This window comes from Aegilops tauschii, chromosome 2 (genome assembly GCF_002575655.3).
Source record: "Aegilops tauschii subsp. strangulata cultivar AL8/78 chromosome 2, Aet v6.0, whole genome shotgun sequence".
Lineage (NCBI taxonomy): Eukaryota > Viridiplantae > Streptophyta > Magnoliopsida > Poales > Poaceae > Aegilops > Aegilops tauschii.
In genome coordinates this window covers 538,553,813-538,625,901 of record NC_053036.3, presented here as the reverse complement: position 1 = coordinate 538,625,901, position 72,089 = coordinate 538,553,813, and positions in this window count along the sequence as shown.

The window sequence follows — 72,089 nt, the reverse complement described above, 5'->3', positions numbered from 1 at the left end:
AATGCGGTTCGTCCGAGCAGTGCGTGATAGCCACTACGGAAGGGGACGTTATCGAAGATTAATTCCTCGCTTCGGAAGTTGTCCGGAGATCCAAAGACCACTTCCAGTGCGATTGAGCCCGTGCAACAGGCCTCTACACCTAGTATGACACCTTTAAAGGTGGTTTTTGTGGGTTTGATCCTTGAGGGGTCTATACCCATTTTGCGCACTATATCCTGATAGAGCAGGTTCAGGCTGCTGCCACCGTCCATAAGGACTCGAGTGAGGTGAAATCCTTCAATGATGGGATCAAGGACCAATGCGGCAGAACCGCCATGATGGATACTAGTGGGATGGTCCCTGCGATCGGAAGTGATCAGACAAGAGGACCATGTGTTGAACTTTGGGGCGACTGGCTCCATCGCATAGACATCCCTTAGTGCACGCTTCCGTTCTCGCTTGGGAATATGGGTCGCGTATATCATGTTCACCGTTTTCACTTGTGGAGGAAACTTCTTCTGTCCTCCTGTCTTCGGCGGCCGGGGCTCCTCCTCGTCGTCGCTATGCAGCCCCTTTTCCTTCTTTTCGGCATTCACCTTGCCGGCCTGCTTTAACACCCAGCATTCTCTGTTGGTGTGATTGGCTGGCTTATCGGGGGCGCCGTGAATTTGACACGAGCGATCGAGTATGCGGTCCAAACTGGACGGGCCGGGATTGCTTCTTTTGAACGGCTTTTTCCCTTGACCGGATTTAGAGCTACTGAATACGGTATTGACTGCCGTCTCTGCGGCGTTGTCGCTGTTGTTGTGGCGCTTGTGTCTGTTGCGACGTGGTCTGCCGTTGCTATCTTTGGCATCTGAATCGCCGGGATTTGTTGATGTGTTGTTGCTGCGAGCCAGCCAACTGTTCTCGCCCGTGCAAAAGCGGGTCATGTGTGTCGTGAGGGCTGCCACAGACTTCGACTTCTCTTGGCCGAGGTGCCGGGCGAGCCACTCGTCACGGATTTTATGCTTGAATGCCGCTAAGGCCTCTGCATCTGGGCAGTCGCAATTTGGTTCTTTTTAGTTAGGAACCGGGTCCAGAATTTCCTGGCCAATTCCCCTGGCTGCTGGGTTACGTGACTCAAGTCATCAGCATCCGGTGGTCGCACATAAGTGCCCTAGGAGTTGTCAAGGAATGCATCTTCCAGTTTGTGGCAGCCTGGTTTTTGCCCTTTCTTATTTGCTTGAAATTTCATTTGAAAGTTTTTGAAACTTGGAGTTTCTGAATCTTTTCATTTGGACTTAAACACTTGGGCATCCTTGGCTTTCACCCAAGTGTTCACTTCTCTCCCAAACCATCACTTCACTTCTGATCCACCACAAAATAACCTTTGGAATATTTTTCTTAAATGAAAAATATTCATTTTCTCTCAAAAACCCTAAGCCAGATCTGTTTGCTTCAAGGCAACCCTAATTTTTATGGCTCAGACAATTCTAATATAATTCACAAATATTCTAGGGACCCTAGGGCACCTCCCTGAGCAAAAATATTTCATCACTTTTTGGAATATTTTTGCTACAGAAAATCTTTTCTGTTCTGGACAGAAATGGTGGTTTCTACAGCAACTACCGTTTTACTTGCTCCATTTGACCTGAACTTTCTTGTGCATCTTTACCTTAGTAACTTATAACTAGCCTCCAAAGCACAGCCCCAAACTCCCAGCCATTTCACCATAGTAACATCACAAAGTTACTGACCAGAAACTTACCTGGCTTGTAAAATCTTCTCTACTGCACCTGGCTCCAAACCAAACCGTGGTAAACTTCAAAACTACCACAAACAACATGCCAGACATGATTTTTGGACGAAGGCTGGCCTAAGGAGAGAGTTCGCGCGGTGACCACGCATGTCCATGATGCCAGGCATGCGTGTCGACGTGCTCTGGGTGACGCCGAGCGCTCTGTTCGAGCGTGCTCGCTTCCCCCGCCTGCCCAACCATGCCAAACCCCGCCACCATCATCGTCTCGACGTCCTTAACTCCTCCCTGGCGCTCGCAGACGCCGAAGCTAGCCGCAGCGAGCACGGGCAAGGTCCGGCCAGCCCAACAGTGCGGAGCGCACTGTGCTCGTCGCCATCCCCTTGATCCTGTGCTTGTTTCCGCTCGCCCACAGTGGCCGCGTGACCTCTGTCGCCTTCTCCCCCTCTCACTGATGCCGCTCGTCGCCGGGCGCCGTGGACAGGTGTCCACCGGCGGAGCCCGAAGCACCCTCGCCGCTCGCCTATAAATAGAGCCACCCCCAGCCTCCTCGAGCACCATCCAGCACTCACACACACCCCACGATCGAGTAGGAAGCCGTAGCCCGGCCGGGCAGGCCTCGGGCTGCCGTCCCCGAGCTCGAGCTCACCGGCGATCCCCTCTGGTCACCGCGGTAGCTCCAGCCCCTCCCAGGCCTGGGCGACCCCTCCAAGGCCTCCGCCTCTCTCCGGTGAGGCCATCTCGCCCACTTGGAGCCTCTGGAGTGACCTCTGCTCGCCGTCTTCCTCAACTCCGGCGACCTCCACATTCTGCCTCCGCTTACGAGCTAGTTTTCGATGCCGTCCGATCACCCCTAGCCACGCTACGGGGATGGACAGGTGCGCCATCGTCCCCTCTCTCAATCCCTCCCTCTCGTTTGGGCCAAGGAGCCCTCGCCGCCGGCGAGAGCTCCGGCGAAGCCGCGGCCCTCTCTGTTTCTCTCTCCCTCTTCCCCCACCTGACTAGCGGGGCCCGCTAGTCAGCCACTAAGTACACGCGCGAAGCGGTACAAGTGGTGGTGCCCCTGGGCTTTACGCCATCTACGTCACCACCTAGCTATTTCTTTTTATTCATATTCATTTATATTCCAGAGAGATTCAAACAATTTTAACTTTTTAACCATAAGTCCAAATGAGATGATTCTTTTTGCACTGTGTTCTTTGAAAGGAAATCTAACAGCTCACCAAAGATGAGATTTTTCTGAGCTGTTTAGAATTTCTAGTGAATTTCAGAAGTGTTCTTGATATTTTCTTTTTGTGTTTAAAATTATTTTCAGAAGGTGAGGCTTGTCTTGAGGATCACCAGGAGGCTTGTGAACTTCATCTGCACTAAGGCAAGCCACAACAACATTTTTATGATGCCATTTCAATATTTGTGATTTTCTCCCTTAAATGAAATGATTAACCCATGCATTTAAAAAATTATTGAATTATTTGTATTCTGTTAAGTATTGGTCAGTTGTTATGCTTGATTTACAGAATAGTTGAAACTAGTTTAAGTGGTTAAAGCAAGTTAAAATTTATTTGAGGTGATGTTACAAATAATTTTGTTATGCATGTTAGTAATTATTTAAAGCTTTATGTTTGCATTCTTAAATTGATAAAAATTTGTTAGAAAATATTCTGTTAAATACTTGTTTAATCATATTACTTGTCTTACAGAATGTTTGAACCCAACTTAGTGATAAAGAAATTAAGAGTTGTTGATAATGATATCTTTTGGTCAAGCATATGAAAAATTTATCGGAGTTACTTTCTTGCGTAGGAAATTAATAAAACTTGTTGCAAAATATTTTGGTTAAGTTGTGAGTCATTTTGAGCAATTAGAGTAATATGAGTTGTTGACGTTTATGCTTGGTGTGCATATGGATGGCGTCGGTCATTTTTATCAATATGTGATGCATGTGTTGTTTTGCATTTCATGGCATGCTATGACACCGGTCATTTTTAGTTTAAAGTTAATCCTGAATATAACTCAATTTGAATATACCGTTGACTGGGTCATGGTGCCACTGAATCGAGTTTCTTTCCAGTGCAACCACATTTTCCTTGTGGGAAGGCCTTGATTCGGTCCATTGACACGGCCTCTGGTTGGTGCCTCCATCTAGGGAAGATTATGTCGTGTTTGCCCTGGCCCGGTAAGCACAGATAATCTTGTGTGCTCGTTGATGAGATTATGGTACCGAGTCCCCGAGTGGGAGTGTTTTGACCACGACGGTGGTCGGGGTGTCTTTGGTAGACACGGGGCCACCCAGGACCAGCCCGTTGGGGATTTGGGTCGGAGTGGCCGGGAGAGTGTTGTGGCAATGGAGGGGTTTTGTCGGAATGTCATTGGTCGACCCGAATGGGAATGCGAGGCCATGGGTTCCGTGGTGTGGGTACAGTGTGCTACCTCTGCAGAGTGTATAATCTATCGATAGCCGCGTCCACGGTCACGGACACCTCATACTAGGTCCCACCATGAGTCAACGTTTAATAAAAATTGCACACTAAGCTATGAACTTTGCATTGTCAATGGATGGCAGAAAGGCCATCGAGGTATTTGGGACCAAATGATGGTCGTGGTTGTGATCGCCGTAAGGAGCACGAGTTGTTCTTGAGAAAGACCACTATGGTGGTGTGTTTGTGGTCCAGAGATGATCACAGTTGGTAAGCTGTCCTGAGGGATGTTCGGGCTTGATCACAGCATGTTGACATATAATGTTGCATTATTAATAATTGGTTAAATATCATGATATTGTTTGTCATTATGATTATGCTTGTTGTGAGCTTGCAAGTACATTCAATGTACTGACCTGGCGTGTCATGCCAGATTTCAGGAAAGTCTCGTTGGAAAGGAGCGCTGTTCGAGTCTGATCGTGTCCACATCAGTGTCCCTGTGATATGGAGCTTCCGCTACGACGTTATTCCACTGCCACTTAGTTGTTCGAGTCAAGGCCCCTTTATGTTCACTAAATAATGTACATATTGTTCCGCCACACCGAGTGTGCCGCTTGGCCTCGACCACTGTTGTAATATGAACTCTGTTCCGCTAGCATCAATAAAGCGGTTGTTTTCTGTACCAATATGTTGTGTGTTGCCAGAAGACATGATCTCTGGGCTGGCAATGCAGGGTAAACCGGTCGCTCTGAGCCGGGGTGCCACAACGGTTGGTACCAGAGCCGCGCTGACTGTAGGCCACGCTAGACTATGACGTGTTAACTGGACGCTAGACACGAGTAAATGTGAGTGTCGGTAGCAGTTATAGCTGGTTGTTGCATTGTAGTCATTTGATTATTATTTTTATGCTAACCTGTTAATGGTTGTGAGTGTAGATGGCTCCGGTGCCGTATCCGTGCCAGTTGCAGTTGATGCCGTACACGTCACCGCACCTTCTCCGCAACATGTGGCGTCGGTTGTACTCTCACGGAAATGAACCAGTCTACCGTGTGTACCGGGAGCGTCTAGCAGACTCAGTGTATGAGTATCACGCAGTGGTTAGTCTGCACACCAGTTCCGATTCCGGCTCTTACACTCGCACTTCTCAGAGCGGTTACGCCTCCACCGCTTCTTAGGTTGTCCAGTTTGCTGCATTTGAGGTCCTTGTCAAGCTTCGTTATACCGAGGTTCAAATGTAGCATCACCCAGGATTCTATTACTACCCATCTCTGCACGACAACGGTCGTGTCCGTTTTCCCCTCGTTAACCCGGAGTCTGATAGTGTTGCTAGCCATCTTGCTCGCTATATCACTGCTAGCTATCTGATGATCCACGAGCTGGCTCGAGAGCTGACTCGTGCCCGTACTGCTTTAGCCGCTACCTTGGTCACTACTAGATCCACCACTACTCCATCCTCACTGGGATTTACCCCTTATGTCCCAGTTAGCTCTAGCTCCCCTATTTCGCCGGTTACTCCCCCGAGTAGCACAGGCATTCCGGCCGTGAACCCTCTCAGTACTCCTGCCGAGTGGGTCTCACTTCTTGATACTCCTACAGCCCCGATGCTTCATCCTACCCCTGCCCTTGAGGGAGAGCCCTCGAGGCAGCGTCGTCGTGTTACCTTAAACCCGGAGGTTTCCGTTAACCACGTCAGTTCGGCATCTGAGACCGCTTCAGGGGAGGACACCGCAGCACCAGCAGAGCAGTAGTGTCTTTGAGTATTCGCAGTCGTCTAGATGGTGTACGGATGTAGTTGTACGAGTCATGATGCTTCATGTATGAGAGTAGTGGAACCAGTCAGGTTGTTGAATTTTCATGTATGAGTCTATGTATAATTATGATGGGACTTTAATTTCGTTGCCTTGGGAAAAATACTCAATAGGATGACGCGGGGAGGCGGCAGTAGCAACGTTCGTGAGGGAACTCCTGTTCGTCGTTCCGCACGACATGCAGGATATTCTCCCGTGCCGTACGTTCAGCCACCACCTCCTCCGCCTGATCCTCCCTCCACCGAGCAAGTTCTGCGTATGTTTGAAGAAAAAAGGAACAATGATCTGATTGAAATATTGAGAAGTGTGCAAGCTATAATTGGACAAAATGGAAATCAAAATGGTCATCACTCAAAGCTGTCAGATTTTCAGAGGACCAATCCACCCAATTTCAGTCAGGTTGTTGACCCATTGGATGCAGACGATTGGTTGCGCACCATGGAGAAAAAGCTTGAGATCGCCCGTACTGAAGGAAATGGTAAAGTCCCATTTGCAACCCATTACCTTGAAGGCGCAGCTGCCATATGGTGGGAAAATACAAAAGCCATGTGGCCGATTGATGAGGAAGTCACCTAGGAAAAATTCAAGGATAAGTTCCGCAAATATCACATCCCTACTAGAGTTATGAAGCCCAAGTAGCGTGAATTTCTCGCGCTTGTCCAAGGAAATCAATCTGTGGCTGAGTATCTGCAAAACTTCAATCATCTGGCCCGTTACTCTCTGTATGACGTAGCCACCGAAGAAAGGAAGATGGACAGATTTCTTGGAGGTTTAAATCCGCAACTTCGGTGTGCTCTCAGTATGTTTGATTTCATGGATTTCCAAACTCTGGTAGACAAGGCATTCATTGCTGAACGGGAACACAAGCTTATATCAGATAATAGGCCTGTTAACGACAACAAGCGCATGTTTGAGCCAAAGAAGGATGGGCAACCTATGCAAAAGGCTCGTACCTGGTAGCAGACTCAGGTGGAATACCGGCCAAATTGGCAGCAGAATGTTAACAAGACCACCACTCAAGTCAAGAATGTTGGGGCCAATCCAATGCATGAGGAGCGGCAGCGCAATAATTCTTGTTTCACTTGCGGGCAGCCTGGACATTATGCCAAACAGTGCCCCAAGAACCACAAGGTGAATGCGCTGAGCAGGCCACAAGTCAACTTTATGGAGTCAGGGCCAACCCAGCAAAACTTCACTGGGCACGTGAATCATATCTCCGCCGATGAATCCCAAGAGAAGCCAGAAGTCGTCATTGGTATGTTTTCTGTTAATGACATACCTGCAGTAATTTTATTTGACTCTGGGGCTTCCCATTCTTTTATTTCTCGGAGTTTTGCCGCCCAAAACAATTTTCCTTGCACAATTTTGGGCAAAAATATGCTGGTACAAACCCCGGGATCTATAATCAAGAGCAATCTAGTCTGCCGTGATCTGGAGAGCAATATCAACGGGGTCCACTTTCCAACATCTTCTGATAATCATTGAGTCTGAACAGTTGGATATTATATTGGGAATGAATTGGCTGACCAAATATCAAGTTTGTATAAACTGCGCAACCCGAGAAGTCAATTTAACCAGTCTGAATGGGCAGCTCACCAAATTCTATGCTCGCAAGCATATACCCAAGCCAGAACTAGTGTGCACTGCTGTGGTCGAATTGGAATTTATTCCTATGGTCAGTGAGTACCCTGATGTGTTTCGGGAAGAACTGCCAGGCATGCCACCAGATCGGGAACTGGAATTTGCCATAGATCTTGTGCCTGGAACCGCACCATTATACAAGAAGTATTACCGGATGCCCTCATCAGAATTAGTGGAACTAAAGAAACAGCTTGATGAATTACTCCGGAAAGGTTATATTCGTCCCAGCTCTTCACCGTGGGGGTCACCTGCATGGGTAAAAAGGATAGCAGTCTCCGTATGTGCATAGATTATCGCCAGCTGAATGAGGTCACCATCAAAAATAAATACCCACTGCCAAGGATTGATGATCTGTTCGATCAGCTCAGTGGGGCTAAAGTATTCTCAAAAATCGATTTATGGACCGGGTATCATCAGCTCAAGATTAAAAGGGAAGATATTCCTAAGACCGCATTCACTACACGATACTGTCTTTACGAATATACTGTGATGTCCTTTGGTCTCACCAATGCCCCTGCCTTCTTCATGCATACGATGAACAAGGTGTTCATGGACTTCCTCGACAAATTTGTGGTAGTCTTTATTGACGACATCCTCATTTACTCCAAGAGTGAAGAAGAGCATAAGGATCACCTCCGGGCAGTGGTACAATGGCTCCGCAACCATCAGCTATACGCCAAGTTCAGTAAGTGCGAATTTTGGCTCAAGCAAGTTGGGTTTCTCGGGCATGTACTATCCGCCGAAGGCATAGCCGTGGACCCGAGCAAAGTAAAGGATGTGCTCGATTGGGTACCGCCCACGACTGTAACACAGATCCGGAGTTTCCTTGGATTAGCTGGATACTATCGTTGTTTCATTGAAGGGTTTTCCAAAATTACTAAACCTATGACGGAACTGCTCAAAAAGGATACAAAGTTTGAGTGGACCAAGGACTATGAGAAGAGTTTTTATGAGCTAAAGACGCATCTGACAACCGCACCCATATTGACTCTTCCAGACATTTATCGCAGCTTCGACGTGTACTGCGATGCCTCCAGACAAGGTATTGGTTGTGTATTGATGCAAGACGGCAAGGTAGTAGCCTATGCATCACGACAACTATGACCACATGAGGGAAATTATCCTACTCATGATTTGGAATTGGCTGCAGTGGTTCATGCATTAAAAATTTGGAGACACTATCTCATTGGAAAAAGGTGCCAAATTTTTACCGACCACAAAAGCCTCAAGTACATCTTCACTCAGCCAGATTTAAATCTCCGTCAGCGAAGATGGTTAGAGTTGGTCAAGGATTATGACCTTGGAATAAATTACCATCCAGGCAAGGCCAACGTCGTTGCCGATGCGCTCAGTCGAAAGCCCGTCAGCTTAAATGTCATGTTAAAATCATTGCCTACCGAACTTCAGGAGGAGATCGCTCAGCTCAACTTGGTCATCGTGGATGCTGGCCTCACTAATATTTTGGAAGTTACCCCCACACTTGAGATGGAAATCCGCAAGGCCCAGCCAGATGACGCCAAGCTACAAAAACATGCAAGGCAGCCCCCAGATTTCTTCAAGGACAACTTCGGTACCCTCCGATTGCGTGGACGAATTTGTGTACCAAATCAACCGGACTTGAAGAGGAAAATCTTGTCAGAAGCACACGAATCCTCGTATTCCATTCATCTGGGAAGTATGAAAATGTATGAAGACCTTAAACAAATATTCTGGTGGAATGGGATGAAGAAAGACATTGCCTATTTTGTAGCCTGTTGCGACATATGCAACAAGGTGAAAGCAGAGCATCCGAAGCCAGCCGGACTTCTCCAACCACTGCCAGTTTCACAATGGAAATGGGATGATGTTTGCATGGACTTCATCACCGGATTGCCTAGGACTCAGTGAGGCAAAGACGCAATCTGGTTTATAGTGGACACCCTAACCAAGGTTGCTCATTTCATCCCGGTCAGCACCAGATACAGAGCAAATGAACTGGCGCAACTGTATGTAGCCAGAATCGTCAGTCTGCATGGGGTACCCCGGACTATCACTTCCGACCGAGGTTCTTTGTTTACCTCCGCTTTCTGGTCCCGCCTCCATCAAGCCTTGGGGACATCACTAAAATATAGTACTGCTTATCACCGCCAGACGGACGGTCAGACAGAGCGAGTAAATCAAATACTCGAAGATATGTTGCGAGCCTGTGTGCTAGCCAACGGGGCGAACTGGGAAGATTGCTTGCCATACGCCGAGTTCTCGTATAACAACAGTTTCCAGACCAGTCTAAAGATGTCACCCTATGAAGCTCTATATGCTCGTAAGTGCCGCACTCCTCTAAATTGGTCTCAAGCTGGAGATAGCCATATCTTCGGAACCGATCTCATGATGGAAGCCGAGAAACAAGTCAGGGAAATCAGAGACCGACTGCAATTGGCCAAATCCCGTCAGAAGAGTTATTATGATGCAAAGCACCGGCAGGTCAGTTTTGAACCCGGAGAACATGTGTACCTCCGAGTCACTCCTATGAAAGGAGTTAAGCGATTTCAGACTCGTGGAAAGCTGGCACCCAGATTCATTGGTCCATTCTCAATTATGTCTCGAGTGGGTACGGTTGCATACCAACTAGAACTACCCCCGGAGTTGTCAGAAATTCACAATGTGTTCCATGTTTCGCAATTGAGACGCTGCATATCCCCGCCTGAGAAAAGGACAGCAATGGCTGAGATAGAATTGGCAAAGGATTTAACTTATGAAGAAAGAACCGACCAAAATTTTGGATCAAGTGGAAAGGGTCACTCGCGGCAAAGTCAGAAATTTTTTAAAAGTTCAGTGGGAGCATCACACCGAGGCAAAAGCAACTTGGGAGCAGGAAGAGTTCCTTAAGAGTCAGTATCCAGAGTGGTTTTCCCAAGCAGCCGAATCTCGAGGACGAGATTCATTCTAAGTGGGGGGGGGTTGTGACAGCCTGATTTTTGCCCTTTCTTATTTGCTAGAAATTTCATTTGAAAGTTTTTGAAACTTGGAGTTTCTGAATCTTTTCATTTGGACTTAAACACTTGGGCTTCCTTGGCTTTCACCCAAGTGTTCACTTCTCTCCCAAACCATCACTTCACTTCTGATCCACCACAAAATAACCTTTGGAATATTTTTCTTAAATGAAAAATATTCATTTTCTCTCAAAAACCCTAAGCCAGATCTGTTTGCTTCAAGGCAACCCTAATTTTTATGGCTCAGACAATTCTAAGATAATTCACAAATATTCTAGGGACCCTAGGGCACCTCCCTGAGCAAAAATATTTCATCACTTTTTGGAATATTTTTGCTACAGAAAATCTTTTCTGTTCTGGACAGAAATGGTGGTTTCTACAGCAACTACCATTTTACTTGCTCCATTTGACCTGAACTTTCTTGTGCATCTTTACCTTAGTAACTTATAACTAGCCTCCAAAGCACAGACCCAAACTCCCAGCCATTTGACCATAGTAACATCACAAAGTTACTGACCAGAAACTTACCTGGCTTGTAAAATCTTCTCTACTGCACCAGGATCCAAACCAAACCGTGGTAAACTTCAAAACTACCACGAACAACATGCCAGACATGATTTTTGGATGAAGGCTGGCCTGAGGAGAGAGTTCGTGCGGTGACCACGCGTGTCCATGATGCCAGGCATGCGTGTCGACGCGCTCTGGGTGACGCCGAGCGCTCTGTTCGGGCGTGCTCGCTTCCCCCGCCTGCCCAACCATGCCAAACCCCGCCACCATCATCGTCTCGACGTCCTTAACTCCTCCCTGGCACTCGCAGACGCCGGAGCTCGCCGCAGCAAGCACGGGCAAGGTCCGGCCAGCCCAACAGTGCGGAGCGCACTGTGCTCGTCGCCATCCCCTTGATCCTGTGCTTGTTTCCGCTCGCCCACAGTGGCCGGGTGACCTCCGTCGCCTTCTCCCCCTCTCATTGATGCCGCTCGTCGCCGGGCGCCATGGACAGGTGTCCACCGGTGGAGCCCGAAGCACCCTCGCCGCTCGCCTATAAATAGAGCCACCCCCAGCCTCCTCAAGCACCATCCAGCACTCACACACACCCCACGATCGAGTAGGAAGCAGTAGCCCGGCCGGGCAGGCCTCGGGCCGCCGATCCCCTCTGGTCACCGCGGTAGCTCCAGCCCCTCCCAGGCCTGGGCGACCCCTCCAAGGCCTCCGCCTCTCTCCGGTGAGGCCATCTCGCCCACTTGGAGCCTCTGGAGTGACCTCTGCTCGCCGTCTTCCTCAACTCCGGCGACCTCCACGTTCTGCCTCCGCTTGCGAGCTAGTTTCCGACGCCGTCCGTTCACCCCTAGCCACGCTACGGTTACGGGCAGGTGCGCCATCGTCCCCTCTCTCAATCCCTCCCTCTCGTTTGGGCTAAGGAGCCCTCGTCGCCGGCGAGAGCTCCGGCGAAGCCGCGGCCCTCTCTGTTTCTCTCTCCCTCTTCCCCCACCTGACTAGCGGGGCCCACTAGTCAGCCACTCAGTACACGCGCGAAGCGGTACGAGTGGTGGCGCCCCTAGGCTTTACGCCTTCGACGTCAGCCCCCCAACTGTTTCTTTTTACTCAAATTCATATATATTCCAGAGAGCTTCAAACAATTTTAACTTTTTAACCATAAGTCCAAATGAGATGATTCTTTTTGCATTGTGTTCTTTGAAAGGAAATCTAACAGCTCACCAAAGAGGAGATTTTTCTGAGCTGTTTAGAATTTCTGGTGAATTTCAGAAGTGTTCTTGATATTTTCTTTTTGTGTTTAAAATTATTTTCAGAAGGTGAGGCTTGTCTTGAGGATCACCAGGAAGCTTGTCTTGAGGATCACCAGGAGGCTTGTGAACCTCATCTGCACTAAGGCAAGCCACATCAACATTTTTATGATGCCATTTCAATATTTGTGATTTTCTCACTTAAATGAAATGATTAACCCATGTATTTAAATAATTATTGAATTATTTGTATTCTGTTAAGTATTGGTCAGTTGGTATGCTTGATTTACAGAATAGTTGAAACTATTTTAAGTGGGTAAAGCAAGTTAAAATTTATTTGAGGTGATGTTAGAAATAATTTTGTTATGCATGTTAGTAATTATTTAAAGCTTTGTGTTTGCATTCTTAAAATGATAAAAATTTGTTAGAAAATATTCTGTTAAATAATTGTTTAATCATATTACTTGTCTTACAGAATGTTTGAACCCAACTTAGTGATAAAGAAATTAAGAGTTGTTGATAATGATATCTTTTGGTCAAGCATATGAAAAATTTATCGGAGTTACTTTCTTGCGTAGGAAATTAATAAAACTTGTTGCAAAATATTTTGGTTAAGTTGTGAGTCATTTTGAGCAAGTAGAGTAATATGAGTTGTTGACGTTTATGCTTGGTGTGCATATGGATGACGTCGGTCATTTTTATCAATATGTGATGCATGTGTTGTTTTGCATTTCGTGGCATGCTATGACACCGGTCATTTTTAGTTTAAAGTTAATCCTGAATATAACTCAACTTGAATATACCGTTGACTGGGTCATGGTGCCGCTGAATCGAGTTTCTTTCCAGTGCAACCACATTTGCCTTTGTGGCAAGGCCTTGATTCGGTCCATTGACACGGCCTCTGGTCGGTGCCTCCATCTAGGGAAGATTATGTCGTGTTTGCCCTGGCCCGGTAAGCACACATAATCTTGTGTGCTTGTTGATGAGATTATGGTACCGAGTCCCCGAGTGGGAGTGTTTTGACCACGACGGTGGTCGGGGTGTCTTTGGTAGACACGGGGCCACCCAGGACCAGCCCGTTGGGGATTTGGGTCGGAGTGGCCGGGAGAGTGCTGTGGCAATGGAGGGGTTTTGTCGGAATGCCGTTGGTCCACCCGAATGGGAATGCGAGGCCATGGGTTCCGTGGTGTGGGTACAGTGTGCTACCTCTGCAGAGTGTATAATCTATTGATAGCCGCGTCCACGGTCACGGACACCTCATACTAGGTCCCACCATGAGTCAACGTTTAATAAAAATTGCACACTAAGCTATGAACTTTGCATTGTCAATGGATGGCAGAAAGGCCATGGAGGTATTTGGGACCAAATGATGGTCGTGGTTGTGATCACCGTAAGGATCACGAGTTGTTCTTGAGAAACACCACTATGGTGGTGTGTTTGTGGTCCAGAGATGATCACAGTTGGTAAGCTGTCCTGAGGGACGTTCGGGCTTGATCACAGCATGTTGACATATAATGTTGCATTATTAATAATTGGTTAAATATCATGATATTGGTTGTCATTATGATTATGCTTGTTGTGATCTTGCAAGTACATTCAATGTACTGACCTGGCATGTCATGCCAGATTTCAGGAAAGTCTCGTTGGAAAGGAGCGCTGTTCGAGTCTAGATTGTGTCCACATCAGTGTCCCTGTGATATGGAGCTTCCTCTACGACGTTATTCCGCTGCCACGTAGTTGTTCGAGTCGAGGCCCCTTTATGTTCACTAAATAATGTACATATTGTTCCGCCGCATCGAGTGTGGCGCTTGGCGTCGACCACTGTTGTAATATGAACTCTGTTCCGCTAGCATCAATAAAGCGGTTGTTTTCTGTACCAATATGTTGTGTGTTGCCAGAAGACATGATCTCTGGGCTGGCAATGTAGGGTAAACCGGTCGCTCTGAGCCGGGGTGCCACACAGATTCTCCCAACTGCCAATGGAGTTTGCTGGCAAGCTATTCAGCCAATGTCGAGCCAGTCCTTTGAGTTTTAGTGGGAGGTACTTGATGGCATGTAGATCGTCGCCGCGGGCCATGTGGATGTGGAGGAGGAAATCTTCAATCCATACCGTAGGGTCTGTTGTACCATCATATGATTCAATGTTCATGGGTTTAAATCCCTCTGGGAATTCATGATCCATTACTTCATCAGTGAAGCATAGGGGGTGTGCGGCACCTCTATGCCAGGCTATGTCACGACGCAGTTCATACGAGTCTTGTCTGCTGTATTCAGCCCGGCCGGATTTGCTTTTAGTATATCCGGCGTGACGATCATCGTCACGCGTTAGGGCGCGCCCCCGTGATCCGTAGATCGATCTTGTATGTCCTACTTTGTTTTCCAATACGTGTCGCAGGTCCTGCGTGTTGCCCCAGGCCTTGGTGTTTTTGTTTGACTGGCGACGGGGTGTGGGCTGGACTTCGAGTTGATATGCCGTTCTGTCTTGGCCACGGGGTGGCCGATCAGCCGCATCATACACTGCTAGTGTGGGGTTTAATGCTTCCTCCTCGAGTTGGGGTAGCAACCTACACTTTGGGTAACTCTTGGTTGGGCGCTCGAGTTCGTATTCCTCGGCCACCAGGACCTCAGTCCATCTATCCGCTAGCAGATCTTGATCAGCTCGAAGTTGTTGTTGCTTTTTCTTCAGGCTATTTGCTGTGGCTATAAGCCGGCGCTTGAAGCGCTCCTGCTCGACGGGATCCTCAGGCACGATAAATTCTTCGTCGCCGAGGCTCACCTCGTCTACGGAGAGAGGCATGTAATTTTCATCCTCCGATTCTCCGTCTGCTGCCTATTCCTGAGGGCTAGCTTGTCCATCCTCCCGCTCGAGGCCTGGCTGGAGGGGATTGTCTTCGTCTTCGGCACTATCCAGAGCGTTATTGTCTCTTGTGCCGGTATCGCTGCTTTTGCTATGGTGGGACTTAGAGCGGCGCCGCTGACGCCGGTGCTTGGATTGCTTCTTGGAGGGATTATCCTCCGTTGCCTTATCGCCATCGCCTTGTTTGGGGGTGTCCACCATGTGTATATCATATGATGAGGTGGCAGTCCAGCGCCCTGTGGGCGGTGGTTCCTGTTCGTCTCCTACATCGTCGTCCATACCGTCGATGTCTTCGAAGCCGAAATCGAGCATGTCGGTTAAATCGTCAACAGTGGCTATTAAGTGGGTGGTGGGTGGGGAGCGAATTTCTTCGTCGTCCGCATCCCACTCCAGCCGGACATAGTTTGGCCAAGGGTCTCCTGACAAGGAGAGAGACCTTAATGAGTTTAGCACGTCGCCTAGTGGTGAGTGCTGAAAGATATCCGCGAACGAAAACTCCATGATCGGTGCCCAATCAGATTCGATAGGCACGGACGCAGGCGGTTCGGAGCCCGTGGCCGGGGACGAATCCAAGTGTCCGGCAACACGGGTCTCATAGGAGGTGAAGTCAGTATTCGGCTCTATCGCCACTGAGTGTGCGGCCTCCGTGGTGGGGTCCATCCACCCGCCCTCGGACGGCGCAATCTGCTCCGGATTGAGGGCCGGAGTAGCTACAGGTGTGATCTCCCGAACACCGTCCGATGACAGAGCTAAGTCGTGCTCATCGTGACTGTGCGGCGCACCTGACATGGGTTCAAATCCGTCGAAGATCAAGTCTCCGCGGATGTCAGCAGTATAGTTCAAGCTTCCAAACCTAACCTGATGGCCAGGGGTGTAGCTCTCGATCGGCTCCAGATGGCCAAGCGAGTTGGCCCGCAGTACGAAGCCGCCGAATACGAAGAGCTGTCCGGGGAGGAAAACCTCGCCCTGGATCGCATCATTGCCGATGATCGAAGGAGCCATCAAGCCTTTATCGTGACGGCACAGTGGAACTCTCAATGAAAGCACCAATTTCGGTGTCAAAACCGGCGGATCTCTGGTAGGGGGTCCCGAACTGTGTGTCTAAGGCGGATGGTAACAGGAGGCGGGGGACACAATGTTTACCCAGGTTCGGGCCCTCTCGATGGAGGTAATACCCTACTTCCTGCTTGATTGATCTTGATGATATGAGTATTACAAGAGTTGATCTACCACGAGATCGTAGAGGCTAAACCCTAGAAGCTAGCCTATGATTATGATTGTTCTTGTCCTACGGACTAAACCCTCCGGTTTATATAGACACTGGAGGGGGCTAGGCTTACACAGAGTCAGTTACAAGGGAGGAGATCTACATATCCGAATTGCCAAGCTTGCCTTCCACGCAAAGGAGAGTCCCATCCGGGCACGGGACGAAGTCTTCAATCTTGTATCTTCATAGTCCAACAGTCCGGCCAAAGTATATAGTCTGGCAGTCCGAGGACCCCCTAATCTAGGACTCCCTCACCCACCCCTCCTCCCCGGGAGAATATCATGTGCCCCCATACCTTAGATGCTATATGACGATACGAGTTGCTTGGAGCTTGTAGATCTGAGATATAGCAGCTCACATGATGTTTTAGTATTTTTACAGGAAACCTTGATGAGTTTGAGAATTGCACACAATTTGTACAAAAACTACTCAGATGCCCTTGGATCCCATATCCAACGACCTCGAAGCTCGTATCGCCGTAGCATCTAAGATGAAGGAGGACATCATATTCTCCTGTATGTAAGAATATCATGTGCTACCACACCTTAGATGCTTTGGTGATACAAGCTCTTCGGAGCCGTTGGATTTGTGACCCAACACCTCCTCGGTGGTTCGAATGGTTTTTCGCAGAAAAGCCCCCAAAGAGTTCGGCCACTGCTTACAAGCACAAAGACTACTCAGATGCCATTGGATCTCAGATCAAACGACCTCGAAGCTCGTATCACTATAGCATCCAAGCTGCGAAAGCACCTTATGTTTTTTTGCACGGGAGAATATGAGGTGCTCCCACACCGTAGATTCTATGGTGATACGAGTTCACGAAGATCTAACGGCCCATAGTAGGAGGTTTGAATGTTTTTGCAATATACGGCTGAGAGAGTTTGGGAATTGCGCAGAAAGTACAACTACTATGCATGTGCCATTTGATCACTGATCATACGACCTAGATGCTCATATCACCGTAGCGGGTAATTAAGCTATGGGGAGCACCTAATATGAGCAACGGGGAGCCGTTGGATCCAAGATGCAGGCACACACGAGGCCTGAATGTTTTAATTGCAAAAAACCTTTGGAGAGTTTGGAAATTGCGCATAATTACAAAGACTACTCCCAAGCCATTGGACCTCACTTCCAACGATGTAAAAACTCGTATCACCATAGCATCTAAGCTGCGGGGTGGATGTGATATTCTATGCCGCAGTCATTTTTGTTCGTAAACTTGCAAAATACGTGTAACTTGTGCCGTTACTTGTCTAACCGCGCAAAGTGTTTGTTCAAAAAAAACATCCTACACTGAATATCGGAACAACACACGGGGGTCCCACTTGTCATTAATCAAATTTGGACCTAAAACTAACAAATCAGAAAGACGAGATTCGAACTGGCAACCTGGACTATAAAGCGTAAGTCGATAGCCTGAAACAACAACGGTTGTTGGCTTTGTCCCATAACTTGATTTTATACAGTATTACGTTGAGTAGAGTAGAGGGAGTGCCTCGTCTACACGTGCATGACCGTTGACTCACTTACTGCTGGGTCCCAGGTCTGCGATCTCTCTCTTCTCTCCATCGTCTAACCTTTGCACGGGCACACACGAAGAGCGGCGCTAGCTTGCCGTGGTGTTATTACAACTAAAAAGAAGCTTGGAAAATAGAAGAATCGCCTAGAACAAGAGACGTTGTGGCTGGTCGAGACGGAGCTAACCACACCTATCCTCCATGCCATGTTAGCATGATGAAGCTGTGTGGCTAGTGGGGTGTTTTCCACCGACTGGCTGGGTCCCGAGGTCGAACCATAGGTACTACGTCTGATACCGAAAATTTTTACACGCACTTATTTCCTCCGTGCCGAGACATGGCACACCCTACCGCGCGGTTTCGGGGTCCTCCCGGGTGGTGCACGCATATATTCTTCCAGACGTGGGACTCCCTACCGCGTGTTTTCGCCGAAGCAAGTAAATAAATGAGTCGTCAAGTCATGAAAGACCACTTTTCCCGCTGAGTATATCAGTGAAGCACGGTGGCTAGCTAGTTGGGCTAGTTCGACTGATTAGCTAGGCCGCCGTCACATTTGTTTTTCACCCCTTTTTTTATCTACTTGCCGGCAGGTAAATTTAAACATCCACCGCGGCGTTGCTTTGGTGTTTGAGTGCGGCAGGATTTTAAATTTTTTGATTGACGGGAGCAGGCGCGGCAGGATTTTTAATTTTTTGATTGACAGGAGCAGGCGCGGCAGCAATTAGTCACAATGACTCCGCCTGTAAAACCCACTGCTCCCTGATGTGAGAAGTCGTCGACTGGTGTTTTACCATGGTGAAAACCAAAAGATTCCCCGCTCCTCGGCTGGCTCCCTCTGCCTTCCCGTAGATTGCATTGCCTTTCAGTCGTTTGGCCCCTTGCATCACCAACGTCGTGTGCCTCGAGAAGCAAAGGGACTTCGATGGTGCTTACGCACCCTCTGCATGGGCATGTCCATGTCTCGGCGCAACATGACCGTTGGATCAAATTCAGACGGTGTAGATCAGTCACCGTAGCACAATGCGTGTGGGTGTGTTTGGTTGCATTCTCATCTCAATATACTCCCTCTGTCTAGGTGTGTAAGTCACCTTACAAAAACCAAATAATCCCAAAACACTTGAGCACGGTACATTAACTCCCTCCCCGTTTCTTGTTTTGTGACATATCAACCAATAAGAGACGTGGGCCGTGCATGCTTTCAATGACTTGAGACTAATAAGCATGACATGCAGTTGTTAGTTTATTGCATGCAATGCTATTAATTAGCAAAAAGACATTAAGTAGTTGTTTCCTCTTCATGTATTTGTGTTAACCTACTAGTGTGGACTCATGCACCCTTCATGCACTCTGCCAAACACCCAAAAGTGGGTCGAGAAGGGAACTTTTGCTCCCATCCCGTGCACCCTTCATACACCCTGCCTAACACTATTCGTGCTTCATATGGTTCATGTTTCGTGGAGTACTGAAGCACCGTACTCGCCGTGCGCTGTAGACCTAGTTTTGTTAACATTGATCTCACCGTTCATTCTCGACCGGACAGTCGAGAAAGCGGTACTATGTTACTACATTACTGTTCATATAGTTGACATGCGCACAACATCATTTGTTGCCGTCATATCTTACTAAACTAGCAACAAGATTATGTAGTACTGACGTATGAACCACTGCACATGCCTAGCAGTAGGGGCACTGTGTATGTTCAAGTGGCTGTCGTGTTTCACACTCGTCCGTCGTAAGAGTGGAAACGCTTGCTGTAATCATTTTTTTTCTTCAGAAAAACAGTGGACACGCTCTACCATGCGGATCCTCCTCTAGCCATGCACTAAATTACTCACTTTCGCCGACGTGTGGGACAGCCAGCATCGGGGTCCACCAGCCGTGCACTAAATTACTCCGGAGTAGAGTGACGGTAGACTACCCCGATCGAAGCGCCGCAGTAATGCCCAATGAGCCATCAAATCACAAAACCCCCTCCTTTCCAGCAGTAAGTTGGACAGATGAAGCAACCATCATTTCACAATTCTCTCTCAGCTTCCTCTCTACCCAACTCGCTTCTCCCTCATCTTGTTCCTCATTTCTTCAAGAAAACCCCGACCTGCTTTTGCCATTGTTCTTCTGTCCCAAAGAAGGAAAGGTGAGCGCATCAATGGTGTTGATTCTGGCCAAGGCCCGGTCTTGCAACCCCGAGACTGATCCTATAACTGCCTCTCTTTTCTTCTTTTGGGTTTGTGATTATGGTTTCTTTTCTTTTATTTCTATTTGACAGTTTCTTGATGGACGCTGGAGCACCGGCCGAAGTGATGTCTATGGCTCTGGCCAAAACCGTCGAGGCTCATGGTACGAAGAAGCGCAAGCACCCCGCCGAGACTACCGCAGACAAGCTCAAAGCCATCGCCCTATCCAAGGCCCCCTCTCCGGGATCCCTCATTAATCAAGTCCAGGTAATATCTCTTCTTGACGATATTTTTCTTGATCTTGATCGTGTTTTTTCATCTAACACGCAGTACTAGTACTAGTAGTACAACTTTCTGGGTGATCTTGCATGTGATTTTTGTGTGCCAAATGATGGTTCTAAATTCCTATTTTGACCAAAACATGCGAGGGGTTGACACTGATTTCTTATAGATTACTTTCAACTACTCCCTCTGTCCCAAATTTCTTGTCTTAGATTTGTCTAGATACGGATGTATCTAATACTAAAATGTGACTTGATACATCCGTATCTAGACAAATCTAAGACAAGAATTTTCAGATGGAGGGAGTACTTTATGAACGTCAATGCTACCTTTGAAGAGGTTATATTTGCCTCAGTAACTTGTGTTATGGATATTGCAAGTAATCCCTCTGCTCTCATGCCTTTGAAGACATGTTCTAGTGTCTTTGTTCACTCATTTCTGTGTGTATATGTAGTCATATATGGAGTATAATATCGAAAGTCATCTTATATTTCTAAACGGAGGTAGTAATAAAATATGGTTTCTGTTTGAATTAAAACCAGGTCCGCGGTGGAGATGAAGTTCTCAAAGTCATGCCGTGTGAACTGGAAGACCTGAGGATGAGTTCTACTGCTAAACTATCCAGCTGTTGTGTCCTTGTCGCCACGTGTCCTGAACTAGTGTTTTCCCATAGCATTGTTGTCAGGCGTGTTCTCGAGGCTGTACTTGACCACAACAATTTCCTGGCTCTGCCTTCGATTACGATGGGTGTGGTTCTTGTAAAGCTTCCCAACAAATATGATGCGTCCTGTCTTCATGATCATGTTTATGAGTGGAAAGACCACTCGGTTAGGTTCTCCAAGGTTAACGAGATGGTGATGGTGCATGTAGACATCTCTCATGAAGTCCATCGCCTAGTCAGTTATGTGGGGTTCATCCCGTAGGTCGGTGGCAAGAAATAGTCTGCAGAGTTTAATTAGTGCAACTTTGCTTGTTTGTAGTAAGTACTATTGTTCAGTACTTGATTTGTGTTTGTGAACCCTGTATTGTTTATTAGTACTGCCGCTTTTGGTGTGTGGTCAGTCCTTAGAACAGTCTATGTTAATGTCTGTCCACTCAAATTAGTCTGTATATTTTGAAGTATCCAGATCATCTTTTTTGTGAGGACGGTTTATCAATTATGGTTACACTCCAATATCTGTATGCATTGCAGGGTTTATCACACCCACCAGGATTTCCAGTCCCATGGATGTTCGGTCCATACGATTTGTCATGACCTTTGGACTATCCTGCTTGTGGGAGTAGGCGGGGCCCCTGCATGCCACCCGTAGTTGGACGATCAATCTTCTGTTTAGTACTTCAACACAGTGATTTCCTGGTAAGGATTCACTCATGTCACATCAAGTAAATCTTATTGATTTACTGTCTAAATCTTATTGATTTAATGTCATGTTTTCTTTCTTTTCCTGCAATTTTACGATGCAGGTTTTGCCATGTGACATTCATCACAAAATAAACCGTTTGGTTTGCTCTACGATGGCTATTTTTGCAGGTTTCACTTCTTATGTCGTGTCAGTAACGAAGGCACTATCCATCACTTATATTACTAGAAAAAATTGGATCAGTATGTTGTCTGAGTACAAGCTGAATCCCTATGATGAACTGCAGTTTGGTTTAACAAAAACGCCACAATTAGTCCTTCTCGCGTTTAAAAGAAATGAAGAAAAAACTGGATCACGGTCACGAAGCCTAGTCAAGTTAGAAAGTTGATCATAGCAGACCAGACACGATCGCCGCTGTCTCGCACATCGGTACCACCTTCAGTAACGGATCGAGTGCCGGCAGATGCTCTAGCACTGACAGCGGCAGCAGCTCAGTCTGATCCAGCTGAGGATTGGGCACCGACCGCGTCAGCGGATCAGGCTGATGTACCGGAGGATCGGGCATCGGCACCGGCACCTACTCCGACACCGGCACCAGCTCTACAAGGAGCACCATCTCCGGCAGCAGCAGGGGCTTCGGCACCTGCACCAACACTTGCACTTGCATCTGCTCCGGCCCGTGCAGCGGCAACCGAACGAGCAGTTGCACCGGCAACAGACTGGGCTGCATTTTGCACTTCATATACCAAAGTCCTTACAATAACAGATATGTCCACCTTCTTGGTAAGCATTGGCTGCCCAAGTGTTTCGTTCTTTTTTCTTTCCATGTTGTTTCGCATGATTCACTGTGTTGATCTAGCTGTTTGGGTATTTCTTCTTGTTTGCAAACAGAGAATTCCTAGAGCAATGAGGGAGTCGTTCAACAATCCGGGCGACAGCGGCCAAGTTTCTCTTACCATGCGCAGCCTTGGTGTGAATGAACCTGCTCAATATACCGTAAGTACAAAGGATGGTCACATGATGATTGATGCTAAAGGATGGTCAAGGTTCAAATCTAAATCATATCTTGCGGTAGGGGATGATCTCAAAATCAAACTTTCTCGGCAAGGAGAGCTGGTCCAAATCAACTTTGAAATTCTTCAGTAGTAGCACGCAACTGCCGAACTGATCTATCCTACGAGAGATTTTGATGTAATAATCTGGCATGGTGAAACAAGTGTCCTGTGTGTATAAGTAATACGACAGTATTATTTATCACATGGTATATCGTTGATACAATTGCAACTCTCATTGCTGGTTAGGAACTGTTGTTCGATTTCATTCCAACAACTGTCGTGCTTTATTCAATTTTGTGTATTCGCCTTGCGACAGCATCTAAAACCAGTGCCATACCGATCGCTTGCAATATGAAAAGCGCTGAGGTAGAACACATGGGCCCCCAAACATGCAGGGTGGGCCTGCGGCCCAAAGTCCAGAACCGTGAGCCCATCTGAGTATTATATTCTCAGCTGAACCCCCATAATGCACGCGCGTTGCACGTAACATCAAGATGCATTTGTATGAGTATTTTATCTTGTGAGAGAAAAAGGATGAACGAGGGAAGGCCTTATTTGCAAATGTGGAGAGGTGTGTGGGTACCTTTTTGCAAAATTGCCATAGTTTCCTTCCTATCCGTCAGATATAAAATGGACGGCCTATATAACAGGATGGCAGGCACACCATCATCACCAACTCGTCTATACTGTGTTAAAAACAACTCTGTTTTTTATAATTATAGATGTTATATATATTCCCCTTGATTTTTCTTATGTATAAAGTTGTGATATAAAATATTTGTATGTTTCTTTACAGAGGGAGTATCTCTCTGTCAAAAATATATTTTTGTGTAACTAGTTACTCCTGTCTTTCTACTTCCCTTCGCTCATATGTGGGGCATCCGGCAATGAGGTCCACATGCCATATGCACAAATTAGAGTGCACAGCTGCACGGTAGACACACCCCGGTCGTAGCACCGCAGTAATGCCCAATGAGCCGTCAAATCACAAACCCCCCCTTTCCAGCTTTAGCAGTAAGCTGGACGGACGAAGCGGCAATATTTCACTGGGCCTGAATCCCCTTCTCCCTCGTCTGCTTGTTTAGAGAAAACCCCCTCTCGGCGATTTCATAGGGTTTTCTCATGGAGAACCAGGTACGCATTCTTCATCCATCCCCGATAAATCCAAGTCCCTTGGTCGCGGGTAATCCTAGGATGGCAGCCGCCGCCGTTGATGCATTTTTCTTCCTACTGAATCTAGTGTGTTTCATTTGCAGTGCCCAAAGGCGAGGACCCTACAGGTTTATGCGCCCTTGGCGAGACGCCACACTTGTTCCTTCTCGTCCTAACACAGGATTTTAAAATGCACAGAGTATGTTCCTAGTTCCCTCTTTTCTATCCGGGAGGGTGAGTTTTTTTTGAACATGCTGTCGACTAATTTGGAAATTTGGATTGCTATATTTGGATAAAAGGTACTACCAGTATGATGGTCAACACTGACGTGAAGGAGGAAGTTATTTCTAGATTTGGATAGGGAATACATTATGTTCTCATATTATTTTTCCTGCAGTGCATTATTTGCTCTGCCAGAACACATGTACTCAAGATGCTCGGCCTTGCCATAACTGAATATTTTTTTTTTCACCAGTTTAATGGTCACAGTGAAGACAAGCCATGGATATAAGTTCTGAGTTGGGTTCATGAACCAAGAAGATCGCTGCTTTTTTTATGGCCGAACTTGGATAAACTTTCTCAAGTGTTACAGACTGAAAGTTGGCGCACGAATGTTGATGGAAATAGCAGAACCTGGTCTCATCTTCACTGCGATCTTCCACCCCGACGTCGTTCCAATTGTTCATCCATGTTAGTTTTGTATATGGTTCTTGCTTGTTGCCTCGATTACTTCTTAATCCACCTATTATGTCTAACTAATCACAATTTCACTTTAGAAGTAGCAACGAATCTCTCACGAAGATGCTACTTCTAACTAATATTTTCTTATAATTGGTGGCATGTGTAGGTTTTTTCAGAGTTAAGCAGGCTGCTCGTTTGTTATTCTGTAACAACTCGGCTGTTATTGATGGCACTGAAGTTGACTGGGACGACATTCACAAGTTCCTACACTTTATTGATCGTCTTGAGGTCCTTGTGGGGCGTTTCAATGGTGGAAGGCCACATGGGTATGTGTGCCACTGCTGCACTTGTTGAACAGGTCCAATTGTGTCAAGAAACTTATGGTATGAGATGTTTTCTGTTATATATGTTGTTCATAAACTATTGCTTATACACAGTTTTACAGCTGTGATCTTCTTGAAACAGAAACTGCCCTGTTCTATTGTTCCTATACAGATGCCTGACCATGGTCGAGTCAGACTTGCGCTTGGTCACAACATGATGTTTATGTCGACCTACTCCATTCCCCTTGGAGGTGAAAATATACTTATTCATGGGTGGTCTCAAATAATGAAGGCCCGTCCATCTTGGAGAATAGGACAGAAGATTATGTTCCTGCTTTTCCATTGCTCTAAAGCGAATATCCTGTTTATTGACCACATTGCGAGATGAAGCCGCTTTCAGAAAATGTCCTGGGGCTTGGCGGCCTCACCCTTGGTTAACTGTAGGCAAAGTAGCACTGTTCGAGGCGTGCTTTGTACGGTTGAACCTGTATAAGTACTCATACTACTTTCAACTATGGTTGTTAAGTGCCCCTGCTGGTTTCAGTTAAGGTTGTTAAGTACTCCTCCTGCTTTTACAGTCTGTCGTGTTTCTTCAGTCCTGTCTTCCTCCAGCCGCCAAAACCAAACCAGCGCGGCGGGGCCGCCTGCTTCCACCTCCCACGGCTGGCTGCGCCTCAGCACACGCATCGCCGCCCCACCGTCTCCTAAATCGTTAACGCCGACGTCCGAGGCCTCGTCGTCGTCCTCCGCGCGCTTTGGTGCACTCGCCGCAGCGCCGCCCTCTCGCGTTGTCAACATGGTCAACAAACAACAGGAATCGGTAGAAGTACGTGGAGAGGATGACAGTACGGGCCCACCATGTCAGCGTATGGAAAAATAAAATGCTTCCTCCTAGTGTTTTCCTGACATCTGGGACCCACGACATTATGAGCGTATATAGTCAATAGACAAGAGAACAGCACAAGATCGGCTGACACCTGGGATGTAGCTGCTTGAGCAGTATTTTTTTTGTTATTGTTGAGACGGAGCAGGGTTTGAACTGGGCTGTGGCCCGTCTAGCCCAGGCTTATATTTTATGTTCACCATGTGACCAGCCCAGCTATTTTTTCTTTGTGAAAATGAGCCCTGTTTATTTTTTCTGAAAATACCCAATCCATGCCTATTTATTTTTCTATGCCCTGATGGGCTGCAACTCTTTCAAGATGCCTGCAAATCTTGAAAGTAATATGAAATGGGTTGTAAATATAAAAACAGATGACAAATTGGCAATTACTTTATAATTTCTGAATTTTTTCACATTTTCAGATTCCTATTTCACTGGGCATTAACCTGATGTAAATATTTCTTCAAAGTACTTTAAATCTAGCTCGACATTTTGGTATTAAAAATAGTTTGGAACCCACAGAAATATGCGAAATTGGCCCTGGCCAACCAAAAAAAACTGACTGCAATAAATTGCATAAGAAGTCACAATGAGCTATATATAAATTATTAAAAAAAGAGGGAATGATCTGACTTATGGGCCTATTAAGTTGACGCGTATGCAAGATTTTTTTAGTTATTATATACGTCAACAAACGATTCTAGGAGACGTAACCGTTGGATGTCAATCCAACGGCCGTCGTGTTTCTTCAATCTCTGATCTTCTTGCTCCAGCCGCCAAATCCAGCGCCGGCGGGACCGCCTGCTCCCGCCTCCCGTGCAGGCCTCACCGCCCCCTACTACTCCCACCGCTGGCCAGGGCATCCCTCTACTTACCCACACCCCATGTTATTCTGCAGCGACGACAGCCTCACACCGCAGCCGAACCAGTGAACCCTCGTACTCCTCTCCGCGTGGGCATCCACTGCCACGTCTTCCCCGGCTCCGCGTCGTCCCCTTCCTAGGCCTCGCCGTCGTCCACTGCCCTAGTGCTCTCGGCATGGTGTTGTCAACATGGTCAAGGAACGACTTCCATCGGAAGAGTACTGTCGTGGAGAGGATGACAGCTGGGTCCACGGCAGCCGCAAGGAAGTACCTCCTTATTATGCGGAAAATAATTATTCCTCCACCTGACAGCAGGGACCCACCGGACGGGCCACCGCATTTGGCGAAAAAAACATTTCCCCACTGACTGCTGGGACCCACTGGACGGGCCGCCGTATTTCGTGAAAAAAACGTTCCCTCCGCTGTCAGCTCAGACCCACCGGAAGTGCCTCCTTATTACGCACAAAAAAAATGAATACTCCCCCTGCTAGTTGGGACCCACCTTGGTGGGAGGCTGACTTGTGGGCCTACTAAGTTGACGGGGACGGAGTGCTTTGTCAACTTAGTCAATATGAGCGATTCTAGCTCCAGTGACCGTACGATGTCTATCCAACGGCCGTAGTGCTTCTTCAACCTTTGGTCTTCTTGCTCCAGCCGCCCAAAGCAGCGTCGGTCGGGCCACATGCTCCTGCCTCCCGTGGTCGACTGTGATGCCGCGGAGGCCTCACCACCCCCTACTATTCCCACGGCTGGCCAGGCCCTGCGGCGACGGCAGCCTCACACTGCAGCCGAACCAGTGAACCCTCGTAGTCCTCTCCGCGCGGGCTTCCACTACCATGTCTACCCCGACTCCGCGTTGTCCCCTTCCTAGGCCTCACCGTCGTCCACCGCCCCGGTGCTCTCGGCGCGGCGTGGTCAACGTGGTCAAGGAACGACTTCCATCGGAAGAGTACTGTACGTGGAGAGGCTGATAGGTGGGTCCACGGCCGCAGCAAGGAAGTACCTCCTTATTACGCGCAAAATAATTATTCCTCCACCTGACAGTGGGGACCCACCGGACGGGCCACCGTATTTCGTGAAAAAAAACGTTCCCCCCTGACCGCTGGGACCCACCAGCTACATCTTCGCATGCAAGGAAGTGCGTCCGGGCAAAAAAAAATGATTCGCCCTCCTGACTGCTGGGACCCACCAGCTACATCTTCGCACACAAGGAAGTGCCTAACAGTCGGGACCCACCTGATCGAAGCATACGTAGCGTTGTCATTCTGGTCGCGAACGTGTACGTACATACTGGTCGATGTAGAGGCGCGCACGTGTCGTAGTAGAGGTGCGCACGTAGCATGTACGCGTACGTACAACGGCCAGGGTGCAAGAAAGTAAATACGGCCACTTACGTACATACGGGCGGGGTCTCGAATGCCTACTCGCGCGTATGTACTGCCAGGGCTTGTGTACATGGCTGGGTCGGAACAGAGAAACCGCGTCATCGTCGTGTTCATGGGAGGCAACAGAATGCGTCGTGTTCATCGGGAGGCAACGGAACGCGTGGGAGCCAACCGGCTTGGACGGAACAGCCGATGGAAACGAGGCCTGGCGTACCGCAGAACGGAGGAAACGGCCTTGTGTTCAACCGGCCACATTCGAAACGGGATCCTGTTCATCCGGAGGGGTCTGGCGTACCGCAAAACGGAGGAAACGGACCTCCTACAGTCGAAACGGGGGTCCTATTGATCGGGAGGGGTGTGGCGTACCGCAAAACGGAGGAAACAGACTTGTGTCGGAGCGCTACGGTCGAAACGGGGGTCCTGTTCATCGGGAGGGGTGTGGCGTACCGCGAAACGGGACTCCACGGGATACTGTTCATCTCCACCGTCGACCCCCTCCAGCCTCCACGGGCTACTGTGCATCCACCGTCGACCTCCTCCAGCCTCCACCTGCGACTGTTCATCCACGGGCTCCTGTTCATCCAGCCTCCACCGTGCGCTACTCCACCGGCTACTATTCAACCAGCCCTCTCCACGGGCTACTGTTCATCCAGCCCTCCACCGTCTACTGTTCATCCAGCCCTCCACCGTCTACTGTTCATCCAGCCCTCCACGGGGTGGTCCTATTCATCCTGCCCTCCACGGGGTCCTGTTCATCCAGTCCCAACCGGCTCGATCGATCGGGATCCTGTTCATCTAGAGGCAACACCACGGGGTCCTGTTCATCCACCCCCACCGGGAACTGTTCATCCAAACCCCCCAGCAATGCTCACTGTTCATCCAGAGGCAGCATCGATCGGCTTCAGTTAGCAGCAGTAGCGAAGGAATCGCTCGATCGGGTTCAGTTAACAGCCATCGATCGGTCGCTCGGGTTCAGTAACGCGTAGCCTGCAGTGCAATCGCTCGGGTTCAGTTAGAGCCCAACGCCTCGCTCGGGTTCAGTTAGAGCCCAATGCCTCGCACCCACTCGCGTGCGTGTACGAGAGAAACGCGCATCGCTCGGCCCGACCACCCACCGTAACCGGGAACACCCCGATATTTTCCTCGCCCTCGCTTCTACCACGGTTTTTTCCGTCATGGACGGCCCAAAGAATGTCATGCAGCCGCGTCTCCGGCCCGCCCAGGACGAAAAGCCCATTTTCTGTTATGATTTTTTTTCATAGAAGTAGGACCCCACCACATCTATGATGATATCGGGTTTTGTCACAGTTATCGTCATAGAAATGTCATAAGTACGATATTTTTTTTTTGTTCGGCCCAAAATGTCACGGATGTGTCTTTTTTTGTAGTGGTAGTAGATGCAGGCAGGAGTCGGTCTACTTGACATGGACGTGAGGCCTATATTCATGATCATTGCCTTAGATATCATCATAACTTTGCACTTTTCTATCAATTGCTCGACAGTAATTTGTTCACCCACCGTAATATTTTCTATCTTAAGAGAAGCCTCTAGTGAAACCTATGGCCCCCGGGTCTATTTTCCATCATATAAGTTTCTTATCTACTATTTTTCAATCTTTTACTTTCCGATCTATAAGCCAAAAATATTTACTTTGTTGTTTGTTACTTTCATCTATCTCTACCAGATCTCAATTTTGCAGGTAACCGTGAAGGGATTGACAACCCCTTTATCGCGTTGGGTGCAAGTTGTTTGATTTTTTGCGTAGGTATTCGGTGATTTATGCTTTGTATCCTACTGGATTGATATCGTGGTTCTCAAACTGAGGGAAATACTTATCTCTACTTGGCTGCATCACCCTTCCTCTTCAAGGGAAAAACCAACGCAAGCTCACGAAGTAGCACACTCTTACTTATCAAAAGTAGAACGATAGATCCCCTATACTTGTGGGTCATGAAGAATCTTTTTTGGCGTTGTTGCTGGGGAGTGAAGCGCCTTTGATAAGTGGAATTTGCTAAGGAAACAGTTATATTACGTGCTGAAATTTACTGTCACTTGTCACTATGGAAAATCATCCTTTGAGGGGTTTGTTCAGGGTATCTTCACCACGACCGGAAGAGCAAAGAGTTGCCCCTCGACCTACTGAACCTACTGAAAATATTTATTATGAAATTCCTTCAGGTATGATAGAGAAACTGCTAGCTAATCCTTATGCGGGAGATGGAACATTACATCCTGATATGCATCTAATCTGTGTGGATGAAGTTTGTGGATTATTTAAGCTTGCAGGTTTGCCCGAGGATGAAGTCAAAAAGAAGTTCTTCCCTTTATCTTTGAAGGAGAAGGCATTGACATGGTATAGGCTATGCGATGATATTGGGACTTGGAATTACAACCGATTGAAATTGGAATCACTGGTACGCGTTGGTGCTATACAAATGGTTTTTAACCCCTTTTCGCGACGGCATTTGGGACCATCGCCAAGTGAGTGTGGGCGATAGGGGGTCCTTCCGACACGACCCAGAAACCGTTGGGGATATGGAGCAATGATCCAGAGGCCTTCCAAAATGTAATCGTGTGCGATGCAGGACACACTAAATTCTTTTGCACGTGTGGGATCGGTGATTAAACGTTTCTAATGATGAATTGAAACCAAACAGTGTGTCGTAATGAACCATTTGGAAAATAGTATGTAAGGCACACGGGCCAACATATGAACTATGTGCGATTTGTGCCCCCATCGCACACGAGTTTTCTGCGTAACCCGTCTACCATGCAAGACTCCATCGCACACGTTTCCCAACAATTACCGTCTGCGATAATGTTCTATCACAAACGGTTCAGGAGCCCCTTCACACACATACAAGTGCTGCAGACCATTTGTGATTTGTTGTATATCACTGACTGTTGCGGCAAGAGTGACGTGTGCTTTTCGTTTGGGATCCCACATGTTTCCTGAAAAAATTACGACTGGGATTGTATTTTACATTGGGCACGGTTTACTCCGAGTTCTCGTGTGCGATAATGCGATATCACAAACGGTTCCGGAGACCCTACGCACACGTAGTAGCGCTGAAAATCGTTTGCGATTTGCTGTGTATCACCGATGGTTCTGCTACGATTGACATATGCTTCCCGATGTGGATCGCACACACTAATTTAGTTGAACCGTGTGCGGAGCAATTGCCAGGTTAAAACAAAAATATCCCATTTTGAATCGGCATGCAAAAGGCAAATTCGCGACAATATTCAATTGAACAAATAAACAAAAATATCCCATTTTGAATCGGCACGCAAAAAGCAAATTCGCCACAATATTCAATTGAACAAATAAACAAAAATATCTCATTTTGAATCGGCGTGCAAAAAGCAAATTCGCCACAATATTCAATTCAACAAGTAGTGTCCACAGGAAGAACATTCATCAGATTTCGCAACAATTACAATTGAACATATGGTAGCTAAATTCCAATGATTTTTCCACACATATATGCATTACATAATTAATCATAGTGTACGAAATACGAAGACCTCATCAGATGGAAAACAATGGATCCATGCGTATATGTTTAGCGGTTAACTCTTTCTCTATGTTTCAGGAGAACGCATGCTGAAATCTTCATTATCACCAGTGGGATTGATGTAGTGATTCAGGAAGAAGTCGTTGAAAATCTCCGAACCATCAGCAATTCACCAGCCGGGTGCGGTTCAGGGGTCCTCGGTTTTAAGATGAGCTACAGTATTTTTAAGATCAGAATGTGCCATATGAGTGGAGTAGAAGATATTAATTAAGATAGACTTACCGGTACTAATTCGCGAGGATTGTCACAACTATCAGCAGATTTGCGGATGGAGATCATGTGTCTAGAAACATAGTATCCACAAAGGTTGGTCCCTGCTTCTTGCTGAGGACACTGAAATTTTTTCTACATAATTAGTCATGTATTTGTCCTGTTAGGAACAACCTAACCGGTGTTAGATGTATTATTTTTTCCTTGGACAAAATAGAAAGAGGTTTATTTAGAAGCTTGAATATTTGACTAGCGTAAGAAAAGGTATTTGCAGACTGTTGGATAAATTTCCCAAAATTAACGGATTTCGGTGTGTTACAAGAGAAACGATCTCGTGCTGCAGAGGTAGTTCCCTCTTGAACAGGTTACCTGGTTTAGTTTTCCACATTGCGAGCACATTGCAAATGAAGATGAATTTTGACAACATCAATTATTGAACAAGACATGAATGCAAATTAATTTCAACATCGTAGAATTCAATACCTATGCATGAATTGCTGAAGATGCGTCAGATCCTAAGCGTTTGTTGACTCTCTGAGAGAATCGATGTAGTAAACTATGTTCTTGTTTGGAACAATGAATACCAATACCAAGTGATTGCTACATATTAAGAAAGCCATGAACTTACGAATTATGTCAAAATCTGAAAGACAATCAGTGTATGCGTGGTTGTTTACTTGACTTACCGTTCATGATATGGCCAGAGAAATGATTCTACATGGGACATGTTTTCGAAGAGACAGACGACCGTGTTAACGGCCCAGTCCCGTAGGTCCTTACCATGTATTGTTGTGCCATTTGCTAATTCAGGATCTATGAAATACACACTCTCCCTTTTTCTTCTATGCGCGTTCAATCCCCTGAGAGGAATAAAATGCACTTAGCTGTTTATCATTTACAACCTTGTATGGAGAAGTTGACCAGAGTTTGTTAAGTACTTACAAAATCAGGCATCTAACAAGAGTGGCATCGAGCTCATTGAAGTTGAAGAAGAGATGTAAGTGCTCGAAACCCACATTGATGGAACCAACATCATGTCGGAAATGATCTCTGTCATAGTGGACTAGCAAACCATGATGACCTGCTGACATTTCATCCATGCAACATTCATGTAACTTGCGGCAACTGGAGCTGCACTCATCAAAGTATTCGCCAACAAGAAATGGCTAGCCATCGACGTAATTGCATGCTTGAAGTACGTCTGCTTTACTTTTAGCAAGGAACAAATGTACTTCTTCATCATCCATGTTGTCAGAAATAATATTAATCCCCGATTCGAACAAGCTACTGTTAATTTGGTTCTGGGTGATGAGTGCTTTAAGTAATAGGCAATCGTTCTCTTTCCTATTCACTCTCCCGCTGCGCTTCCTCATGGGTGTAGCATTTTTGGCCACTTCCTTCTTGGTACTTGAAGCATTTCTGGAAGAACATCTGGTTGGCTGCAAGGTAGACTGCCAAGCATACGGTGAAGCTTCGATGGACTGCTTAGCAGACGGTTTATCTATGCCGGACCACTGAGCTGGCGGTGCTGCTGTTACGGACTGATGGGCTGTAGGAGCAGAGGCATCGGACTACAGACCATGCGTTGAAGCTATGTCGGGTTTTTGCGCAGCTGGTGCCAACTTGTCGGTGTGCTGAGGAGGCCGTGCCAACGCGTTGGTTTGCTGAGCAGGAAGTGCTGATGCATTGGTATGCTGATCACGCGACTACGCACCGACGTACTGATGAGCAGTCGGTTCTGGACCTACAGACTGCTTAGCAGGCGGTTCCGAAGCATTAGACTGAAGGAAATATGCCCTAGAGGCAATAATAAAGTTATTATTTATTTCCTCATATCATGATAAATGTTTATTATTCATGCTAGAATTGTATTAACCGGAAACATATTACGTGTGTGAATACATAGACAAACATAGTGTCACTAGTATGCCTCTACTTGACTAGCTCGTTAATCAAAGATGGTTAAGTTTCCTAACCATGGACATGAGTTGTCATTTGATTAACGGTATCACATCATTAGAGAATGATGTGATTGACTTGACCCATTCCGTTAGCTTAGCATACGATCGTTTAGTATATTGCTATTGCTTTCTTCATGACTTATGCATGTTCCTATGACTATGAGATTATGCAACTCCCGATTACCGGAGGAACACTTTGTGTGCTACCAAACGTTACAACGTAACTGGGTGATTATAAAGGTGCTCTACAGGTGTCTCCGATGGTACTTGTTGAGTTGGCATAGATCGAGATTAGGATTTGTCACTCCGATTGTCGGAGAGGTATCTCTGGGCCCTCTCGCCAATGCACATCACTATAAGCCTTGCAAGCATTGTAACTAATGAGTTAGTTGCAGGATGATGCATTACGGAACAAGTAAAGAGACTTGCCGGTAACAAGATTGAACTAGGTATTGAGATACCGACGATTGAATCTCGGGCAAGTAACATGACAAAGGGAACAACCTATGTTGTTATGCGATTTGACCAAAAAAGATCTTCGTAGAATATGTAGGAGCCAATATGAGCATCCAGGTTCTGCTATTGGTTATTGACCGGAAACGAGTCTCGGTCATGTCTACATAGTTCTCAAACCCGTAGGGTCCGCACGCTTAAAGTTCTGTGACGATCGGTATTATGAGTTTTTGTGTTTTGATGTACCGAAGGTAGTTCGGAGTCCCGGATATGATCATGGACATGACGAGGAGTCTCGAAATGGTCGAGACATAAAGATTGATATATTGGACGACCATGTTCGGACACCGGAAGTGTTTCGGGAGGTTTCATACATATACCGGAGTACCGGAGGGTTACCGGAACCCCCCAGGGAGTATATTGGGCCTAATGGGCCTTAGTGGAGAAGAGGAGGGGCGGCCAGGGCAGGCCGCGCGCCCCGTCCCCCTCTAGTCCGAATTGGACAAGGCGGGGGGGGGGGGGGCAACAGCCCCTTTCCTTCCTCCTATCTCCTTCCTTTTCCCCTTCTCCTACTCCTACTAGGAAAGGAGATGGGAGTAGGACTCCCCCCTTGGCGCGCCCTCCTCCTGGCAGGCCGCCTCTCCCTTGCTCCTTTATATACGGGGCAGGGGGCACCCCAAAGACACAACAATTGATCTATTGATCTCTTAGCCATGTGCGGTGCCCCCCTCCACCATTATCCACCTCGGTCATATCGTAGCGTTGCATAGGCGAAGCCCTGCGTCAGTAGCATCATCATCACCGTCACTACGCCGTCGTGCTGACGAAGCTCTTCCCGGAAGCTCTACTGGATTGTGAGTTCGCGGGATGTCACCAAGCTGAACGTGTGCTGAACGCGGAGGTGACGTATGTTCGGTGCTGAGGATCGGTCGACCGTGAAGATGTACGACTACATCAACCGCGTTGTTATAACGATTCCGCTTACGGTCTACGAGGGTACGTATACGACACTCTCCCCTCTCATTGCTATGCATCACCATGATCTTGTGTGTGCGCAGGAAATTTTTTGAAATTACTATGTTCCCCAACAGTGGTATCCGAGCCAGGTTTATGCGTAGATGTTATATGCACGAGTAGAACACAAGTGAGTTGTGGGCGATACAAGTCATACTGCTTACTAGCATGTCATACTTTGGTTCGGCGGTATTGTTGGATGAAGCAGCCCGGACTGACATTACGCGTACGCTTACGCGAGACTGGTTCTATCGACGTGCTTTGCACACAGGTGGCTGGCGGGTGTCAGTTTCTCCAACTTTAGTTGAACCGAGTGTGACTACGCCCGGTCCTTGAGAAGGTTAAAACAGCACTAACTTGACGAACTATCGTTGTGGTTTTGATGCGTAGGTAAGAACGGTTCTTGCTCAGCCCATAGCAGCCACGTAAAACTTGCAACAACAAAGTAGAGGACGTCTAACTTGTTTTTGCAGGGCATGTTGTGATGTGATATGGTCAAGGCTTGATGCTATATTTATTGTATGAGATGATCATGTTTTGTAACGGAGTTATCGGCAACTGGCGGGAGCCATATGGTTGTCGCTTTATTGTATGCAATGCAATCGCCCTGTAATTGCTTTACTTTATCACTAAGCGGTAGCGATAGTCGTAGAAGCAATAGTTGGCGAGACGACAACGATGCTACGATGGAGATCGAGGTGTCGCGCCGGTGACGATGGTGATTATGACGGTGCTTTGGAGATGGAGATCTGTGGGCCGGATAATTAAACTACAGTGAACCCCTGTTGATGATGCCATGTCACCACGATTACTGTTGCTAATCTCATGTTAGTTCAAACGATTCGAATTCAAATTTAGATTTAAAGGCAGACAACAAAGGTTTTCAAATGTTAAAACAAAAATGTTCGGGAGGTGTCAAATAAATCATAAGCAGTTATGGCGAAGAACTCATAATTAAATAAAATATTTAAATACACAATAGTAGATAAAACAATGGTAAAACAATTACTTAAATGCTTTTAGATACTAAACAAATATCTGAACGGCTCCATTTGACCTCAAACTTTTTGTACCACCTTGTGGTGTTGACTAGAAATTATGAGTAGGATTTCGAGTTAAACAAAAATCGTTTGCTAGCAAAACTAAATGAAAAACAGCGGAGAAATACAAAACAGAGATAATAAAGAGAGGGAGAGAGTGAAAAGGGAAAACCCCCCATCCCCCTGGGCCTTAGGCCACCGGCCGGCCTACTAGGCCCAGCCCAGCCGCCTCCCTATCTAACCCTAGCCCCTCACCTCGCGATCCCCACTCCACCCGTTCGATCCCATCGTCCCTCCTCACGCCGCCAGGAAGAGAGCAGAGAGGAGCAAGAGACCCCGCGCCCGATCCCGCTCACACGCGCCCTCCTTGCCCTGCTCCAACCACCTCTGCCACTCTGCCGCTGTTCTGGTCGGCGAGCTCCTCACCTCCGACCCCCTCGCATCGCCGCCTCCTCCTTCGACCTGCACGGTTGCCGGCCCCGCCCCTGCCGCACGCCCCCTGTCGCTGAAACCGCCCGCGCTCCGTGCCTCCCATGGCCGCACCAGGCCGTGGCCAGCGCCTGCTGGCGCACGTGGGCGCTCGCCCGCAGCTCGCTACTGCTCCTCTGCGCACCCGCCGATGTTGGTCGCCCCTGCCCGACCGCTTCATCACCGGCGCCCGTGCCTCGTCGGCCACCTCTCCGACCCGCCACGACCTCCCCTGAGCTCGCGGACCTAACCTACCGCTCGATGTGAGGCCCCCCTCGATCCCCTGTTCCCCCTTTCCGTTTCTCAGTCGCCGAATTTCGCCGCACCACAGAACTCGTTGTGCGCTCGCGCTCACCGCCACCAGCTGTGCCCACACACGCCCGTGTCGCGCCCGTGCGCCACCTCGGAGCAAGCCATGGTTCCAACACCGCGGGACTTGTCGTTCCTGACGATTCCGGCAAATCCAACGCCTGCTGCGAAGCTCCCTAGATGCGCGCGACTACGGGGTATCTTCTGTTGCCCTCGTCGGCCGCTCCCGTGGACCTCCGGCGAGTCTGCATCGCTCGGGAAGGTCGCCGATGGCAAACCCCGGCCGGTTGTCGCGTCCCTGACTAAATGGCTCTGTTGATTAGCCCTTGAGACACCGACGGGTAGGACCCCTAGGCAATTATTCCATTTAATTAAGTTAACATAATTACAAAGTATGACATGTGGGTCCATCTGTTAAATTAACTAAATAACTAAAATCGATTAGACAGTGACAGATGGGGTCCACTACTAGGTATAAATATTAAATCAGTGTTGAAATTACTAGAGAGAATGACGTGCGTGTCCCACATGTACTATTCACACCGTTGACCAGCCAACAGTTGACAGGGTCAACAGGGTCCCCTGGCCCCACCGGTCATAGGCTATGGCTGACCTCTGCTGTGTACACATAGCCTTTCACTATTTAAATCAAATTAAAATAATTTCAGAAAATGTTTAAAAACTTTGAAAATTCATATAAAATAAACCGTAGCTCAGATGAAAATACTGTGTACATGAAAGTTGCTCAGAACGATGAGACAAATCCGAATACGCAGCCCATTCGTCCGCCACACACCCCTAGAATATCGAACACACAACTTTCCCCCTTCGATTCATTTGTCCGAAAACGTGAAACACCGGGGATACTTTCCCGGTTGTTTTCCCCCTTCGTCGGTATCACCTATCCCTGCGTTAGCTCACCCCTGGCACCGCGTCTTTGCCTTGTTATATTTTGTGTTGCTATTGTTTGCTCTGTTATTTATTTGTTTCCCCTTCGTTGCTTCTTTTCGGTAGACTCCGATACTGCGCTAGACCCCGAGACCTTTGTTGTTTCGGTGTTCGACTATGGCTACGCTTCCGAAGATTCCTTTCGTTTGCAGAGCTTCCAGGCAAGCCCTCCCTTGATCACCAGATATCGCCTACTCTTCTCTATACTGCTTGCATTAGAGTAGTGTAGCATGTTACTGCTTTCCGTTAATCCTATTCTGCTGCATTGTCTGTCATTGTTGCTACAGTTGTTACCCTTACCTACAATCCTAAATGCTTAGTACAGGATGCTAGTATTCCATCAGTGGCCCTACACTCTTGTCGATCTGCCTTGCTATACTACTGGGCCGTGATCACTTCGGGAGGTGATCACGGGCATATGCTATATACTTGATACTGTTTCATTACTTATGATACTGTTCGGAGATGGGGGTTGAAGGGGCAAGTGGCTCCATCCTGGTAGAGGTGGGCCTGGGTTCCCGACGGCCCCCGGCTGTTACTTTGTGGCAGAGCGACAGGGCAGGTTGAGACCACCTAGGAGAGAGGTGGGCCTGGCCCTGGTCGGCTTTCGCGGATACTTAAGACGCTTAACGAGATCTTGGTATTTGATCTGAGTCTGGCCATTTGGTCTATACGCACTAACCAACTATGCAGGAACAGTTATGGGCACTCGACGTCGTGGTATCAGCCGAAGCCTTCGTGACGTCAGCAACTGAGCGGCGCGCGCCGGATTGGACTGGAACGCCTGCTAGGCTAGGTCTGCTTCCGGCCGCGTTCGCAACGTGCAGGTGTGCAATGGGCGATGGGCCCAGACCCCTGCGCTCATAGGATTTAGACCGGCGTGCTGACCTCTCTGTTGTGCCTAGGTGGGGCTGCGACGTGTTGATCTTCCGAGGCTGGGTATGACCTAGAAAAGTGTGTCCGACCAAATGGGATCGAGCGTGTTGGGTTATGTGGTGCACCCCTGCAGGGAAGTTTATCTATTCGAATAGCCATGTCCCTCGGTAAAAGGACGACTGGGAGTTGTACCTTGACCTTATGACAACTAGAACCGGATACTTAATAAAACACACCCTTCCAAGTGCCAAATACAACCCGGTGATCGCTCTCTAACAGGGCGACGAGGAGGGGATCGCCGGGTAGGATTATGCTATGCGATGCTACTTGGTGAACTTACCATCTACTCTCTTCTACATGCTACAAGATGGAGGTGGCCAAAAGCGTAGTCTTCGATAGGATTAGCTATCCCCCTCTTATTCTGGCATTCTGCAGTTCAGTCCACCGATATGGCCCTTTACACATATACCCATGCATATGTAGTGTAGCTCCTTACTTGCGAGTACTTTGGATGAGTACTCACGGTTGCTTTTCTCCCTCTTTTCGCCTTTCTATACCTGGTTGTCGCAACCAGATGCAGGAGTCAAGGAGCTAGAGATCCCGAGGATGATTCTACGTGGAGTTCGGCTTCGAGGAGTAGTTAGGAGGTCCCAGGCAGGAGGCCTTGCCTTTTCGATCATTGCTACTTTTGTGCTATCCTTCTTAAGGCAATCTTGTCTAACTTATGTCTGTACTCAGATATTATTGCTTCCGCTGACTCTTGTGTTTTTGAGCTTATGTATTCGAGCCTTCGAGGCCCCTGGCTTGTAATATAAAGCTTGTTTTATTTTAATTTGTGTCTAGAGTTGTGTTGTGATATCTTCCCGTGAGTCCTCGATCTTGATCATACACATTTGCGTGCATGATTAGTGTACGATTGAATCGGGGGCGTCACAAGTTGTTATCAGAGACGACTGCCTGTAGGAATCCCCCTTCCACACTCCTTGGCCGAAGTTTAGTCTAGACAGTACAAAACTTCTACTAACATGGCTGTGTGGCTTATGGGCCCACGTCGCCATTGGGTGGTAGTAGGATCTTTTTATTCCTCGTCTATACTCTGGGATTCTGATCTCTCTTCTATTTGGGTTAAATGATTTTCTAAAATCTAACTTTAGGTTCTCGAAAACACTTTCTCCCGGAGAGCCCCTTCGGTCCAGATGATCGCCGGCTGCACCAGAAGATTTCGAAGTTACTCTCCGATACTCTTTTGAGACTTTGTACCCATTGCTTTTGCAATTCCCTACCACCGAAATATCCCTATGGATAAATACATACACTTGCCGTTCTTAATTTTATTCCTAGTTGATCTTGTTATAACAAGATACCCTGAAATCCCCTCTATTGTTCCGAGAATATTTTGTGCCTACTGCCTTGCAGTTCCTTGCCACCTGAATACCCCTACGGATAATTTCTCGCCCTTATCGAGTATCCGCTCATCCCCAGTTGTTTATGTGTTTCACTAAGGTCTTTGAAATAATATTCGATCTTCCGAAAATCCTTAGCAGCTTATTGCTCTTGAAATTCTTGATTGCTTGCATTATTGTTAATCCCATAAGTATAGTAATCTTATTGGTAGCCTTTGTCACTATCATTTTGAGTCCGTTGATTCTATATGTGTGCGAATGCACGCAATCATCAGTTGATCCTTATAAATTATCTTTCCGGCTCAGACGTCTTTCGAACATGAGCTGGTTCTCGGCCAATCAGATTGCCATCGATTGTACCCCTAAGTCTATTCAACTTAGCCATCCTTGATCAGAGCGTTTGCTCCTGATCCCTTGATTTGAAAATCATAATTCCTTTGCCATTTAAACGTTGAATTAGTCAGTTGCTTCTATAATCCAATGCCTTTGCATTGTTTCTTCGTCTGGTTGTGTGCCGATGCTCGCATCAGCTTCGTTATGGACCGACAGATCCTTTGTTGGATTTTGTACGACAACGCCCTTCATATTCAATCACTTTGGGAATTCTTTCCCTGATACATAATGCCATTGGCAAATCCTATTCTCTGATTTGGCCAACCATGCTCTCCTTTCAAGCTGGTGATATTTACTCTTGAAGCTTGTGGTATATGTTTCTAGGATGCCCCGATGGGTTGAACCTATACTTTCTCTAAAATTATGTGAACCCGAGAGTTTTCACGAGTCATACTCTTCTGGTACTTCGCCGGATAAAATTTCAACACTACAACTCCTTTGAAGATGAGAAGTGAATGAAAGGTTATGCATTGAAGAAGTGGGAGTCGACCTTCAACTTGTGTTCATGCCCATGGAAATGATGTAGATCATATCATTAAAGCTTCTCTTACATTAATTATTCCCTTGGTATAAGTTCATCTCATATCTGTGATCTGGCCTTTTTGCAATCGTCGTTCCGACCACATTTTCTCCTTGATTCCATTTCTCAGACAAGTTAAAATACTTGTCTTCGGTTGATCGATACATCTCCGCAACCTCTATTCTTATCTTCTTTCGAGTATTGCCCTCCGGTATCTCGAGAATATCAAAGAACTGTGTTGCTTCCTATAAGTCTTCATCTAGTATTGCTTCTCACCGTTTTCAGATTTTCCCCGGGTTCTGAGTTATTAGTCACTCGAGAACACCGATAAATGAATTGATTCCGCAATCCGATTCAATAACTCTAAGTAATTTTCGTTGCTTATAAGCTTAATACTCCGTCATATCATTCCTAGCCTGATCGGCTATATCATTATCGTACTGATTTTAACTGTGATACCTCTTCCTTATTCCCGGAGCACAACCTTCGACGATGAACTAAGCTTACGTTGATTCCCTCGTCTTATCGTTCCACCTCGAACAATAAGCTTGGTTCCGAGTTGGTGTCGTATCCATGGATCCAATAATCTATCCCTGCATCGGTCCTTTTGCTTGATGCAGTTGCTGTTCGATTGATTCTTCGTGGAGCCTCTCGACAATATTTGTCGTGATCATCATCAACATCTTGACTCCCTCCTAGATATCAATTGAATTCATGATGAGAAATACCATCCTTGCCCTCGATGATTTGTTTTATCACCGACCATTTTATTGCCTTCTGTTCAACACAAACTTGACCGTGTTTTGTGTTATACCTTGAGTTCCTTGCTATCCAGTCTTAGTTCTTCTTTACCTTGGAGTATTACCATCTTTTATGTCAGGAATGTCATGAGATTGCTCCACCTCTTAAGAATTCTTGGTATTGTGATACTTCTCACCCTCACCATTCTTTCTTGGTCCCCGTATTGATTCTAACCGGGATACCAACAGGTGAACCGTGCTGCTTGGGTTCTGTACTTCTAGCAACCCTATTGCTTTGAAGTTAATGGTCGATATTTCATTCTTAGACCATTGGTTATTGAAACACCATTCTGACATCATTCCTACCTAAGCCCATATCTCGGGTGCACCTTTCAGCCAATGTTTAATTGTGTATGTTTTCCTCGAACATACATCATTATATCAATTGATCTGACAAATGTTATCTCCTTGTTCACATGATTGTGGAAATCCATCTTTTTGGAAATCTCAAGGAATTGTCGCTGAGTCCTTCAGCCACCTCCTCATCCTCTCCTTGGTTGAATGATGAACTCTTGTTTCGGAACTCGCTTCCATAGTTCATTTCCCCGAGAACCTTGCAATGTCATCTCGACAATTTGTGTTGCACTTTCTTCTCAGGCATCCTGAATCTGAGTTATCCTAACACCAATCAGATCTGAATCTCGGTCAGATATGATGGTTGAAACATATTTCCAAGAGTTATAAAATTGGTCTCTATGTGACCTGGTAAGGTGATGTCATGCCTAGCACACCTGCCCGGAGGAACTATTGTTATAGTTTCCTTTTTAGCAAGGTTAACCATTCTTCCATGAGGAAATTGTAAGACTTATTCTATAAGTTGTTCCTGATGGGTCCTTTGTGTATCCAAAATCTGATCTTTGCTTGAAGACCATGCCAATGCTATCTCTAAGTATGTCTGTGGTACTCCGATCATCAATAATAACATTTGAAGCATAATGCAAAATTTTCTTTATTAATTACCCCAAACACCGTTGTATGGGTAATGTCATGAAATTTATCTCCCCTTACCTAAAGGGTTTTCTACATTATATCCTGTCAAGGATATCATGCTTTGCTTGTCCTTGGGAAGGATATACCACTGAAATATGTGTTTAAACACATTTTCCTTTCCATTGTTCTGTTTAATCTGATACTCATGTTTTCCTTTCCATTGTTTGGTTTAATCTTTCTTGTGATCTATATGATCTAAGCAGTAATATTCTCCTGCTTATGTAAACATCTCGGTGCACAATTCTGTCAGCAAGACCCTGTTACTAATGTTGATGACATTCCAGTAACCATCGATGGACGAGAACTTTGCCTATTGGTCCGCCTCGTTCAACGAGCAGGAAGATGGTTCTCTTTGTCCCTCGCCCTTGGTTCCGATGTTGTTGCCGGCATAACCGACAGACTATCCTCTGACATGCCTTGCTTACATGATCGTGCAAGATGTCACCGCCCTTCCTACTTTTAACCCACATGGTGGGCCAGTAACCCACAGTTCCACAGGATCAAAACCAGACTCTCATGTACACCCTGTTTCCATAGTTAATCCTCGCGCTTGGCTTCGTATGCAATTCACGAGCCACCTTCCTAGTGATCTATTCTGGTATCAGACGCAATACTTATTCTCGTTGTTCTGGACCCTTTCACACTTTGTTTCAGACATCGAACGATTGTGTATCCGTTTGAAACTTATTATTATACCTCCGTACCTTACTCTCGATGTATTTTATATGTTCAACTCGAGAGATAATCTTATGCTCATTCATAGGTTAACCCCAGATTGTTTCCCTCAAAAGCATTCTGTCGTAGTTGAGCTCCCCCTTACCTATTCATAAGTACGTTGGAGTTCCCGAAGAAAAGGACGACTTCACCATGATGACGTGAAGCAGAGAAATGAAGACGTCAATGTAATGGATCGATCTCTTCGAGAAGAGCAACCAAGGCCGAGAAGATCCGTTAGAATTTCGTAACCAAATCTCTTCCCCCTCATTTCCCCTCTTAAATCTCGGGACGAGATTTCTTGTAGTGGAGGAGAATTGTGACGCCCGGAAAATTAAACTACAGTGAACCCCTGTTAATGATGCCACGTCACCATGATTACTGTTGCTCATCTCATGTTACTTCAAACGATTCGAATTCAAATTTAGATTTAAAGGCAAACAACAAAAGTTTTCAAATGTTAAAACAAAAATGTTCGGGAGGTGTCAAATAAATCATAAGCAGTTATGGCGAAGAACTCATAATTAAATAAAATATTTAAATACACAATAGTAGATAAAACAATGGTAAAACAATTACTTAAATGCTTTTAGATACTAAACAAATATCTGAACGGCTCCATTTGACCTCAAACTTTTTGTGCCACCTTGTGGTGTTGGCTAGAAATTATGAGTAGGATTTCGTGTTAAACAAAAATCGTTTGCTAGCAAAACTAAATGAAAAACAGCGGAGAAATACAAAACAGAGATAATAAAGAGAGGGAGAGAGTGAAAAGGGAAAACCCCCCACCCCCCTGGGCCTTAGGCCACCGGCCGGCCTACTAGGCCAAGCCCAGCCGCCTCCCTATCTAACCCTAGCCCCTCACCTCGCGATCCCCACTCCACCCGTTCGATCCCATCGTCCCTCCTCATGCCACCAGGAAGAGAGCAGAGAGGAGCAGGAGACCCCGCACCCGATCCCGCTCACACACGCCCTCCTTGCCCTGCTCTGACCACCTCTGTCGCTGTTCTGGTCGGCGAGCTCCTCACCTCCGACCCCCTCGCATCGCCGCCTCCTCCTTCGAACTGCACGGTCGCCGGCCCCGCCCCTGCCGCACGCCCCCTGTCGCTGGCGCCGCCCGCGCCCCGTGCCTCCCATGGCCGCACCAGGCCGTGGCCAGCGCCTGCCGGCGCACGTAGGCGCTCGCCCGCAGCTCGCTACTGCTCCTCTGCGCACCCGCCGATGTTGGTCGCCCCTGCCCGACCGCTTCATCACCGGCGCCCGCGCCTCGTCGGCCACCTCTGCGACCCGCCACGACCTCCCCTGAGCTCGCGGACCTCCCCTACCGCTCGATGTGAGGCCCCCCCTCGATCCCCTGTTCCCCCTTTCCGTTTCTCAGTCGCCGAATTTCGCCGCACCACAGAACTCGTTGGGCGCTCGCGCTCACCGCCACCAGCCGTGCCCACACACGCCCGTGACGCGCCCGTGCACCACCTCGGAGCAAGCCATGGTTCCACCACCGCTGGACTTGTCGTTCCTGACGATTCCGGCAACTCCAACACCTGCTGCGAAGCTCCCTAGATGCGCGCGACTACGGGGTATCTTCTGTTGCCCTCGTCCGCCGCTCCCGTGGACCTCCGGCGAGTCTCCGTCGCTCGGGAAGGTCGCCGACGGCTAACCCCGGCCGGTTGTCACGTCCCTGTCTATTAGGGACTAAATGGCTCTGTTGATTAGCCCTTGAGACACTGACGGGTAGGACCCCTAGGCAATTATTCCATTTAATTAAGTTAACATAATTACAAAGTATGACATGTGGGTCCATCTGTTAAATTAACTAAATAAGTAAAGTCGATTAGACAGTGATAGATGGGTCCACTACTAGGTATAAATATTAAATCAGTGTTGAAATTACTAGAGAGAATGACATGCGTGTCCCACATGTACTATTCACACCGTTGACCAGCCAACAGTTGACTGGGTCAACAGTGTCCCCTGGCCCCACAGGTCATAGGCTATGGCTGACCTCTGTTGTGTACACATAGCCTTTTACTATTTAAATCAAATTAAAATAATTTCAGAAAATGTTTAAAAACTTTGAAAATTCATATAAAATAAACCGTAGCTCAGATGAAAATACTTTCTACATGAAAGTTGCTCAGAACGATGAGACAAATCCGAATATGCAGCCCGTTGATCCGCCACACACCCCTAGCATATCGAACACACAACTTTCCCCCTTCAGTTCATTTGTCCGAAAACGTGAAACACCGGGGATACTTTCCCGGTTGTTTTCCCCCTTCGTCGGTATCACCTATCCCTGCGTTAGCTCACCCCTGGCACCGCGTATTTGCCTTGTTATATTTTGTGTTGCTATTGTTTGCTCTGTTATTTATTTGTTTCCCCTTCATTGCTTCTTTTCGGTAGACTCCGATAATGCGATAGACCCCGAGACCTTTGTTGCTTCGGTGTTCGACTACGGCTACGCTTCCGAAGATTCCTTTCATCTGCAGAGCTTCCAGGCAAGCCCCCCCTTGATCACCAGATGTCGCCTACTCTTCTCTATACTGCTTGCATTAGAGTAGTGTAGCATGTTACTGCTTTCCGTTAATCCTATTCTGCTGCATAGCCTGTCATTGTTGCTACAGTTGTTACCCTTACCTGCAATCCTAAATGCTTAGTACAGGATGCTAGTATTCCATCAGTGGCCCTACACTCTTGTCCGTCTGCCTTGCTATACTACTGGGCCGTGATCACTTCGGGAGGTGATCACGGGCATATGCTATATACTTGATACTGTTTCATTACTTATGATACTGTTCGGAGATGGGGGCTGAAGGGGCAGGTGGCTCCATCCCGGTAGAGGTGGGCCTGGGTTCCCGACGGCCCCCGGCTGTTACTTTGTGGCAGAGCAACAGGGCAGGAGACCACCTAGGAGAGAGGTGGGCCTGGCCCTGGTCGGCTTTCGCGGATACTTAACATGCTTAACGAGATCTTGGTATTTGATCTGAGTATGGCCATTTGGTCTATACGCACTAACCAACTACGCGGGAACAGTTATGGGCACTCGACGTCGTGGTATCAGCCGAATCCTTCATGATGTCAGCGACTGAGCGGCGCACGCCGGATTGGACTGGAACGCCTGCTAGGCTAGGTGTGCTTCCGGCCGCGTTCGCAACATGCAGGTGTGCAATGGGCGATGGGCCCAGACCCCTGCGCGCATAGGATTTAGACCGGCGTGCTGACCTCTCTGTTGTGCCTAGGTGGGGCTGCGACGTGTTGATCTTCCGAGGCCGGGCATGACCCAGAAAAGTGTGTCCGGCCAAATGGGATCGAGCGTGTTGGGTTATGTGGTGCACCCCTGCAGGGAAGTTTATCTATTTGAATAGTCGTGTCCCTCGGTAAAAGGACGACCCGGAGTTGTACCTTGACCTTATGACAACTAGAACCGGATACTTAATAAAACACACCCTTCCAAGTGCCAGATACAACCCGGTGATCGCTCTCTAACAGGGCGACAAGGAGGGGATCGCCGGGTAGGATTATGCTATGCGATGCTACTTGGTGAACTTACCATCTAGTCTCTTCTACATGCTGCAAGATGGAGGTGGCCAGAAGCGTAGTCTTCGACAGGATTAGCTATCCCCCTCTTATTCTGGCATTCTGCAGTTCAGTCCACCGATGTGGCCCTTTACACATATACCCATGCATATGTAGTGTAGCTCCTTGCTTGCGAGTACTTTGGATGAGTACTCATGGTTGCTTTTCTCCCACTTTTCCCCTTTCTATACCTGGTTGTCGCAACCAGATGCTGGAGTCCAGGAGCTAGAGATCCCGAGGATGATTCTATGGGGTGTTCGGCTTCGAGGAGTAGTTAGGAGGTCCCAGGCAGGGGGCCTTGCCTTTTCGATCGTTGCTACTTTTGTGCTAGCATTCTTAAGGCAATCTTGTTTAACTTATGTCTGTACTCAGATATTATTGCTTCTGCTGACTCTTGTGTTTTCGAGCTTATGTATTCGAGCCTTCGAGGCCCCTGGCTTGTAATATAAAGCTTGTTTTATTTTAATTTGTGTCTAGAGTTGTGTTGTGATATCTTCCCGTGAGTCCTCGATCTTGATCGTACCCATTTGCGTGTATGATTAGTGTACGATTGAATCGGGGCCTCACAAGATCAAAGGCACAAGATGATGATGGCCATATCATATCACTTATGTTGATTGCATGTGATGTTTATCCTTTATCTGCTTTGTTTGACGGTAGCATTATAAGATGATCTCTCACTAAATTTCAAGGTAAAAGTGTTCTCCCTGAGTATGCACCGTTGCCAAAGTTCGTCGTGCCGAGACACCACATGATGATCAGGTGTGATAAGCTCAACGTTCATCTACAACGGGTGTAAACCAGTTTTGCACACGTAGAATACTCGGGTTAAACTTGATGAGCCTAGCATATGCGGATATGGCCTCAGAACACTGGAGACCGAAAGGTCGAGCGTGAATCATATAGAAGATATGATCAACATAGTGATGTTCACCATTAAAAACTACTCCATCTCACATGATGATCGACATGGTTTAGTTGATATGGATCACGTGATCACTTAGATGATTAGAGGGATGTCTATCTATGTGGGAGTTCTTAAGTAATATGATTAATTGAAATTTAATTTATCACGAACTTAGTCCTGGTAGTATTAGCATATCTATGTTGTAGATCAATAGCTCGCGTTTAGCTCCCCTGTTTTATTTTTGATATGTTCCTAGAGAAAACTAAGTTGAAAGATGTTAGTAGCAATGATGCAGATTGGATCCGTGATCTGAGGATTATCCTCATTGCTGCACAGAAGAATTATGTCATTGATGCACCGCTAGGTGACAAACCGATTGCAGGAGCAAATGCAGACTTTATGAACGTTTGGCAAGCTCGATATGATGACTACTTGATAGTTCAGTGCACCATGCTTTATAGCTTAGAATCGGGGCTTCAAAGACGTTTTTGAAACGCCACGGAACATATGAGATGTTCCAAGAGATGAAATTAGTATTTCAGACTCATGCCCATGTCAAAAGGTATGAGACCTTTGACAAGTACTTTGCCTACAAGATGGAGGAGAATAGCTCAGCTAGTGAGCATATGCTCAGAGTGTCTGAGTACTACAACCACTTGAATCAAGTGGGAGTTAATCTTCCAGATAAGATAGTGATTGACAGAGTTCTCTAGTCACTATCACCAAGTTACTAGAACTTCGTGATGAACTATAATATGCAAGGGATAACGGAAATGATTCCCACGCTCTTCGTGATGCTGAAATCGACAAAGGTAGAAATCAAGAAAAACATCAAGTGTTGATGGTTGACAAGACCACTAGTTTCAAGAAAAGGGCAAAGGGAAGAAGGGGAACTTCAAGAAGAACGGCAAGCGAGTTGCTGCTCAAGTGAAGAAGCCCAAGTCTGGACCTAAGCCTGAGACTAAGTGCTTCTACTGCAAAGGGACTGGTCACTAGAAGTGGAACTACCCTAGATACTTCGCGGATAAGAAGGATGGCATAGTGAACAAAGGTATATTTGACATACATGTTATTGATGTGTACTTTACTAGTGTTTATAGCAACCCCTTAGTATTTGATACTAGTTCAGTTGCTAAGATTAGTAACTCTAAACGGGAGTTGCAGGATAAACAGAAACTAGTTAAGGGCGAGGTGACGATATGTGTTGGATGTAGTTCCAAGATTGATATGATCATCATCGCACACTCCCTATACTTTCGGGATTAGTGTTGAACCTAAATAAGTGTTATTTGGTGTTTGCGTTGAGCATGAATATGATTTGATCATGTTTATTGCAATACAGTTATTCATTTAAGTTAGAGAATAATTGTTGTTCTGTTTACATGAATAAAACCTTCTATGGTCATACACCCAATGAAAATGGTTTGTTGGATCTCGATCATAGTGATACACATATTCATAATATTGAAACCAAAAGATGCAAAGTTAATAATGATAGTGCAGCTTATTTGTGGCACTGCCGTTTAGGTCATATTGGTGTAAAGCGCATGAAGAAACTCCATGCTGATGGAATTTTGGAATCACTTGATTATGAATCACTTGATGCTTGCGAACCATGCCTTATGGGCAAGATGACTAACACTCCGTTCTCCGGAACAATGGAGCGAGCAACAAACTTGTTGGAAATAATACATACTGATGTATGCAGTCTGATGAGTGTTGAGGCTCCCGGCAGATATCATTATTTTCTGACCTTCACAGATGATTTGAGCAGATATGAGTATATCTACTTGATGAAACATAAATCTGAAATATTTGAAAAGTTCAAATAATTTCAGAGTGAAGTGGAAAATCTCCATAACAAGAAAATAAAATTTCTACGATCTGATCGTGGAGGAGAATATTTGAATTATGAGTTTGGTCTTCATTTGAAATAGTGCGGAAAAGTTTCGCAACTCACACCACCCGGAACACCACATCGTAATGGTGTGTCCGAACGTCATAATCGTACTTTACTAGATATGGTGCAATCTATGATGTCTCTTACCGATTTACCACTATCGTTTTGGGGTTACGCATTAGAGACAGCTGCATTCACGTTAAATAGGGCACCATCTAAATCCGTTGAGACGACACCATATGAACTATGGTTTGGCAAGAAACCAAAGTTGTCGTTTCTTAAAGTTTGGGGTTGCGATGCTTATGTGAAAAAGTTTCATCCTGATAAGCTCAAACGCAAATCGGAGAAATGTGTCTTCATAGGATACCCAAAGGAGACAGTTGGGTACACCTTCTATCACGTATTCGAAGGCAAGACATTCGTTGCTAAGAATGGATCCTTTCTAGAGAAGGAGTTTCTCTCGAAAGAAGTGAGTGGGAGGAAAGTAGAACTTGATGAGGTAACTGTACCTGCTCCCTTATTGGAAAGTAGTTCATCACATAAATTTGTTCCTGTGACTCCTACACCAATTAGTGAGGAAGTTAATGATGATGATCATGTAACTTCAGATCAAGTGACTACCAAACCTCATAGGTCAACCAGAGTGAGATCCGCACCAGATTGGTACGGTAATCCTGTTCTGGAGGTCATGTTACTTGACCATGACGAACCTACGAACTATGAGGAAGCGATGATGAGCCCATATTCCGCGAAATGGCCTGAGGCCATGAAATGTGAGATGGGATCCATGTATGAGAACAAATTATGGACTTTGGTTGACTTGCCCGATGATCGGCAAGCCATAGAAAATAAATGGATCTTCAAGAGGAAGACGGACGCTGATAGTAGTGCTACTATCTACAAAGCTAGACTTGTTGAAAAAGGTTTTGACAAAGTTCAAGGTGTTGACTACGATGAGATTTTCTCACTCGTAGCGATGCTTAAGTCTGTCCGAATCATGTTAGCAAATTGCCACATTTTTAAAAATCTGGCAAATGGATGTAAAGACTGCATTCCTGAATGGATTTCTGGAAGAAGAGTTCTATATGATGCAACCTGAAGGTTTTATCGATCCAAATGAAGCTAACAAAGTGTGAAAGCTCCAGCGATCCATCTATGGACTGGTGCAAGCATCTCGGAGTTGGCATATACGCTTTGATGAGTTGATCAAAGCATATAGTTTTATACAGACTTGCGGTGAAGCCTGTATTTACAAGAAACTGAGTGGGAGCACTACAACATTTCTGATAAATATATGTGAATGCCATATTGTTGATCAGAAATAATGTAGAATTTTCTGGAAAGCATAAAGGAGTATTTGGAAGGAGTTTTTCAAATAAAGACCTCGGTGAAGCTGCTTACATATTGAGCATCAAAATCTATAGAGATAGATCAAGACGCTTGATAAGTTTTTTCAATGAATACATACCTTGACAAGATTTTGAATTAGTTCAAAATGGAACAGTCAAAGAAAGAGTTCTTGCCTGTGTTATAAGGTGTGAAATTGAGTAAGACTCAAAGCCTGACGACGACAGAAGATAGAAAGAGAATGAAAGTCATTCCCTATGCCTCAGCCATAGGTTCTATAAAGTATTCCATGCTGTGTACCAGACCTATTGTATACCCTACACTGAGTTTAGCAAGGGAGTACAATAGTGATCTAGCAGTAGATCACTGGATAGCGGCAAAATTAGCCTTAGTGGAATAAGGATATGTTTCTCGATTATGGAGGTGACAAAAGGTTCGTCGTAAAGGGTTACGTCAATGCAAGTTTTGACACTGATCCAGATGACTCTAAGTCTCAATCTGGATACATATTGAAAGTGGGAGCAATTAACTAGAGTAGCTCTGTGCAGAGCATTGTTGACATAGAAATTTGCAAAATACATACGGATCTGAATGTGGCAGACCCGTTGACTAAACTTCTCTCACAAGCAAAACATGATCACACCTTAGTACTCTTTGGGTGTTAATCACATAGTGATATGAACTAGATTATTGACTCTAGTAAACCCTTTGGGTGTTGGTCACATGACGATGTGAACTATGGGTATTAATCACATGGTGATGTGAACTATTGGTGTTAAATCACATGGCGATGTGAACTAGATTATTGACTCTTGTGCAAGTGGGAGACTGAAGGAAATATACCATAGAGGCAATAATAAAGTTATTATTTATTTCCTCATATCATGATAAATAGTTATTATTCATGCTAGAATTGTATTAACCAGAAACATAATACATGTGTGAATACATAGACAAACATAGTGTCACTAGTATGCCTCTACTTGACTAGCTCGTTAATCAAAGATGGTTAAGTTTCCTAACCATGGGCATGAGTTGTCATTTGATTAACGGGATCACATCATTAGAGAATGATTCGATTGACTTGACCCATTCTGTTAGCTTAGCATACGACCATTTAGTATATTGCTATTGCTTTCTTCATGACTTATGCATGTTCCTATGACTATGAGATTATGTGTAACACCCCAAAATTTTGACCTTGATTTATTAATTAAAAATTTTGCCAGGAAATCAAGATTTTTATTTTTTGGCTTTATCTATTAATTTTAGATAACTCTGTCCCTCTGAATTTTGGAGTTTTTCTTTCTAGATGGAAACCTTTCAAAAATGTTGTTGGACTTGTATATCTTCCCAAGACCATTTCTTTTTATCAGTAGAATTATTTCTACAATTATTTTCCTGAGCTTTATTTCTTTAAAAATGATTTTCATAAGTTTCAGAGCTCTATTTGCACTACAACCCTTTCAGAAAATTCTTGAAAATTTCAACCAAAATTTGGGGGTGTCATGTGATGTTTCCACATCACTTTTATGCAAAAATATCTTATAGTCAATGGAGGTTTTGAGCTCTACACCAAATTTTCAAATCTGGTCCAGTTGGTAATTTTGCACTACAACCTATTTAAATATTTCTTTAAAAATTCTTCCAAGTCTTTGGAGATGTCAGTAGATGCATATAATTCAACTTTATGCAAAAACCCTTGAGTGTTGTTTGAAAAATTTGAGCAAAACATCCTCTTTTGCTCTCTGGCTCAGTTTGGTATTTTTGCAACCATATTTTAACTTGCCCTTTTACCCTTGATTCTTTTTCCTGCTTGTAGTCCTCCCTACCAAACCCTTAAATCCAGGAGAATGGACCCATTGGATTATTTTTGGTCCATGAAACTATGCCCTTTACTTTCTGTCCAGAATTGGTTTTCTCAAAAACTTGCACTAACAAGTTTTTGTTTTTGACAAACTAACCATGCCACCCTCTCTATCATCCAAACAGACTATGATCTGGAGTTTTTGGCCACCCCAAGAGTTGCCTAGATGCCCATGGCATTCTGTCGAGCACCTTGTGTTCATGGACACCTTTGGCATAGTTTTATGTTTGCACTATGATCTTGCCCCTCTGGACAAACCAGCATGTCCACTAGTCTCCTAGCCACCACTAACCTAGACCTGTTAACTACCAGCCTCATTCAAGCCCTCTAGCACGCGTTGGCATTTCGTCGAGCACATGGCGTGCGTGCTCTGGGCAAGGCCAGAGCGCGCGTTTTGCACGTGCGTGCGCACGGGTCGCCGCGTCTGGCCCCTGGCCTTTGCTCACCTGCAGAGCCATGGCCGTCCTCATCCACTCACCAGAACGCTCCAGGCCGCCCCTGGAGCCCCACAACACCGCCGTCAGGTCAGCCACGGTGGCTAGCGGCCGGCCACAGTGGGCTCCTGCCCTGGACGGCGCCGCCCGAGCCACACGCGTGCGCCAGCTGCCCTCTGGAGCAATCCGAACTCATCCACAAGCTCGTCTGCAAGCGCTCATCGCCGCCACGTCGTCCTGCAGCTACAGAACGGCGGTTCGCCGGCGTTCTTATCCGCAGCCGCGGGAACCGACCTCGACCGCCTATAAAAGGAGCCCCCGAGCTCGTCTAGACCCTCAGGCGACCTCAGGCCATCTCCCTAGTGCTCCCATAGCCAACAATCGACGGAGGGAGGCCTTCTTCCTCGTCTCCGGCCAGTTCGGCCGCCGCCACGCTCCGGTGCCGAACGTCGCGAGCAGGGCCTCCCCAGCTCATCCAGCGCCACCGTCCGACTCCCCTCGACCGTGCGGAGCCACCCAACACCTCAGCCTCGACCGGGAGCCACCGTAGCCCAAGCCCCCAATTGCTCCCGAAACCACCGTCCGCCGCGGAGCTCGCCGCCGGTGACCCCCTCCACCCCCGCCAGCCTATCAACCACAGGGAGGACCGCCCTGGACCAACGGATCCATCCCTGCCCTAGGGACCCCGTGGGGAGCCGCCGTTTGTCGACGCCGATCGCCGGAGCCCCGCCACCGCTCGGCCAGAGGAGAAGGAGGCGCGGGCGACTGGTCAAACCTGACCAGTGGGCCCAAGGGACCCACTGTCAGTGACCCACGAGTCGACCCACGCTGGCTTAAGTGGAAACGCAGTCCACTGAATATGCCTTCGCTAGGAGAAAGCGTAAGCCCCCGAACCGTTTCCTTTTTCTGATTTTTATTAAAAGCAGAACTTTGACTGGCTATAACTTTTTAAATATAAGTCCAATTGATTTGATTCTTTTTCTGTTGTTTCTCAAATTTTGTCTAGTTTAGTTTCATATTTATTTGAAAATTTTCCAAACAACTTTTTTATACTGTTTTAAAATTAAGTGTTAATTTAAATTTCCTCAAAATAGGATTTGGGATGCACCCTGCCTCTCCACAACTTGAAGGCAAGCATTCTGAACCCTGGCATGATATTTTTGTGAGTTGTTTGATACAGTTACAACACCACCTTGACATGGAGCATTCGTTATTTTATGTGACGATACGATCATACGCATGAGTGCATAATGGAGATTCTTTGCTGTTAGAAATGGATATGCTTGTGATAGTAATCATCTTCGTATGCCTTTCATGCCTACCGGAAGGAAGCCGGGAAAGTCTCTGTCTTGGGTAGACACGAGCTTGTCTCTAGTTCCTCGTCAGGACGGTTGTGTCCGGTATGGCATGATGAGGTATGATGAGTGGTGATTCTGTCTGTTGGTTGAAATATATTTGTTATGTTAATCTTGCAGGAAATACTTAAACCTCCTGAGTCGACCATAGATCGAGTCTTGTTCCAGTAACCCCCATGCTTGTTTCGTACTGCCACTTGTCCCTGCCACAGGTAGGGTACGGTTCAGTAAGTTGTCCACCCCTTACCAAGCACACACCGTACAGAGAGGCCATGGTGGAAGATACCGGAGGCATCCGGTAGGCATGCCACCTGGTCCGGGGGCATGGGTGTTTCGGTTGTAGCCGAAGGGGTAGCTCCCCTAGTTTGCGCGCGGTATAAATTTTGTGATCCCATGCTAAGTCGAGGTTGTAGCCTCCCCACTTAGAGTTTTGCTTAATGGGTGTCGTGGGTGATTCCAGACACTGGTAAGTTAGGCTGGTGTCTGCGGTTAGGTGTGTTTTCAATTAAAAGACCGTAGACAGAATTAGTCCCGATAGACTAAAGGAATTCGTTACTCGTGGGTAAAGAGTACACCCTCTGCAGAGATTAAACATCTATTCGAATAGCCGTGTCCATGGTTAAGGACTACAGTCTGGGATGGGTCAAGTGTCGGTCTTAGTGTCGGTCTTCGGGGGAAAAACTGCTAAACCAGAACATTGATCATGACTTGTGACTCATGATGATTATGATCGCTATTATTATGGACTAACCATTTACATTATTTGAATTATTGACTATCCCTGGGACGGTTCTACCTCCTGGATATTCACTGTGATCATTCTCTTATAAGCCCTTTATGTGGCGTCACTCAGACGCCCGACTGTGGCATGCTCGTTATTTAAATTACTTATAAGCCCTTTATGTGGTGTCGCTCAGACGCCCGACTATGGCATGCTTATTATTTCTATTATTTATAAGCCCTTTATGTGGTGTCGCATAGACGCCCGACTGTGGCATGCTTGTTATTTCTTTTATTTATAAGCCCTTTATGTGGTGTCGCTCAGACGCCCGACTGAGGCATGATTTATCTTATTATCCTTTCGAGGCGTCGCTTCAGACACCCGATCGGTGCATTCTATTTCTACTCTTTGATTGCATACTCATGTTAAATATAAATAACCTGCTTGCGTGCATCATGGATTTTTATTTCGTGACTGACGTTATGATCATAGAATATTTCGGAGCATGATTATCCCTTGTTATATTATACCAGTGTTCATAATGTTTGCGAGTACATTCAAAAGTACTCACCGGCTTGTCCCTGGCTATTGTCTTGGCCAGATTTCTTGCGTGGAGAGGACCGTTGCGACAACAGCCCCGGAACCTACGCAATGATGATAGCAGCCTCGCGAAGATAGGAGTTATCCTGGTCAGCTGTTCTTGTGGGAAATGGAGTCCCATAGACGCAGATGAACAACAAACCGCTTCCGCCATCAGCCACTAGAAACCATTTGTTGTACTCATAGGCCACAATGGTCTTGTACTACATATTATGTACGTTGCTTGGAATTTTTGTATCAAGTTGGTGCCTCATCAGCTAACAGTAATCCTGGGGCTAATGAGCACAAGGATCATTTTCTGGGAAAATATATCCCGAAAAATCCGGTCCTGACATTATGCAACTCCCGATTACCGAAACACTTTGTGTGCTACCAAACATCACAACGTAACTGGGTGATTATAAAGGTGCTCTACAGGTGTCTCCAATGGTACTTGTTGAGTTGGCATAGATCGAAATTAGGATTAGTCACTCCGATTGTCGAAGAGGTATCTCTGGGCCCTTTCGGTAATGCACATCACTATAAGCCTTGCAAGCATTGTAACTAATGAGTTAGTTGCGGGATGATGCATTACGGAACGAGTAAAGAGACCTGCCGGTAACGAGATCTAACTAGGTATTGAGATATCAACGATCGAATCTCGGGCAAGTAACATACCGATGACAAAGGGAACAACGTATGTTGTTATGCGGTTTGACCGACAAAGATCTTTGTAGAATATGTAGGAGCCACTATGAGCATCCAGGTTCCGCTATTGGTTATTGACCGGAAACGAGTCTCGGTCATGTCTACATAGTTCTCGAACCCATAGGGTCCGCACGCTTAAAGTTCTGTGATCATCGGTATTATGAGTTTTTGTGTTTTGATGTACCGAAAGTAGTTCGGAGTCCCGGATATGACCACGGACATGACGAGGAGTCTTGAAATGGTCGAGACGTAAAGATCGATATATTGGACGACTATGTTCGGACACCGAAAGTGTTTCGGGAGGTTTCGGACATATACCGGAGTACCGGAGGGTTACCGGAGCCCCCCGGGGAGTATATTGGGCCTAATGGGCCTTAGTGGAGAAGAGGAGGGGCGACCAGGGCAGGCCGCGCGCCCCCTCCCCCTCTAGTCCGAATTGGACAAGGAGGGGGGCGCCCCCCTTTCCTTCCACCTCTCTCCTTCCCTTTCCCCTTCTCCTACTCCTACTAGGAAAGGAGGACTCCTACTCCTGGTGGGAGTAGGACTCCCCCCTTGGCGCGCCGTCCCCCTGGCCGGCCGCCTCCCCCTTGCTCCTTTATATACGGGGGCAGGGGGCAACCGAAAGACACAACAATTGATCTATTGATCTCTTAGCCGTGTGCGGTGCCCCCCTCCACCATATTCCACCTCGGTCATATCGTAGCGGTGCTTAGGTGAAGCCCTGCGTCGGTAGCATCATCATCACCGTCACTACGCCGTCGTGCTGACGAAGCTCTTCCCGGAAGCTCTACTGGATCGTGAGTTCACGGGACGTCACCGAGCTGAACGTGTGCTGAACAAGGAGGTGCCGTACGTTCGGTGCTAAGGATCGGTCGATCGTGAAGGCGTACGACTACATCAACCGCGTTGTTATAACGCTTCCGCTTACGGTCGACGAGGGTACATAGACGACACTCTCTCCTCTCGTTGCTATGCATCACCATGATCTTGCGTGTGCGTAGGAATTTTTTTGAAATTACTATGTTTCCCTCCATACCAACACTTTCCAAGGAATTTATTATTTGACAACATAAAGTAAATTCATTTTTCATTTCGGGACTGGGCATCCATAATACCTTTGCCTTACTCTCGTGCAATGACAAGTGCATAAACACTCATCGTGAGAATAACACATCTAGCATGGAAAATATTAGCCACCCCTCACCTCTCCACGAGCGGAATGAACACACAAAAGAGAAGTTTATTTTGAAAATTAGAGATGGCACATACAAATTTGCTTAGAATGGCAAAATAATACCGCCTATAGGTAGATATAGTGGACTCATGTGGCAAAACTGGTTTAAAGGATTTTGGATGCACAAGTAGAGATCATACCTAGTGCAAAATGAAGGCTAGCAAAAGATTGAGAAGCGACCAACCAAGAAACGGATAATCTCATAAGTCACACCAAATAATGCACCACAAGTAGGATATAATTTCATTGCATGACTATTGACTTTCGCGCTTGCATAGGGAATCACAAACCTTTACACCAATATTCTTACTAAAGCATAATTACTCATCAACATAACTCACATATCACATAATCATATCTCAAAACTATTACTAAGAATCAAGTTTATTTTGTCCAATGATCTTCATGAAAGTTTTTATTATATCCTTCTTGGATATCTATCACTTTGGGACTAATTTTTATATGTTGCTTTTGACAATCTCAAACAAATATAAGTGAAGATCATGAGCATAATTTTTCTTCTTTCTCTCAAATTAATTTAAGTGAAGCAAGAGAGAATTTCTTGAAAATTTTACTAACTCTAAAATAAATCTAAGTGAAGAAAGAGAGCATTTATTCAAAAATACTAAAGCACACCGTGCTCAAAAAGATATATCTGAAGCACTAGAGCAAGTCTATCGCTCATAAAAGATTTAAGTGAAGCATAGAGAGCAATTCTAACAAGTCATGGCATAATTTTGGCTCTCTCAAATAGGTGTGTCCAGCAAGGGATCAAGACTTAAAAACACAAAATAAAATAAGCAAAGACTCATATCATACAAGACGCTCCAAGCAAAACACATATTATGTGACGAATAAAAATATAGCTTCGAGTAAAATACTGATGGTCGTTAGAAGAAAGAGGGGATGCCACTCGAGGGCATGCCCAAGCTTAGTAGTTTGTTCATTTTTGGATAATAGCTAGGGATGCCAGGGCATCCCCAAGCTTAGGCTCTTCTACTCCTTATTCCTTCATCCATCGTAAGATAACCCAAAACTTAAAAACTTCAATCACACAAAACTCAACAGAACCTTCGTGAGATCCGTTAGTGTAAGAAAAATAAATTACAACCATAAGTGTTGTGTCAAACCAATTCATATTTTATTTTTGCATTATATCTACTATATTCCAAATTTTCTATGGAAAAAACTCATCAAAGAAAACCATAGAGCCATCAAAATAAGCACACAACATAAAGAAAACAGAATCTGTCAAAACAGAACAATCTGTAGCAATCGGATTTGTTCAAATACTTCTGGAACTCCAAAAATTCTGAAAAATCAGGAAGACCTTGGTAATTTGTATATTAATCTACTGCAAAAACATTGGCATTTTATCACATTCTGGTGATTTTTAACAATTGTTTTCATGAGCGCAAAAGTTTCTGTTTTTTAGCAGGATCAAACAACTATCACCCAAGAAGATCCTAAAGGCTTTACTTGGCACAAACACTAATTAAAACACAAAAAACACAATCATAACAGTAGCATAATTGTGTAAGCACTCAAGAACAGAAAGCAAAACGCAAAAATAAATTTTATTCATTGGGTTGCCTCCCAACAAGCGCTATAGTTTTACGCCCTTAGCTAGGCATAAAGCAATGGATCTAAGTTTTGTCATCTTTGTCCAACTCCTCAATCAAACACTTAGGATTCTCCAAAGTTTTAGCGTAAAGATTTTCAATGATAATACTTCTAGGAACAACTTTAAAGAATACATTTTTGCAGAAGGGATCCCTTATAACTTAAACAAAATCCGGGTGAATGCTAATCATCTTAATATCTTCATTATTGTTACTAGAAGTTTCACCCTTATTCTTGCTAACTTGGGTCTTACCAATTTTTACGGGAGTTTTTTCAATAGTTTTAGCGGAAGCAAAAGCCATGCTCAAATTACTAAAGATTTCTTCCAATTTATCTATCCGAGACGGACTTTCTTCAATTCTCTCGTGCATTACGGTTCCCTTTTCTTTTAACAACTTAAAAACTTCTCCCGTCTTTAACCCAATTTTAGTGGCAAGATTATGCATCTTTTTATCCAAATTTTCAATATTCTCTTTAGTAAGCATTTTCTTTTCAATAGCATTTAATCTTTCCATAACATGCTCAAGAGTCAAAGTTGTTTCATTAATGATAAGAGGTGGTGACCCTACTAGATTTCCCATAGCATTAAAAGCATAGAGAGTGAGACACATCAAGAAATTTCCACAGGTAATCGTATTAAGGACGAATCTATACCAAGTGGTGATGCCCACATAAAAGCAACTAAGAAGAACAACAGTAGAATGCTTACGGATAGATCTATTATGAGCATTGCAAATTCTATACCAAGGATTTTCTCCTCCCCTTTGTTTAAAGTTGAGAACTTTGTTCTTGGGAGTGCACACAATAGAGGAAGGACTATCCATGACTATAATAACGACAAACAAGATTGCACACAGAAACAGATCTGGCAAGAAAACGGCGAACGGAAAAGAGGGGCGAATAAAACGACAAATTTTTGTGAAGTGGGGAGAGGAAAATGAGAGGCAAATGGCAAATAATGTAAATTGCGAGGAGATGAGATTTGTGATTAGGAACCTGGTATATGTTGAAGATCCTCCCTGGCAACGGCGCCATAAATTCCTTTTGATGTCGCTTGAAGCTACATCGGTATTTCCCCAAAGAGGAAGGGATGATGCAGCACATCGGCGGTAGGTATTTCCCTCAGATATGAAACCAAGGTTATCGAACCAGTAGGAGAACCAAGCAACACAATGTAAACAACCCCTGCACACAAATAACAACCACTTGCAACCCGACGTGTTATAGGGGTTGTCAATCCCTTTTGGGTAACGGCGCCTCAAATTGATGCGTGGACGGGAGAAAGTTGTAATAGATTGAATAAATAGATCGCAAATAAAATAAAGTGCAGCAAAGTATTATTGTATTTTTGGTTTAATAGATCTAAAAATAAATGCAAAGGAAAAGTAGATCGCAAAGGAAAATATATGAGAAAGAGACCCGGGGGCGGTAGGTTTCACTAGTGGATTCTCGCGAGAAAAATAGCAATTGATGGGTGAACAAATTACTGTTGGGCAATTGATAGAACTTCAAATAATCATGACGATATCTAGGCAATGATCATTATATAGGCATCATGTCCAAGATTAGTAGACCGACTCCTGCCTGCATCTACTACTATTACTCCACACATCGACCACTATCCAGCATGCATCTAGTGTATTAAGTTCATGGAGAAACAGAGTAATGCAATAAGAACGATGACATGATGTAGTCAAGATCTATGTATGTAGAGATAGACCCCATCGTTTTATCCTTAGTAGCAACAATACATACGTGTCGGTTCCCCTTCTGTCACTGGGATCAAGTACCGTAAGATCGAACCCACTACAAAGCACCTCTTCCCATTGCAAGATAAATAGATCGAGTTGGCCAAACAAAACCCAAATATCAGAGAAGAAATACGACGCTATAAGAGATCATGCATAAAAGAGATCAAAGAAACTCAAATACTTTCATGGATATAAAAAGATATAACTGATCATAAACTCAAAGTTCCTCAGATCCCAACAAACACACCGCAAAAAGAGTTCCATCATATGGATCTCCAAGAGACCATTGTATTGAGAATTCTGCGAGAGAGAGGAAGCCATCTAGCTACTAACTACGGACCCGAATGTCTACAAAGAACTACTCACGCATCATCGGAGAGGCACCAATAGAGGTGGTGAACCCCATCTGAGATGGTGTCTAGATTGGATCTGGTGGTTCTGGAGTCTGTGGTGGCTGGATCAATATTTCGTCGACTCCCCTAGGTTTGGGAATATTTGGGTATTTATAGAGCAAAGAGGTGGCCCGGGGGGCACCCGAGGTGGGCACAACACACTAGGGCGCGCCTGGGCCTCCTGGTGCGCCCTGGTGGGTTATGCTCTTCTCGGAGCACCCCCCAGGCATAGCCAGGGGCCATTATGTGTCTTCTGGTCCATAAAAAATCTCCGTGGAGTTACGTTGCATTTGGACTCCGTCTGATATTGATTTGCTGTGATGTAAAAAATCATGTAGAAAACAACAACTGGCACCTGTCACTATGTCAATAGGTTAGTACCAAAAAATGGCATAAAATGACTATAAAATGATTAAAAACAGCCAAGATTGATAATATAACAGCATGAAACAATAAAAAAATATAGATACGTTGGAGAGTATCACACGCGAGAGCTGTTGGGGAACGTAGTATTTCAAAAATTTGCCAACGCACATGCAAGACCCATCTAGGTGATGCATAGCAACGAGCGGGGAGAGTGTGTCCACGTACCCTTGTAGACCGAAAGCGGAAGCGTTTAGTAACGCGGATGATGTAGTCGAACGTCTTCGCGATCCAACCGATCCAAGTACCGAACGCACAGCACCTTCGCGATCTGCACACGTTCAGCTCGGTGACGTCCCTTGTACTCTTGATTCAGCTGAGGCTGAGGGAGAGTTTCGTCAGCACGACGGCGTGGTGACGGTGATGATGAAGTTACCGACGTAGGGCTTCTCCTAAGCTCTACAACGATATGACCAAGGTGGAAATCCGTGGAGGGGGCACCGCACACGGCTAAGACAACTGTCAACTTGTGTGTCTATGGGGTGCCCCCCTCCCCCGTACATAAAGGAGTGGAGGAGGGGAGGGCCGGCCCTCTCTATTGCACGCCCCAAGGGGGAATCCTACTCCTAGTAGGAGTAGGTTTCCCCCTTCCCTAGTTGGAGTAGGAGAAGAAGGAAGATGGAGAAGAGGAGAAGGAAAGGGGGTAGGCCCCCTCCCCAGTTCGGATTGGGTTGGGGGGCCGCCCCCCACTTGGCCGCCTCCTCCTCTCTCCCACCATGGCCCATTAAGGCCTATTGACTCCCGGGGGGGTTCCAGTAACCCCCCCCCCCCGGTACTCCGATGTATGCCTGAACTTATCCGAAACCATTCCGGTGTCCAAACATAGCCTTCCAATATATCAATCTTTATGTCTAGACCATTTCGAGACTCCTCGTCATGTCCATGATCACATCCAGGACTCTGAACTACCTTCGGTACATCAAAACGTATAAACTCATAATACCAATCGTCATCGAACGTTAAGCGCGCCTACGGGTTCGAGAACTATGTAGACATGACCGAGACTCATCTCCGGTCAATAACCAATAGCGGAACCTGGATGCTCATATTGGTTCCTACATATTCTACGAAGATCTTTATCGGTCAAACCGCATAACAACATACGTTGTTCCCTTTGTCATCGGTATGTTACTTGCCCGAGATTTGATCGTCGGTATCTCAATACCTAGTTCAATCTCGTTACCGGCAAGTCTCTTTACTCGTTCTGTAATGCATCATCCCGCAACAAACTTATTAGTCACATTGCTTGCAAGGCTTATAGTGATGTGCATTACCGAGAGGGCCCAGAGATACCTCTCCGACAATCGGAGTGACAAATCCTAATCTTGATCTATGCCAACTCAAGAAATACCATCGGAGACACGTGTAGAGCATCTTTATAATCACCCAGTTACGTTGTGACGTTTGAAAGCACACGAAGTGTTCCTCCGATATTCAGGAGTTGCATAATCTCATAGTCATAGGAACATGTATAAGTTATGAAGAAAGCAATAGCAATAAACTAAATGATCATAGTGCTAAGCTAACGGATGGGTCAAGTCAATCACATCATTCTCTAATGATGTGATCCCGTTCATAAAATGACAACTCTTTGTCCATGGCTAGGAAACTTAACCATCTTTGATTAACGAGCTAGTCAAGTAGAGGCATACTACTGACACTCGGTTTGTCTATGTATTCACACATGTACTAAGTTTCCGGTTAATACAATTCTAGCATGAATAATAAACATTTATCATGATATAAGGAAATATAAATAACAAATTTATTATTGCCTCTAGGGCATATTTCCTTCAATCTCCCACTTGGTCTAGAGTCAATAATCTAGATTACATTGTAATGATTCTAACACCCATGGAGTCTTGGTGCTGATCATGTTTTGCCCATGAGAGAGGCTTAGTCAACGGGTCTGCGACATTCAGATCCATATGTATCTTGCAAATCTCTATGTCTCCCTCCTTGACTTGGTCGCGGATGGAATTGAAGCGTCTCTTGATGTGCTTGGTTCTCTTGTGAAATTTGGATTCCTTTGCCAAGGCAATTGCACCAGTATTGTCACAAAAGATTTTCATTGGACCCCATGCACCAGGTATGACACCTAGATCGTATATGAACTCCTTCATCCAGACTCATTCATTTGCTGCTTCTAAAGCAGCTATGTACTCCGCTTCACACGTAGATCCTGCCACGACGCTATGCTTGGACCGCACCAACTGACAGCTCCACCATTTAATAATAATACGTATCCGGTTTGTGACTTAGGGTCATCCGGATCAGTGTCAAAGCTTGCATCGACGTAACCATTTACGACGAGCGCTTTGTCACCTCCATAAACGAGAAACATATCCTTAGTCCTTTTCAGGTATTTCAGGATGTTCTTGACCGCTGTCCAGTGATCCACTCCTGGATTACTTTGGTACCTCCCTGCTAAACTAATAGCAAGGCACACATCATGTCTGGTACACAGCACTGCATACATGATAGAACCTATGGCTGAAGCATAGGGAGTGACTTCCATTTTCTCTCTATCTTCTGCGGTGCTCGGGCATTGAGTCTGACTCAACTTCACACCTTGTAACACAGGCAAGAACCCTTTCTTCGCTTGATCCATTTTGAACTTCTTCAAAACTTTATCAAGGTATGTGCTTTGTGAAAGTCCAACTAAGCGTCTTGATCTATCTCTATAGATCTTCATGCCCAATATATAAGCAGCTTCACCGAGGTCTTTCATTGAAAAAATCTTATTCAAGTATCCTTTTATGCTATCCAGAAATTCAGTATCATTTCCGATCAACAATATGTCATCTACATATAATATCAGAAATGCTACAAAGCTCCCACTCACTTTCTTGTACATACAGGCTTCTCCAAAAGTCTGTATAAAACCATATGCTCTGATCACACTATCAAAGCGCATATTCCAACTCCGAGAGGCTTGCACTAGTCCATAAATGGATCGCTGGAGCTTGCACACTTTGTTAGCACCTTTTGGATCGACAAAACCTTCTGGTTGCATCATATACAACTCTTCTTTAAGATATCCATTAAGGAATGCAGTTTTGATATCCATTTGCCAAATTTCAAAATCATAAAATGCGGCAATTGCTAACATGATTCGGACGGACTTAAGCATCGCCACGGGTGAGAAGGTCTCATCATAGTCAACTCCTTGAACTTGTCGAAAACCTTTCACAACAAGTCGAGCTTTTGTAGACAGTAACACTACCGTCAGCGTCAGTCTTCTTCTTGAAGATCCATTTATTCTCTATGGCTTGCCGATCATTGGGCAAGTCAACCAAAGTCCACACTTTGTTCTCATACATGGATCCCATCTCATATTTCATGGCCTCAAGCCATTTTGTGGAATCTGGGCTCATCATTGCTTCCTCATAGTTCGTAGGTTCGTCATGGTCAAGTAACGTGACCTCCAGAACAGGATTACCGTACCACTCTGGTGCGGATCTTACTTTGGTTGACCTACGAGGTTTGGTAGTAACTTGATCAGAAGTTTCATGATCATCATCATTAGCTTCCTCACTTACTGGTGTAGGAATCACTGGAAGTGATTTTTGTGATGAACTACTTTCCAATAAGGGAGCAGGTACTGTTACCTCATCAAGTTCTACTTTCCTCCCACTCACTTCTTTCAAGAGAAACTCTTTCTCTAGAAAGGATCCATTCTTAGCAACGAGTATCTTGCCTTTGGATCTGTGATAGAAGGTGTACCCAACAGTCTCCTTTGGGTATCCTATGAAGACACATTTCTCCAATTTGGGTTCGAGCTTATCAGGTTGAAGCTTTTTCACATAAGCATCGCAGCCCCAAACTTTAAGAAATGACAACTTGGGTTTCTTGCAACCACAGTTCATATGGTGTCGTCTCAACGGATTTAGATGGTGCCCTATTTAACGTGAATGCAGTCGTCTCTAAAGCATAACCCCAAAACGATAGCGGTAAATCAGTAAGAGACATCATAGATTGCACCATATCTAATAAAGTAAGATTACGACGTTCGGACACACCATTATGTTGTGGTGTTCCTGGTGGCATGAGTGGCGAAACTATTCCGCATTGTTTCAAATGAAGACCAAACTCGTAACTCAAATATTCTCCTCCATGATCAGATCGTAGAAACTTTATTTTCTTGTTACGATGATTTTCCACTTCACTCTGAAATTCTTTGAACTTTTCAAATGTTTCAGACTTATGTTTCATCAAGTAGATATACCCATATCTACTCAAATCATATGTGAAGGTCAGAAAATAACGATACCCGCCGCGAGCATCAACACTCATCGGACCGCATACATCAGTATGAATTATTTCCAACAAGTCTATTGCTTGCTCCATTGTTCCGGAGAATGGAGTTTTAGTCATCTTGCCCATGATGCATGGTTTGCAAGTATCAAGTGATTCATAATCAAGTGATTCCAAAAGCCCATCAGAATGGAGTTTCTTCATGCGCTTTACATCAATATGACCTAAACGGCAGTGCCACAAATAAGTTGCACTATCATTATCAAACTTATATATTTTGGCTTCAATACTATGAACATGTATCACTACTATCAAGATTTAGTAAAAATAGACCACTCATCAAGGGTGCATGACCATAAAAGATATTATTCATATAAATAGAACAACCATTATTCTCTGATTTAAATGAATAACCGTCTCGCATCAAACAAGATCCAGATATAATGTTCATGCTTAACGCTAGCACCAAATAACAATTATTCCGGTCTAAAACTAATCCCGAAGGTAGATGTAGAGGTAGCGTGCCGACGGCGATCACATCGACTTTGGAACCATTTCCCACGCGCATCGTCACCTCGTCCTTAGCCAATCTTTGCTTAATCCGTAGCCCTATATCGAGTTGCAAATGTTAGCAACCAAACGAGTATCAAATACTCAGGCACTACTGTGAGCATTAGTAAGGTACACATTAATAACATGTATATCAAATATACCTTTCACTTTGTCATCCTTCTTTTCCGCCAAATACTTGGGGCAGTTCCGCTTCCAGTGACCAGTCCCTTTGCAGCAGAAGCACTCAGTCTCGAGCTTAGGTCCAGACTTGGGCTTCTTCACTTGAGCAGCAACTTGTTTGCTGTTCTTCTTGAAGTTCCCCTTCTTCCCTTTGTCCTTCTTCTGGAAACTGGTGGTCTTATTGACCATCAACACTTGATGCTCCTTCTTGATTTCTACCTCCGCGGCCTTTGGCATTGCAAAGAGCTTGGGAATCGCCTTATCCATCCCTTGCATATTATAGTTCATCACGAAGCTCTTGTAGCTTGGTGGCAGTGACTGAAGAACTCTGTCAATGACACTATCATCTGGAATATTAACTCCCAACCGAGTCAAGTGATTGTGGTACACAGACATTCTGAGTATATACTCACTTACAGAACTATTCTCTTCCATTTTGCAGCTGTAGAACTTATTGGAGACTTCATATATCTCAATCCGGGCATTTGCTTGAAATATTAACTTCAACTCCTGGAACATCTCATATGCTCCATGACGTTCAAAACGTCGTTGAAGTCCCGGTTCTAAGTCGTAAAGCATGGCACACTGAACTATCGAGTAGTCATCAGCTTTGCTCTGCCAGGCGTTCACAATATCTGGCGTTGCTCCTGTAGCGGATTTGGCACCCAGCGGTGCTTCCAGGACGTAATTATTTTGTGCAGCAATGAGGATAATCCTCAAGTTACGAACCCAGTCTGTGTAATTGCTACCATCATCTTTTAACTTAGCCTTCTCTAGGAATGCATTAAAATTCAAAGGAACAACAACACGGGCCATTTATCTGCAACAACTTAGACATGCAAAATACTATCAGGTACTAAGTTCATGATAAATTAAAGTTCAATTAATCATATTACTTAAGAACTCCCACTTAGATAGACATCCCTCTAATCATCTTAGTGATCACGTGATCCACATCAACTAAACCATGTCTGATCATCACGTGGAATGGAGTAGTTTTCAATGGTGAACATCACTATGTTGATCATATCTACTATATGATTCACGCTCGACCTTTCGGTCTCGGTGTTCCGAGGCCATATCTGCATATGCTAGGCTCGTCAAGTTTAACCCGAGTATTCTGTGTGTGCAAAACTGGCTTGCACCCGTTGTATGTGAACGTAGAGCTTATCACACCCGATCATCACGTGGTGTCTCGGCACGACGAACTATAGCAACGGTGCATACTCAGGGAGAACACTTATACCTTGAAATTTAGAGAGAGATCATCTTATAATGCTACCGCCGTACTAAGCAAAATAAGATGCATAAAGGATAAACAACACATGCAATCAATATAAGTGATATGATATGGCCATCATCATCTTGTGCCTTTGATCTCCATCTTCAAAGCACCATCATGATCACCATCATCACCGGCTTGACACCTTGATCTCCATCGAAGCATCGTTGTCGTCTCGCCAACTATTGCTTCTACGACTATCGCTACCGCTTAGTGATAAAGTAGAGCAATTACATGGCGATTGCATTTCATACAATAAAGCGACAACCATATGGCTCCTGCCAGTTGCCGATAAAGGTGTTACAAAAAATGATCATTTCATACAACAATTTATATAATCACATCTTGACCATATCACATCATAACATGCCTTGCAAAAACAAGTTAGAAATCCTCTACTTTGTTGTTGCAAGTTTTACGTGGTTGCTACGGGCTTAGCAAGAACCGTTCTTACCTACACATCAAAACCACAACGATTTTTTGTCCAGTTTGATGTTTTAACCTTCAACAAGTACCGGGCGTTGTCACACTCGATTCAACTAAAGTTGGAGAAACAGACACCCACTAGCCACCTGTGTGCGAAGCACGTCAGTAGAACCAGTCTCGCGTAAGCGTACGCGTAATGTCGGTCTGAGCCGCTTCATCCAACAATACCGCCGAATCAAAGTATGACATGCTGGTAAGCAGTATGACTATTATCGCCCACAACTCTTTGTATTCTACTCGTGCATATAACATCAATGCATAGACCTGGCTCGGATGCCACTGTTGGGGAACGTAGTATTTAAAAAAAATTGCCTACGCACACGCAAGATCCATCTAGGTGATGCATAGCAATGAGCGGGGAGAGTGTGTCCACATACCCTCGTAGATTGAAAGCGGAAGCGTTTAGTAACCCGGTTGATGTAGTCGAACATCTTCGCGATCCAACCGATCCAAGTACCGTACACACGGCACCTCCGCGATCTGCACACGTTCAGCTCGGTGACGTTCCTCGTACTCTTGATCCAGCTGAGGCTGAGGGAGAGTTTCGTTAGCACGACGGCGTGGTGATGGTGATGATAAAGTTACCGACGCAGGGCTTCGCCTAAGCTATACAATGATATGACCGAGGTGGAAATCTGTGAAGGGGGGCACCGCACACGGCTAAGACAACTGTCAACTTGTGTGTCTATGGGGTGCCCCCTCCCCCGTATATAAAGGAGTGGAGGAGGGGAGGGCCGACCCTCTCTATGGCACGCCCCAAGGGGGAATCCTACTCCTAGTAGAGTAGGTTCCCCCCTCCCTAGTTGGAGTAGGAGAAGAAGGAAGAGGGAGACGAAGAGAAGGAAAGGGGGCCCGACACCCTCCCCAATTCGGATTGGGCTTGGGGGGGCGCCCTCCACTTGGCCGCCTCCTCCTCTCTCCCACCATGGCCCATTAAGGCCCATTGACTCCCCGAGGGGTTCCGGTAACCCCCCGGTACTCCGATATATGCCCGAACTTATCCGAAACCATTCCGGTGTGCAAACATAGCCTTCCAATATATCAATATTTATGTCTCGACCATTTAGAGATTCCTCGTCATGTCCGTGAACACATCCGGGACTCCGAACTACCTTTGGTACATCAAAACACATAAACTCATAATACCAATCGTCATCGAACGTTAAGCGTGCGGACCCTACGGGTTTGAGAACTAAGTAGACATGACCGAGACTCGTCTCCGGTCAATAACCAATAGCGGAACCTGGATGCACATATTGGTTCCTACATATTCTACGAAGATCTTTTTCGGTCAAACCGCATAACAACATACGTTGTTCCCTTTGTCATCGGTATGTTACTTGCCTGAGATTCGATCGTCGGTATCTCAATACCTAGTTCAATCTCATTACCGGCATGTCTCTTTACTCATTCCATAATGCATCATCCCGCAACTAACTCATTAGTCACATTGCTTGCAAGGCATATAGTGATGTGAATTACCGGGATGGCCCAGAGATACCTCTCCGGCAATCGGAGTGACAAATCCTAATCTTGATCTATGCTAACTCAACAAATACCATCGGAGATAGCTGTAGAGCATCTTTATAATCACCCAGTTACGTTGTGATGTTTGATAGCACACTATGTGTTCCTTCAGTATTCGGGAGTTGCATAATCTCATAGTCATAGGAACATGTATAAGTTATGAAGAAAGCAATAGCAATTAACTAAACGATCATAGTGTTAAGCTAACGGATGGGTCAAGTCAATCACATCATTCTCTAATGATGTGATCCCGTTCATCAAATGACAACTCTTTGTCCATGGCTAGGAAACTTAACCATCTTTGATTAACGAGCTAGTCAAGTAGAGGCATACTAGTGACACTCCGTGTGTCTATGTATTCACACATGTACTAACTTTCCGGTTAATACAATTCTAGCATGAATAATAAACATTTATCATGATCTAAGGAAATATAAATAACAACTTTATTATTGCCTCTAGGGCATATTTCCTTCAAGAGCTGCTGTGGCAAGGAGAGCGTCACTAGTTGAAGGGCGACATTGGTTGCTCTTCGCAGGGCTTCAGGGAACTCATCGATGAACTCTATTTCCTTTCGTGGACACTGGATGTGATGTAACCATGTTTCTCCCAAGGTCCTTTGCTCATTGAAGTCTCCTAGGACATTTTTCAGGGCAAATTCATTGAATCCAGGCTTGACTTCAGTCACGTAGCACGTCACATAGCCCGACTTCAATGGCACATTGTCCAACAAGAGGCCATCTTCAAAGAAGGGTGGGCAAACCCAGGTTGTTGCACATTTTAATGTACCTTCATAATGTGTACGCATGCCCTTCAGTCTGTCTTTCATTCCATATAGATCAAATATAGCATCATCACGAGCAGCTGCAGTCTTAGAGTCGCTGGGGTCAGCTAATGCACAACTACTCTTGTGTAGTGTTGTCGCGCAATAAGCAGCATCCTCCATGCCCGCCTCCCCTCCCATCTGCTAGCTATCTGTCAATGTTAGAGTCTTGTGCATCATCAGTGACTCCTCAACATCCTTTCGAACAGCCGGATACATCTCCTTCCTCAACCTTTCATACAATGCATTCTGCTTCATTTCACTCCTTGCTTTTTCATGCTGAGCCTCTCTTCTTTGCTGAGTGTGAAAGCCCTCTTGTGTGGGACATTAACACATAAACCCCTTGCACGGCCAGGGGGCTCTTTTGTTCCAGAGCAACGGACATAATGTCAC